The sequence below is a fragment of the Aotus nancymaae genome, unplaced genomic scaffold (genome assembly GCF_030222135.1).
Source record: "Aotus nancymaae isolate 86718 unplaced genomic scaffold, 86718_ANA_hifiasm-v0.15.2.pri h1tg000011l, whole genome shotgun sequence".
NCBI classification, from domain to species: Eukaryota; Metazoa; Chordata; class Mammalia; order Primates; family Aotidae; genus Aotus; species Aotus nancymaae.
The window spans coordinates 18,090,326-18,162,414 of record NW_026988422.1 but is presented as its reverse complement, the minus strand read 5'-3'; positions in this window follow the sequence as shown (position 1 = coordinate 18,162,414).

The window sequence follows — 72,089 nt, the reverse complement described above, 5'->3', positions numbered from 1 at the left end:
TTGTCAATTTTTGTTTTCATTGCAATTGCTTTTGGCATCTTTGTCATGAAATCTTTGCCAGGTTCTGCATTACCTTTTAGAATTTTTATAGTTTTTTAGACTTTGGATTTAAGTCCTTAATTCATCTTGAGTTGATTTTTGTGTGTGGTGTAAGGATGGGGTCCAGTTTTGATCTTCTGCATATGAGCAGCCAGTTATCCTAGCATCATTTATTGAATAGAGAGTTCTTTCCCCATTGCTTCTTTTTGTCAGCTTTGTCAAAGACAAGATACTAGCAGTTGTTCAGCATTATTTCTGGTCTCTTTATTCTGTTCCATTGGTCTCTGTGTATGTTTTTGTACAAGTACCTTGCTGTTTTGGTTACTGTCACCTTGTAATATAGTTGGAAGTTGAGTAATGTGATGCCTCTAGCTTTGTTTCTTTGTTTTGTTTTGTTTTTGTGTGCTTAGGATTGCCTTCCATGCCCCACTTTTAACAGCAACTTAGCCTTCACTTTAATTAATTGGATAAGTTTGGCAAAAATAGCCCAAGCAATTTAGTAAAATGAATCAAATCTAATAAATGGTCACAGCCCAAGATCTTGTGGGAGACAAATATATACACTTAAAGAATTTAGTTTGGGCCTAAAAACCACCTGAAAATACCAAGAGAATGTTCAAGGAAATAGGATAAAAGAGGATGTTTATCTAATTTCAAATATTCCATTACCTGCTTTCAAAGAGTGAACATTGGTTTATTTCTCAGAAAGTACACTTAGCAATAATTAAATCTATTTTCTGTTATAGAGATGTATAAAACTAATTTTCTGTATGAACCATAACCTACACTGGCTAAACAAGAACATTTTTAACATAACTGCCTCTGCTATTATGAAGCTCAACACAGTTATTTAAGTAACATTTAATGAGCAATTACTATATTAGTGCTTTTAATTCCTGAAGTTACCTGTTTTACATTCAAAGAAGTGAGTTTGCCAGGTTTAACACAGCCCAAATAACTATGGCAAATCAAAACATTGGTGTAGGACTCAGGTATCAAAGACTCCAATTATTGTTGATTTTTTTTTTATGAAGTAGAATAAGAAGACCTTTCATCTACTATGCCCATCCTAACTGCTGATAAGTGTTAGTAGAAAACATGTATAAGCATGTTGGAGTGATTTGTTAAAGCAGAACAAAACTACATAGGGAGCATAAATTAAAAAATAAATTCTCCTGGAGAAAGAGGTTATTTAACATTTTGTATTTCCTTTATTTTATGTTCCCTTAAGTCCAAAAAGGCAGTGACTATAGACTGTAAGTTTCTTTTTCTTTTTCTTTCTTTTTTTTGCTGATTATCGATTGCCTGAATCAAAAATGTCAATACTCCATTGGTACGTAGAAAAGAGAAAAACATTTCAAAAGTCACTGCATATCATCAGATTGGAAAGGGTAGAAATCTCAGGATAGGGATCTTTTCTAGACCCTTTCCACAAATGCTATTCTAAGCTTAAATGGGTAAATTGAATACATGAAACTATATATGAGCATAACTCAGAGGAAACAGTGAAGCAAAGAATTCAACAAATACTAAATGAATTGAGCAATGTGAGCAACAGTCAAAATTATTAAGACCCTGAATAAAATGTAATAAAGTCATTAACTCACTGGAGCCTGATGTGTAGGTGCTAGATTTTCTATTAAGGAATTTTTTTAAAAGATGATCGATCAGAAATGACTTTGGATAAGTGAAAAATCTGTAATGTTTTGGTTAAAATTCTCCATCAGCCAATTTTAGATCAACTTTCATGAATAGTTAACACTCTGCATAAGATTTTATTTTTCCAAAAGTGAATTTAAGCAAAGGTCAAGGCAGCTCCTCTAAATAAGCCTTAGATTTCTGAAATTCTAAATATAGATACTACGACATAATTATAATCTCAGTGTGTAGGACTCCATGTTGAGGCAATATCTAGAGTAAGAGTCCATCACAATTTTCTAGAAAAGCAGAGATTACAAAAGAAGTCCAGATATCTCCAAAAACATATTTGAGAAGATTCAGTGCTCCTCCACCTTGGCAAACAGAGAAAAATGGACTATGCTATTTGGTAAGTATTTTTATTTACATATAATAGAATCCAGTCTACCCTTTTTAAGCATAAAAAGAATTTATTAGAAGATAAAGGTAATTTAGACTCACTAGGAACCCTGAGGAAACAAATTCCAGGCCAAATTCCAAAAAACAACTCTTAAAACTACATCAGTGAGCTAGGCAACCAGGTAAGCTGATATCTTTGCTATAGTCTAGACTCTATAAAGCTACTGAATCAGAAAGCCAACCACCCAATTTAGAAAGCTGCTATCACCACTGTCAGCTCCAGAACCGTCTCCATTCTACTTCGATGAAGTTGTTGCAATGTCAGGAAGCTGTCACTGAAATTACTGGCTCCAAACCCTACTTTCTTTGCCAGAATCCATACTAAAACTACAGATACTCTGTGCCTACTCTACTGTTTCCTATTTCCCAATTAAAATTGCACAAGTATTGTTGTGATTATTGATAGAAATAACAAGAGCCCTAGCCAAAAAGAAGCCCAGGAAATGGAGCTTTTATTTTTTCCTTAGTGCTGTGTTTTTTATCTGCCAGGATCACTTAGGAGTAGACATTTAGCAAGCTATTCATTGTATATGCTGTAAAGCTTTAGGACAGGGGCTTTAGCATGTATATCTCTGGTTTATTGTTCATGTTTCTCAGTGGGCTCTATCATAGAAGTGGCAGGTTCATCCTGGAAGAAAGAATGTGGAAGAAAGTTTGAAAGGAGGGTGTTCTCATAACAGAATGCTCAGGAAAATGGTTCTTGAAGATACCTGCTCAGAATTTAATACTTGAGTACATGTCTGGTCCTTCTATTGTCTAGGTGATGTTAAAAACCACTGTCCTACATTCAGCTTACTCAGCCTCAGCAAAGACTGAGATAACCACAGATTCCTAGAAAGCATACATTTTTGAAAAATACTGTATAGAAAATGATATGAATTAGGACTATGAATACTCATGTATATTTTTTACTCTGAATTCAGTCATTATTTCTGGAATTTCTATTAGTCGTCAGGCAATATAGGAACATTAGAGAAAAAGACATCATGCCTTCTATAAAAGATCAAAACCTTAATTGGATAGAGTCCAATTATAGAAAATCATTATAAAATGGAAACAGGATAAAGAATACTCTCTTCTGAATCCTGGTAGAACTGCCAGTATCCTTTAACTACAAGCTGATGTAAAGAAGATCCCCTGTACTCCTAGACAGACTGAAGGATTTTCACTACTGCTAGTCTCCACACTGTGATTTAAGGGATTGTAAACTCAGCCATGAATCCATTGGAAAGATGCAAATCTGTGTTTTTGAATATATGGTGCCACTATACAGCATCTCATACTTAATAGAATGTCAGTCTCCCACAGCTATTTGAAGACTCCATTCTTGGTGTCTAAATGGGAAAACATGACATAATGGTGCGTCTGTATTGTCTCTTTTCTCTTCTGTAGTGTTTAACGTAATACTGCTTGGCTCCAATTACTTGCAAGAAAGTTTATAAATTTTACTCAGCGAAACATGGTTAATTGTCATGATTTGTCAAATAATGCTTAAGGAATTTCATGTTGTTAATCACACCTATCAACTTTTTTCAACGCCTAACATTCATTTTTTTCATGCATTGTGATCTTAACATGTTGTCATTAGTGTTCTGGTGTGTTGCTTGCACATAGTACTTCAGTAAAAATACATTTCAGTAAAATTTTGAAAACAATTATTTCTTCCTACTGAGTGCCATACAGCAATTGGCTTGACCTTGAGGCAGTTGACTGTAAGGTTCAGGAGTGACTACTGCCCCTATGGCCTTTAATAAAATCAATATGAAGACTTTTCCTGGCAGTCGGCACCTTTGTTTGCCCTCATACGTAATCTTTCCTGTGACTATCCATGACTGCAGTGCTCCATTTGTGTTTCTTTGATCACAGACATGGATGTCTGAATATCCATTTGACTGCATTGTGACTATAATTATTTCTTTTTGATTTGACTAATTTTGTTTGCAGCCTTTGCCTTTTTCTTGCTCTGCAAAAAATCCCTTAGATGGTGTTTAACAAGAATGCATGTAAAAAGAAATTGTTTCTGAGGAGTGCTATTTACCTTTTTTATATTCTGCTTTGTTAGCAATGCAGAGGTTTCATTAGCAAAGAACAGGTGAATTACAAAGACTCCTAATCCTATACACACGCACAGACACACACACACACACACACACACACACAGGCCATAGAGAAGGCAACTAACCCATTTTCTCATGAGGTAGAGTAAAGAAATGAGAGGTATCTTTAGGATAATGAGCTTATCGTTGCATCATTATTTGAATAAATTATGTCCTATATAATTGGTGATCCAATCACATAATAGCATTCTGTATTTCTACTTGTGAAGATATGGAACCAAATTGGTATATCACAAATGTGAGATTGAGCCCAACAGTCTTTTTATTGGCTCAGAAAGCCCATATATTCCCATCAGAGGAATATCTCATACTTGGAATAGTAGATAAGTACAAATAAAGCTTGGATTATGAAGACCGACTTCTGTAAAAGTTCCAAGACAAAGACAAAAACTTGGAATTACGAATGTGATAACTAGGCTCTTTGAACTAGACCATTAATTGTCTATTCCACATAGAAATTCATTCCTGCCAATCAGTGCTAAACTGAATTTCCATAGAACATTAAAGAAGATATGTAGTATATCCCAAACATCTTAGCTGAAAGAGGAGGTAAAATGTAGTATCGTAGAACTGAAGAAAAACATACAAGATTTGTTACGTTAGGTGGTCTGGAGAGGCCCTCACTAGGACCCATTCTAATCTGTGAGTATAAGATCCTGAGTTACCCTTGCAGTAATTCTCAAAAACGTTTGAAGGATTTATCCCAAGAAATACAGAGAGAAATAATTTAAAATCTAAATAATTTCTTAGAGATTCAATAAGCTGGTGCACAGAAGGGAAGAGATGATCAAATCAAAATTATTGACTCCTAGCCATGGCAATTCCTAATGGAAGTTACCATGAAGAAAATTTTGGCTCATTATAAGGAAAAAAATAGACAAAAAAGTAAAACACTCTTCGATAGTGGGATGGGTTTTCTTATGAACTGGTGAGATCCTCATCACTATAGGGATAAAGCAAAGACCAGATGAGTGTTAAATGTCAGTCCATTGATTTATTCAGTCATGCATTTATTTAACAAATATTTATTGGGCTCCTACTTATGGGTCAGGGGATGTTGATTGAGCTAGAAACATCAAAGATATATTCAACTTAAAAATTTTATAAAAGTTCTGAGTTTAGGGCAAGAATTGCAAATGCAGGAATTAATCAATAATGGCTGAGCCCATTCTAAATCTATGTCTTAAGTACCTTAATATCTATACTTCTGCACTCAGAGGATTTTCCTCCAATCTATGTATTGGCATAAAATTACACAATGCCTACAGTCTCCTCACTTGTGGCTTTCTCTTCACCTTTACCTTATTGTTTAGTAGTTACAGTTCTAGGCAAATTGAGTCAGGAACATTTCTTTGATATTCTTGTTTGCATGGGAAGTTGCCAGTCCTGATATGACCTGCCTCTCCATCAGGATTATAAAGGTGACGGATAGTCAATTTCAGGGATTCATGATCCATTTTACCACAGTGCTTCACCTTGCAGCTAAGTAATACAGCTGTGATAAAATCAGCCATAATCACTGCATCTTACTCAGCCCTGCTTCGGCCATAAATACTAGTTTCATAACAAAAAAGCAAATGGAACAAGCAAGGAGATAGAAGAAAGATGAAGTCAAATATGAAAGTTTATTTATAATGACTAATGGGAGAATGTGTTTATGGTTTTTACCCTATTCATTTTTCTGTAGACAGAGTAAACATATATCACACAATCAAGAAGTTTGCTTGCAGTTAATTTGTCAAAATTAATTATAAACATTTAGTACTTACCTTTATTCAGAACTATTCAACCATACATTATGGGACAGACAGTTAAATCCCAGGCACAAAGACCTGATAATTTAATATACACATACGCATATGCACACACATCAGCCTCTTTGCAGGGACAAGTACACAGGCAATGACATAAATATTAAATACGGAGAGAAGGGAACAGAATGATAAAGAAGTCTTAGAGCCAAAATGTATTATTTCACTTATTGAGTGTTGAACCACACATTGTTACAAGTGGAAAGGGAAAAGCAGTGATGGAAGCAAAGAAATAGTCAGGTATGGGGTAATTGTCAGATACCCCAGTTGATATTTTAGATGTCTTCCAGAAATGGTAACAGCTGAGTAAAAGACTTGAAATAAATTAGAAAATCAGCCATGCAGATGTTTCAGAAGCAAAATAGCAAGTTCAAAAAAACGTAGGCATATGCCTGGTGCGTGTGAAGCGCTATGAGCAGGCTGGTGTGGCCATTGCAGCTGGAACAATAGAAGGATGAGGCCAGAGAGGAGAAAGGCCCCAGGAGCTATTCATAAAGACTTCAGCTTTTCCACTCAGTGAGATGGTTAATATGGTTCGGGTCTGTGTTCCCACCCAAATCTCATCTCCAGTGGTATTCCCTAGGTGTCAAAGGAGGGACCTGGTGGGAGGTGATTAGATCATGGGGGCAGTTTTCTCCATGCTGTTCTCATGATAGTGAGTTCTCAAGATTTCATGGTTTTGTAAGGGGCTCTTTCCCCTTCGCTTTCTCTTCTCTTCTCCTGCCACCATGTAGAGAAGGTCCTTGCTTCCCCTTTGCCATCTGCCGTAATTGTAAGTTTCCTGAGGCCTCCCCAGCCGTTAGGAACTATGAGTCAATTAAACCTCTTTCCTTTATAAGTTACCCAGTCTGGAGTATTTCTTTATAGCAGTGTGAAAACAGACTAATACAATGGTGAACCATTGGAGTCTTTAAGCAGAAAAGTGATAAGGTCTGACCTATATGTTTAAATAATCACTCTGATTGATATAAGCAGAATATAGAGTAAAAGGCGAGAGAGGAGTCAGAAGATCAGATAGGAGACTATTGAAATACTCTGGAGCAGATGAAGACTCAAACCCAGGGTGGCAGGCATGGTGGTAGCAAGAAGTGATGAGATCGTAGAGATCTTTCAAGATAGGTCACACAGGATCTCATAGCAGAATGAAAGTGAAGTAGGAGAGAGAGAAGTCCACAAAGGTAGCAAGGTAAGTTAGATCTTAGCAACAGGAATGAATTTGCTGCCAACTTGGATGGGAAGAATGAGACTAGAAAATTGGAAGAAGACCAGCAGCTGAATTTGAGAACTGTTAAGTTGGAGATGCTTTTTCAGGATCAGAGTAGAGAGAGCAAATAAAAAGTTGTATATAGGAGATAGGATTCCAGGGAAAAGGTCAAGACTGAAGATTCACATTTCCTGAGTCATCAACACGTTAAAGCCATGAAACTGGGTGAGCTTACCCAGTTAAATAGAAAAAAGTTTTCCTTTGACTGAGCCCTGAGCCCTGTAACTCCAGAGATTCTCTTCTGAAATTTGTGATTACTTGTTTTGTTTCTCACCTCTGCAAGTCCCTAGCCCATCTAGTCATGAATTTGTTCTTAGACGAGCTGTAAGCATATTAGTAAAAAAAAATGTTTGGGGTGGCACAGATATTTTAGATGTGGTAACATTAGTAATACTAGCAACATCAGTAGAGGCAAGAATGTTATTTGTTAAGTATCTACTAGGTGTCTGTCATTGTGTTAAGCATTCCATGTATATTTGTTTCCTTAACTGTCTCAGTTCTGTGGGTGTGGAATTATCCCCATAATTGTTATGATCCCCATTCTGCAGGTGTGGAAACAGATTTTGAAAGTTGAAGACTTCTTTAAGCTCATACAATGAACAGGATTTTCCTGATTTCAAAGCTAGACCTTGTAATCTATTGTAACTACACTATGATGATGTGCCTTTCCACGAGAATCTAGCAATTCTCTCCCGTTTTTGTTAAGAATATTTATTTCCGTACTTTCGTTCCCTTAACTGTATCCCTGCAGAACTATAAAAGACGTTGAGATTGCATGGTATGTGTGGTTAAGTGCAGAGGGGAAGAAATTTTAACATGGCAAAACTGGATTTAGATCAACTTACTAGCTGAGTGATTGTGAAGATTGTCTTAGCTTCAAATTTTGTGTCTGCAAAAAGGGATTAATAACACCTACCTAAATGATATTTAACCACTGGATGATGTGAGGATTAAATAAGAGCATCTACATAAACTACCCTGTATAGTATCTCAAAGAGGCTGGATACACAAGAAATGTTGTGTATCAGCATTAGCAAATACCATTGCTGTTGTTACTACTCTCATCATTATTTGAGCAACATGATATCTGTTACCTCTTTACCATTCTCTCCAAAAACTGTGCCCCACTGGTTGCACTTTTTTCTGCTGTCTAAAGTTAGGGTTTCCCTATTCTGTCTGGGAATCTACTCCTGTCCCTTTCACCTCAGGCAGTTCCCAGATTTCAGTCCTTATACAGCTCACACTTTGTTTTCCATTATGCCCTATGTTATGACATCTTTCATCTTGCAAAAAAATTCTAAGTGTGTTATAAATCTTGGTAACAAAACCATGAGGCAGACTGACTTGGTTACAGAACACATTACAGGGAGAACCAAGGTCTTTATCATCATTTTCTCCAATATTGAATGTTTACTGAATTTATATTATGTATTGGGTGCTCAAAAAGCATAACATACACAAGCAACATTATCATTGCCCCCTTTAGAAGCATCTATTTTAAAAACATGAATCTCCTAAGTCTCCTGTCATTGAACTAGAGTGTCCCTTCCTTTCCACGATACCTAAAATAGCTTCGTAAAAAATCTGAATGTTATAAATAAGTCTCAGGAAATTTATTTTACTTTACAACTATTCCAGTTCATGTTGAATTATTTTTATTAGACAAAATATATGTAACGTTAATGAAACTTCTGCTGAGGCTGTGAAATTAGACTTCCCGTGTTGCAATTGATTTCCTCCTTTCAGCACACCCTAGGTGCTGGATTGCGTTTCACTCTTCTATTCTTCGTTAAGTTTGAGAGTTAACAATCAACTCCTTTAGGCTTCTCTCCATTCCATTCACTTCCACTATGTCATTTTCATACAGTTTCTTACAGGCTATTTGTTTGGAAATGTACCATTGCCCTCTGCCATCTTCCACGGCATTTCCCTCAGGCTTCCATTTCATGTTCCAGTTTGTTTTATTTGGATTTTCTCTATGGGTTTCTGCTTCTCTCCAGTGTAATTTTCCCACTTGTCTATGTAGTCTCCCATTTGCCTTTTCTCCAGTCCTTTGAGTATTCACTGTCAAAGTCAGAGTGACTTAATGGGTTTTAAGGATCTCAGTAAAGAGCTATAGGTTAATCATATGTTATTTTCTATTTTACTGTTTAATCTTGGAGAGGAGCAAGATGAGAGACAGGAAATAAGGGGTAGCGTTTAATAGACACATCTTTGGGAGAGGAAAATAACAGGATTACTGCTGGATTCAGTAACTTGATAGGAGCAAATACAAAAATCTCCAAATGAATTATTTTAAAAAGTGAATCAAATTTTCCATTTGACTGATAGAGATTTCAGGAAGATTTCAAAATTTTTTGTAAATGAACCAAAAGGTGGCTGCTGAACGCCAATGTTGTTACTCGTAATTGATTTACAAAAAAGGATCCAAGACATTTGTTAAAATAATGAGTTACAAACCCTCACTATTGATGCAAGAAGAACTTGGTACTAATTGTAAGTCTATAATTTAAACCCCATATATTTCCATAGCTAAAACAGACAGATGATGGGCATAATTGGAAAGGTTATAACAAACCAAACTGAAATGTCTCTATACAGATCTTGCCAAAACACAAAATACATGATTGAGCCAGTGAGCTCTGATGCTCCTAAGTTTAACAGAAGGGTTATGTGTTGAAACATCACATTGTGCTCTATAAACATGTACAAGTATTATCTGTCAATTATAATCAACAAAAATAAGTAGATAATAATGATTTTTAAAAAAGAAACAGCCAAATAATAAAGTATACCATTATTTTTTCAGTTTGGAGAGGCAAATCCTGAGATGGATTGTAACATAAGCACATAAAATCAATAAGTACATGTTTTTCACAAAGTGTATACCATGGAGAACTACTTGCATTAGTGGTTAATAGCTAATATGTCAATGTAAGAATTGAGAACCATTTGGGGTACCACAGAACTTTTTAGAGACTTCAATATTGTCATACTTATTTTAAACGTACGTGAAACATGTGGTATGCTTCGTTTCCCAGCCTTATTTGATCAGAGTCCTTTTCTTGTGTGTGAAACAGCTTATGAATTTTTCTCCTTTGTTAGGGATACCACTTAATGTAGGAAGAGTAAATGTCTAGACTCACTGACACTTGAAACTAATAAAAACTGACAATATAAATAAGTTTAAGCAAGCTTTTATTAAATATTTGTATGATCTATCCATGAAGAAATCTAAACTGCTGAGGTACATTTTAACCTTTTTTTGAAACTTCAAGAAGATCAACTGACCTTTCAAATAATACTCTTGGCAATTCAGGGAAACTAGGAAAGTTAGTTTATTCTGGCTCAGCGTGTAAATATTTATTTTCTTTCGTTTAATTAAATAAAGCATCTGAAGCTGGACTTTTCAAAATGGAGATTTGGATAAATTCAAGAATAAACATTGCAAAATTGTTTTCTCTGACAGTATGTAATTTAATAATCTTATTCTTGGTATAAGAGCAAGGTCATATGCATCCTGGAAAAGACCACAAGATTTAAAATAATTTTATAGATAAATAATAGATGTTAGAGAACAGGTAAAGTTCTGGGTGAGTTGTATGTCCAAATTCCTGGAGAAACAGTATATTTCTTTTCTTTCATAAGTAATTTTTGGTGCTAAAATTTGAGATGCATTTGACTAGAGTGGGAAAATAACACGTGATAATGATAAAAAACAATTTTAATGTATTTGAATAAAATGTATAGCAAAACTCATGCTTTTAGTAATGTCCCAAGACATGTCTCTGCCTTACTGGTAAGCTTCATGTGTCAAAATTGATGGGGCTATACGATTCATGGCCTCTAGTAGAAAACTGCTTTTGCAGTGAACTTGAACTGAACCACATTGATTCGTGAGATTATGAGATCTGTTTTAAATATTAGAAAAAAGAATGAGATGCTTTGCTTGATATTATCATGTCTCCAATGTGAGCTTAATTCAGATTTAATGCGATTACTCTGTGTTGATTAAATCTCAAAGTGTTATTAAAAAACTGAATTATTGTGGTTTACCATTTATATAACAAGTTTGGCCTTCTGCATTGCACCATAAACCTTAATCATTATGTTGGCAATAATCGCTTTGTGGTTATTTAACATAAATAATTAGCTACTAAAATGAGATGATGCAGCATTATACTGTCCCTACAACTTGTGAGATAGCATTGCTATTTCTACTTGAGTTACTTAACTCTTAGCATGTGGTTATTTTCTCAGTGTAAATCTAGTGAATACTAAACAGAATAAGGTTGTGGTCTTTGCCATTGAGTCTTTCTCTGCTACATCTTGATGTTATGAGGCTGTGCATTTAAGACTGTCAACCCTTTCTTAAGGCTCTTTGTTTTTTTTGAGATAGAGTCTTGTTCTTTTTGCCCAGGCTGGAGTACAATGGCACAATACTGACTCACTGCCACCTCCACCTCCCAGGTTTAAGTGATTCTCCTGCCGCAGCCTCCCAAGTAGCTGGGCTTACAGGCACGTGCCACCACACCTGGATAAGTTTTACATTTTTATAGAGATGGGGTTCCACCATGTTGGCCAGGCTGGTGTCAAACTCCCAACTTCAAGTGATCCACCTGCCTCGGCCTCCCAAAGTGCTGGGATTACAAGTGTGAGCCACTGTGCCCAGCCAAGGCTCTTTCTTTATCATGGGGTAGGAATAATCAGTATAAATGGACCCTTTAATAATAAAGAATCAAGAATTGGAAACTAGTTATTTTCTTTGTCATGTTGGTTTAAATTATCTATTTATTTCCCATGTTTTCACAACAAATTAAGAAAAACAGCCATCAGTATATTTTTTCTGTTTTCTTTTTGTTTGCTAGTTTGCTCATTTTTTAGATGAGTGCACACTTAGATAACATTTGTAAAGGAATTTTTGAGGTATAGTGCTTTGTGTTACCTGTGGCAAGGAGAGAACAAAAATGAGAATATAGCCCATTGGCTTTAAGAAATTTACCATCTAGCAGGGAAGGTCATAGGAACCAATATTCTTTTCTTCTGAAATCATAGTATAAAACTAGAAGGAGTTGGTTGCAGTGACTCACACCTGTAATCCCAGCACTTTGGGAGGCCAAGGCAGCTGGATCATGAGGTGAGACGTTCAAGACCAGCCTGGCCAACATAGTGAGACCCTGTCTCTACTAAAAATACAAAAATTATCTGGGCATGGTGGCATGTGCCTGTAGTTCCACCTACTCAGGAGGCTGAGGCAGGAGAATCACTTGAACCCAGAGGCAGAGGTTGTGGTGAGCCAAGATCGCACCACTGCACTCCAGCCTGGGGGCGAGACTCTGTCTAAAGACAAAAAAACTGAAAGGAAACAATCCTTAGTTTTGTTCATTTTATCCTAGGTCATAGTCATACTTCTAACTCTTGACAATATTTTAAGATTCGTGTAAAGTTTTATATCTAGCCCTCGACTGTTTTTAATCTGAGATTATATTTTGCACATGAACTCAAGTCCCTTCACTTGTCACTTACAAAATAGAGACTCTCCTTTAGGGATGCAGTGAAGTCCATGATGCTTAGGATTTCTGTTGTTGCTATCCTTATAGGGTGGCAAAAATAAGGCAGAATGTAAATTCTGCTTCTGCTACTTATTTATTTACATGGCTTTAGAAAGTCTGTTCAAATCTATCGTGCCCTATTTTCTTACTGTGAAATGTGTATAGCAATGCCTACTTTGTAGAGTTGATGGAAAGATTTGAAGTAATGCATGTAAGCCACCAAGCACAGTGGCTGGCACATTGTTCTTGCTCAGTAAATGACAGCTACATTATCCATTATTGATGATGGATGTACTATACAGGCAATCTATGGGTATAAAAATGATTTTTGGACACAAACAACATGTCAGGATATGCACTTGTCCATTTGTCTTACAATATTGCATGAGAAATTATCAAAGAATGGCACAGGAGCTACCACCTCACCGTCGTGTACCCACTGAAGGCATTTTCAATCAATCACAGTGAACCCACACATAGCCTTATATTCTTTCTCAAAACAGTGTTCCAGGCAGCTACTACTAATAAATTGCTATTGACATGAAAGATGAATCCTATTTGCCACCTAATAACTGAACAGAGAAGTGAGGCAGATAGAAAACTGTTTGAAAATTAGGAACATCAGATTATAGCAGCATGCAAAATTAATTAAATTTTTTAAATAAAACTAAAAAAACTAGGAACAAAGAGAAGGCAGTTGGGTCAGATGCACAAGAAACTGTGATGCAGGGATCCCCTCAGGAAATAGTGAAATAGTAAGAAGAACAGCCTGGAGCCCAACACAATAGAACATGACTGTAAGTGGGCAAAGGTTTGACAAGTTTACCAGTATGCAAGTGATTTTCCACTCTGGATATTGTGCAAATGCCAGCCACAGCTAGCTCACTTCAAAGGGCATGGATGTATATAGCAATTTGTCTGTAATGATTTAGCTCTGTTTGGCAATCCATCTCAAAACAAAATTTAAAACAAAATTAAAAAGAGAAATTGATGAACTTTTTTTCAAAGGCAGTGTTCAGATGGACCTGACATTGATTTAGAGTATGGGTCTGGACTGATTTATCATCTCTAATTTTCAGATTCTAGCATACCCAGGCCCTGGGTTGTGCCCCTGGCATGGCTCTCTCGGAGTTAGACAGAGTTAACATGAGATAATCCTCCCACATGGAGCCAGGGGAGATTTATAGCATGTTTTTAGGTTTGATAAAGTCACACTCTTTTCTCCAAAGAGAAGTCTTCCTGTCTTAACTATGAACTCATACACAATGAATTGTAAGCCCAAACATATAACCATTTAAAAGATGCTGCAAGAGATCAAAGGAGCAGTGTTTTGCAAAAGAATGAAAAGCCCTTGCTGCCATGGTAGTCTCTAAGCCTCTCAGACCCAATCAAATACCCGTTTTCTTATAGCTGGTTGGAGATTCAGTTAAAGGTTCATGAGCATGCCAAGTGGAATAGCAAAACACAATACCTCATAGGCTGCTCCAAAGCTCAGCTAGTTTTTACTGTGGTATTTGGTGGAGTGCACTGTGCACTCTCTTTTGATCTCGTCATAGGATCAGCTGGTGACATTGCATCACTCTGTACCTGCCTGAGGACTCCAAAGTTTGGGGAACAAAATACCTTGAGCTGTCTTGGTCTTATCTGGCCTATCAGATTCAAAGTCTTTGTGGCATGACTCTAAAGAGTCAGACCTAGGTTTTGACCTCTGTAAAATAATAATCTTGACAGCTCCACCTAGGGCTGGGTTGAGTTGTTTGACTTTGGATGAAATGATACATCCATTTTTTGCATTGTACATAGAAAGGGAGTAGTAGGTATAATTTTGATTAAACTTAAAATATTATGACTTGTATAGATGCCTAGAATTTTAAAACAAAATTTTTATTTCCTCTTGATTTTGTCAATTTCTAGCTTAGGCCAAAATGGGGGATAATGAGCTCCACAAGTATTCTAGTTATTTTAATTTGTCTTACGAGTGAGTACTGTATAGTTTATAACTTAGACCACATCTGGAACTTTAAATTTAATTCTGAATTCCATAATAAAGTTGAGGTAGTGATAATGGCGCTGGTTCAAAACAATGTCAGAATTGTGCAGATTCTCATTTATGACAAACATTGAAGAGAATGAAAATATTTAGCTTAGAGAAGACTGAGGAAGGATGGATCTTCTAAAATTTTTGAAGTTATATTAAAAAGGAAAGATGAGTCTTCCTTTACATAGTGGAATTAGTGTCCCTAGGTGACAGTTATTAGAAAACAAATTTCATCTAAGAGGTGAGAATATCTGCATAAATCAAGCTAAGAATAGTGATGCATTGCTATCACAAAAGAATAGAGTGATGCATTGCTATCACATGAGCTGTTTTCAATTGAAGTGATGAGGTAAAGACTGCCTCATCACCTATTTGAGATATTCTAAAATGTCACTGTTTTCCAATGACACATGTCTTAGGATATATAATTACAATAAGTACTTAATAAATGTAAGTAAATTGTCATTCTGTCTTTGACTCAAAAACAGGGTAATATATGTGTAGGAGGCTTAAATTTAATACTGAATAGGCTGGAGTACATAAAAAACTTTCTACTGATGAATTGAAACTAGACAGTTAAAGTTGGGCTAAAGGTACAAGTAGAAATAAAGAGTTTAGAAAAAGCCTCTTGGTTGTTTTCCAAAGTTGGTGGCTAGTGATAGAGCATTTCTTCCAGTCAGCAGAGTTGCTGCTGGCTGCTATAGAAAAGTGATTGGGTATGGAACAGTCCAATGGGAAAAATAATTCCAAAGTTTTTTGTGTGTTCTGGAAAGGTGTGCATGTCTGAAGAGAGAGTAAAAGCAATTTTTTATATATTTATTGATTTGTGAGACAGTCTCGCTCTGTCACCCAGGCTCGAGTGCAGTGGCATGATCTTGGCTCACTGCAACCTCCAACTCCCAGGTTTAAGCTGTTCTCCTGCCTCAGCCTCCTGAGTACCTGGGACTACAGGTACCCACTACCACACGCCACTGATTTTTGTATTTTTAGTAGGGACAGGGTTTTGCCATGTTGGCCAGGCTGGTCTGGAACTTCTAACCTCAGATGATCTGCTTGCCTTGGCCTCCAAAAGTGCTGGGATTACAGGCATGAGCTACGATGCTCAGCTAAAAGCAATTTCTAAAAAAAAAAAAAAAAAAAAACAGACAAAGACAATAGCCAATGAATATAATTCAAAACTTAGGAGGAGAATCAAGAGTGGAATGGACCAAAAAGATTAGAAAATGAATCTAAAAAATGAGTAGTATATACATGAAAGGAAAAGTGATAAGGAAGTCAAATCTAGTCTGGCTCAAGTGACAGAAGGGAAAATTCACACTATGAATGGATTGAGCTGGCTCGTCCAACCAATGGACTTATTTGCGAACAGGCTGTGCTTGGACTCAGCTGCAGATATTTACTCAGCGAGTTCACCTTAGGTTTAGTTATCAGTGTTGATCTAGGCAGATTTAGGATGAAAGAGACTTGACTTTGCCCCTCCCCTTTCTCTTTTGGATGGATGATTGACAGCTCAGAAGCAGGCTCCACCAATAGCCCCTCACCCAGGGTCTGTCGTTTCTGGTATTACATCTCTACTAGGAATCTCACCATCCTGATCCCCCGTTCCATCCAGGTAGTGTACTCTTCTGTGTGGCTGCTCTTGACCTGTGCTCCACAAGCAAATATTATCAGAGAAATACTGCATAAGCAGATAGTTTATATTTCATATGCTACTATAATATCCAAATTCTGTGCTAATGAAATAAGGTTGGATGAGTCTTTAGAATGTTTCTTTCCCAACTGGGCAATGTGCAATTGGATAGAGATTTTTCATATAAAAATATCCCATCTATTGTTTTCCAAGCCAGAGTAGCTGCTCTAATCATGGACATCATGCCCAGTCAAAATGAAGTCTAGGCTAGGCACTGTGGCTCACGTCTGTAATCCCAGCACTTTGGGAAGCCAAGGTCAGAGGATCACTTGAGCCTGGGAGTTCAACACTAGCCTGGAAAGCATAGTGAGATTCCATCACTACAAAAATTTAAAAATCAGCTAAGTGTCATGGCACAAACCTATAGTTCCAGCTACTCAGGAAGCTAAAGTGGGAGGATCCCTTGACAGCAGAAGGTCGAGGCTGTAGAGAGCTATGATTGTACTATTGCACTCTAGCCTTTTGAGACAGGTCTCAAAAAAAAAAAAATTAAGATTGGTAGGCTTGGGTGAGATAGTTGACAGTCTTTGTCACAATTTGATGTAACAAAAAAAAAAAAAATTGCCATGTCTCTTAATCTAGTTCATCTAGTTTGAATAATAGAATCTACCCAAGCATTTGATTATGAATCTAGTATTTGCAACTACAGAGAATTATGAAAAGGCTATTAAATATCTAACACTGAGTTTTAAGATGTTGTGTGTCTTGTATATCTGTGAGTATGACTTAATTTTAAAATGAGAGAAAAAATATTGCTTGCATTATTATGTTGAATAAGGTTTATAATAGCAATAATCCCCCATGAAAACAGTTGTTATCGTAGTTAATGCCCATTTTGTCAGTGTGTTAACCTTCCCTGGCTGTGCCTCGGGCCATTAAATGGCCAACCATTTGTTAAGCACCCCAGAGCAGGCAATTTCAAGGGAATATTGCTGAGCTCATTTGCTAAGTAAAGCACCTGAGATGACAGTGATAAACTCTACACAGGTTCACGTACACACGTATATTCCTATACATACTTTTCCCAAGTTTTTCTTCGGGAAGATCTTGCCCTATAATTCTGGGACAGTCACAACAGTTCCACAGTGCCTCAGTAACTGTTCTTACTCTTCTAGGCATCTGTAAATTTGGGCTGTCTAGCTGTCTCCTGCCATTCTTTTCCATGTCATAACTGACATCAGTGTTTAAGGTGTTAATTTCAACCCTGACCCTCAAGAATAGATCAGACCTTTAAAATACTCAAAGCATGTAAGAACAAAATAAAAATGATGTAACTTACAAGTGAGGCCAAGACAGGAAAAAAATAAAAGCATATCTTTTAACATCCAGGAAAAGACACATCCTTTAAATAGATACAACATTGCAATAAATCACTTATACTGTTAATTTATTCCATGCTAGATGCAGTAAATGTTTTACGTATATAATCTCTTTTAATCCTAACGTCTCTACAAGGTTGGTATGATTAGTAGCCCCAACTGATGGACAAAGAAACGGAATTTGAACTCAGGCTCTTTGACTCCATGTCTAAGCTCTTCACTACCATAATACAGCATGTTGACCTAGATTTCAAGACAAAAAAGATGCTTCAAAAGTGACTAGCTCTTATCTCACTTGCGTTACATGTCAATTCTGTACCAGTCCAGACTGGACAATGGTTACTACTTTTATGGTGGCCACTGATATTTAAGCTCACCTATTTATCATTGTCCAGGGAGGCTGTGTTGAATAAATATTGCTCAAGTATGAGCTGCTTTTGAAAGTCATAACAAAGCAGAGTTTCACGATGTAAATACTGATCAAGGGCATTATAATAGATTTTTAAAACTTGCTTATTATTTTACATTAGAGATAATTTTATGCTATGTTAGTATAAACCCTTGTCTGGTCTGGAATGATGAATATCTAATTTTAGGCAGGGTTGATCTCACTAGTTAAAGGTAGCTGCAACTGTGTTCAACTACTTTCCTTCAGAGAAGAGTTAATGTTAACCCAATCTCATTTCAGGGAAAAAGTATACAAGTATATTACATAGGTTTTGACATGATTAGTCATTTCATTAGTGAAATAATTGGACTTCCTTAATAAATGGTGGGACTTTTTCCTTAAAGCTTAGTTTGAAGAATCAAATGGGCGGAACAGTAGGAGGCACAAAAATTGGTTCAGAAGAGAGAGGAAAAATTTTAATGAGAGAGAGCTTTTCTCATTAAGCTTCTAATTTGGTAAGTCTATATTCTATTTTTAATTTTTACTTCCCATCATCATTTTACCATAGTTAACAATGTCAACTGCTAATATTAGATGAGTACCATACATAATATATGCAAGATGATGCCAAAGGGCGAGCAGGAGAACCACGGATTGTTGGCCACGATTATGGTTAGTCCTTGATTTCTTGTGCAGACAGAGAAGCGTGAGAGCAAATTCTGTAAATTTAGAGATAATCTTAGATGCTCCATTAGCTATTGCCTTCAACTGTCTCAGTGTCCCAATATTTGCAGACTAGGAGAGTCCAATTAGAATTTAAAAACCATGAACGTACTGTTCTTGCTTTTCACCAAAACACCTAAAATATCCACATGAACTAATTTGCAATTACAAGCAGATCTCAAACTCAGTGTTGCGTAAGCACTTGAAATCCAATAATATTCAGGTGGGAGAAGTGAAAACTGATTCACTAGTATATGCTTATCAACTGTCTCTATAAATGGCTCTTTTTATCATCACTTTGTTATCCTGGGTCTTTCTCACTTGGTGTTCTGGCTGGCAGAAAATCATAGAAATTTCAGTGTTGCTTGAATTAAGTAGAATTTCCCTCTTCCATATTCTATAGAATCAAGATGTTAAAAAAAATGAAATTATAAACAATTGCCCAGTATATGGATAAATAAAACTGGGGCATAGACTTCCTACAAACTTAGTAACATAAACATATAGAATGGCCTTCTAGACAAGTATGATGCTATAAATTGTTGTTCATTCATGCTAACCTCTAGTTAATGTTGTCATGATCAGTTGTAAGGTGTCTGCAAATAATGTGATATAATACTAAGGTATAAAAGCTTGCAAGTAATTTTTCATAAACTTGAATAGATTCAAGATAACTCCTGTAATAATGCCATTCTCATTTCTTTATGTTCTGATTCATTTTCTTGAGTGGGAAAATGATAGAAAGGCAACTAGTCCAAAAATGCATAGAATTGCTAGTATATTCCTCAAAATGTGTTCCGTTTGTTGATGCCATGCCATCTGTACAGCCACACTGAAAAATGTGAACAACATTTGCTTTAAGGAGGACCCACAGAGACAGGAGCTGTGATAGAGTGTGAGGACCAAATGGAACCTTTGACACAATGGGCAGACATAGCTGGGGTTAGGACTTGGAGAGGGACGAGGTGAGGAGTAAGATTCTCCTCTTTGTCCCTTTCTTGCTTCTCTTTAATAGCTTCTCTAGAATGTTAATTTTGGATGAAATTTCCTTGTTGGGGTAGTGAAAATATGAGGTGTGTATTAGTCCATTTTCATGCTGTTGATAAAGACATACCTCAGACTGTGTAATTTATAAAGAAAGAGGTTTAATGGACTCACAGTTCCACCTGGCTGGGGAAGCCTCACAATCATGACAGAAGGTGAAAGGCACATCTTAGAGCCAAGTGAACGGGGAAATCCCTTATAAAACCATCAGATCTTGTGAAACTTATTCACTACCACGAGAACAGTATAGGGGAAACTGCCCCCATGATTCAGTTATCTGCCACTGGATTCCTCCCACATGTGGGCATTAAGGGAGCTGAAATTCAAGATGAGATTTGGGTGGGGATACAGCTAAACAATATCAACATGCAAAGTCTGATTTGAAGCCAAGCTCTATGCTATATCCTCAAAAGACACATTACCTAAGATAATCATACTCTGAAAGGAAGAAGACAAACTGCCTCGGCGAGAGATTATTGTTCCTTGGAATATCAGTGGCCTGTTGCCTGTGAAAAAGACAGAGTCTGATGCAAATAAAAATCTCTGATGTACGTGGTAGGGGAACAACCCAAAGGCACACTGGCCTAGAGTCATCAAAAAATGTATTTGTGTTACTGGAGTCCACATTTCCACAGCTCAGGAGTCAAAGAGGGGCTGTGACACTTCATCTCTGTGCCAGGAGTCAGCAGAGTGGGGCTGTTTCAAACTGTTTTTGCTCTGAGCACATGGGCACAGTTCTTTTGTTTCCTCTTCCCTTTTGTACCCCTCCCAGCTGCCTGGATCTTTTCCACTCAGCCTCTGCACCTTCTCCCGCTCAAAGTCCTCACTCTCCGTATGGCTACCTATTGTGTCATGGGTTCCATTTGGTCCTCACACTCTAACCAGAGCTCTAGATAAAAGAACCCATAAAGAACTTGGGTTCTTAAAAGTGCAATTTAATGAAAGCCTGGAACAACAACAGCTATTCCTCATCCTTTTTCTCTTTTTCCATCTTATCAAATTTTCAGGTGTTTGGATTAAAATGAGATAATATTGGTATGGAAAAGCAGAAAACTTAAAACTATAGGAATGAGGTCCAACCTCAGTTTTACCCCACATGATAGTAGTGCTTCACGGACATAATTTGTGCTACATAAACTTGTAGCAAGCTTCCTGCAAGCTGATTTATTGCTCAGCACATAGGCCTGCACCTAATTTCCCAGATTTCTCTCCTCTCATGGAAAAAAAAAAAAATCTCTTCTGGAAGACCAAAGTCACAGATAAATTGGAAAAGGGCAGCAGATCAAAACCACAATTTTTCATTCATTCATTACACAAAGTTTAATTGAACAGCTATGTGTTCATGTATGTATGTATGTATTTGCTGAACATCAGCCAGGAACCAGGATAATTACTGAAAATACAGGTAGGAGAAGACTCAGTTCATTGTCTCTGATAAAGACAACAGGACAAATTCCTTGGCTCAAGAAGGGATGCTTTAGGTTCTGATTGAGAAATCCTGGCTGTACAAAACCATCAAAACAGGGACCATGCAGTTTTAACGATTGAACAGCTGCAATACAGATTGCCACATGCATGGAGCTTGATAAGGACCCTATGAACATTAAAATGGATAAATGAATTAATACATGAATAAAGAATAAATTAATGTTGGTATTATAGGGCAAAAGAAGAAAGCATTATGATACTCTACTTGTTAAAGCTCTGAGCCTGTTGTCTAATTCATAAAATGGAGATCACATCACCAGTTTCACTGGATTATAAAGATGATTAAATGATACAACATAGCATGTGGCACAATACTTGGCACTTAGAATTTACTTGATACTTAGTAGGTGAATCTGGCTATGGGGTGATTTCAGAGATGGGTTTGAGGTGTGGCTACCTCCAAAGAAGGCTAGCCATGTATGGTAGTAGATGAATCTCAGAAGAGGTGAGAATTAAGCCATGGTGCCCAGAATAATTCCTGATCTAGTATTTGGGGAAATTTGGCCCATTAAATGATTGCCAGTTGCTTTGGGGTAAGGATTTCATGATAAGGGATACTGGGAGAGTCATTGGCAAGATAGATTGTGGCCAAACTCTACAAGTTATTGAAGCTGTAAACTCTATCTTGTCATCACTAGGGAGCTTCTGAATATTTGGAATTGAGAAGTGATGGGATGAACGTACTTTGGTAATTGGTCCTATAGGAATTGATCAATTTGTTTTAAAGGCAACAAGAATTCAGTCAAGAGAGCAGCTGCTATTGCAGTTATTAGAATAACACAACTATAATATAGTTAATATTTGGATTGAGGTAGTGGCAATGAAAATGAAAACTAAGATACAAAAGCCATTTTAAAGGAAGGGTCAATAAAAGGGCTGAGTAATTGATAAGGTTCTAGCAATAAAATAAAAAATTTAAATTTTAAATATGATTTTAGGCTTTGTACTAGTTGCTTTTATAAATGTGTTCTATTTTTAAACTAATCGTGCTAGTGATCACCTTGCTAGTGATACATATATCATATATGAAGTGTGTCTGTGGCCTAAGAGGCTAGCCAGGTATGGTGTAGTTGAGATTTTGCATATAACTTTTTACTCTCCAAAAACTTAACTACTAATAATCTATTGTTGACAAGAAGCCTTATGAGTAACATAAAAGTCAACATATACTTTGTATATCATATGTATTTTTTTTTTTTTTTTTTTGAGACGGAGTTTCGCTCTTGATACCCAGGCTGGAGCGCAATGGCGCGATCTCGGCTCACCGCAATCTCCGCTTCCTGGGTTCAGGCAATTCTCCTGCCTCAGCCTCCTGAGTAGCTGGGATTACAGGCACGCGCCACTGTGCCCAGCTAATTTTTTTTTTGTATTAGTAGAGACGGGGTTTCACCATGTTGACCAGGATGGTCTCGATCTCTTGACCTCGTGATCCACCCGCCTCGGCCTCCCAAAGTGCTGGGATTACAGGCTTGAGCCACCGCGCCCGGCCTCATATGTATTATATATTGTATTCTTACCATAAAGTAAGCTAGAGGAAACAAAATGCTATGGAGAAATTCATTAGAAATGTAAAATATATTTACTATCCATTAAGTGGAAGTGGATCATCATTAAAGGTCTTTGTCTTCCTAATCATCACATTGAGAGGGAAAAGAAAGAATAGGGGTTCATCTTACTGTCTCAGAGGTGGCAGAGGCAGAAGAAAATCCATGTGCAAGTGGATCTGTGCAGTTCAAACTCATATTGTTCTAGGGTTTTATATATGATTAGCAATATATAATATACATCATTGACAAGGCTTTATATATATGTATATACACACACACACAATGTTCCATGTATATACACATACGCATATGTATGAGTATAAACCTGTGTGTGTGTGTGTGTGTGTGTGTGTGTGTGTGTGTGTGTCTGGTTTATATGATACATTTATACCTTGATAGACTTAAATTTTCATTTTTACTGGTGCCTCAAATCAAAATAAGGAAGGCAAGATTTGAACCCAGATCTCTCTGATTCCAAAGATTGCTCTTTCTGTCAGCACAAAACTCTCGGGGGAAAAATAAAGGTCCTTGATATTAGATATCAGTGGTTGGGAGAGATGTAGTACTCTGAACGAAAAAAAATAAATAGCAGAAGCCACAGGTGCATGCATGAGCAGGAGTTTGGGGGAAGCAAAACCCTGGAGCCTTGTCTGCTCTGTCCTACTATCCTAGGGCCAATTACATGCTAAGAAACAGGGACTGGGCTATCTACCTGGAGGAAGATTCACTGTTTAGTCAGAAACATCTATACCCTTGTTAAAAGACTATTATTCATTTTTCAATATATATCTGATCTTTGTAGATTGTGAATTTGGAAAAAGGGCAATATGTAATTATCTTTCCCAAATCTAAAAAAAAAAGCCTTCTACCATAGAGAATATCAGATATATAGACGGTCTTAGATACGAATCAGGCACCTTATCTGTTAAGTCTCAGTTCCAAAACTGACCAGAGTTGGTAAACTCTAACCTCCCTACGAAAAAAATCTTTTTTTTTTTTTTTTGAGACAGAATTTCACTCTTGTTGCCCATGCTGCTGTGCTGTGGTGATGTGATGCCGGTCACTGAAACCTCAGCCTCCTGGGCTCAAGCAGTTCTCCTGCCTCAGCCCCCCAAGTAGCTCGGATTACAAGTGCCCACCACCATGCCTGGCTAATTTTGTATATTTAGTAGAGACGGGGTTTTACCCTGTTGGCCAGGCTGGTCTTGAACTCCTGACCTCAGGTGATCCACCAGCCTCAGCCTCCTAAAGCGCTGGGATAACAGGCATCAGCCACTACACCCTGCCTAAAAAATCAATTTAAAAATCACTAATAGCTGATGAAAGCTTGACAGGTTAAAAGAGAAAAAAAAAAAAAAAAGCCCTATTCATACATTTTGCTTTTAAAATCAGAAGCTTTATAAAGCATTACAGTCAAGGCTGCTTCAACATTTTAAAGAGCTTTTCCAAAGGAGATCTTTATGAAGGTGCATTAGCATGTGCAAATTAAGATTCTACATGTACTATGCAGAAGTTAAGGGAAAAGGAAAGAAAAGATGAATGTTTAGCACTAATTAATTCAATATCTTTGTCTGAGCTTCGGTAGACAGCAATGCGTGTCAAGACTCCCCTACTTGCTCTCCATGAAGGAGAGCTTGTTTTTCACTTTGATACTACCAAATCTTGGGGAAGGCAACTATCACTCAAAACAGTTCATCAGCACATGGCTTTCCTCCATATATGAATAGTGTAATTCTAATTAATAAATAGAACGTGAGACATTTTCCTTATCTTGTATTCTTTAACAAATCAATAACATGTTTTAATGATGCAACGACCCAAACAAAATAGAGTGAAACCCTACCTTAATACGTCCAGATCATTATGGTTTACGTGTGGGAAACTGAGGAACTGTGGGAGACTCTAGGAAGCCTTGTCCTTTACCACACAATACAGATGAAGTTGGGCATAATCTCCTGGCCCCATACCCAGTAAGCTCTTCAACAGGAGGTATGATTATTTTCACAAGTGACTGAAGACCTTTTCATTCAGAACCTTTACATTCACGAATAAGTCATCAGTATCCTCACCATACTCCCCACAAAAAAGCTGAAGCAAAATAAATGTAAATCAATTCAACACAAACTTTCTCCACTAATATGCTAATTAAGAGGAAGACATTTGAGAGTGAAAATTGATACACCAAGATAATAGACAGGTAGTCACAGACACTTCTCAGAAGGCAGAGTTTGATATATTGTGATCGTTTGGCTTTTTTCTCTCCAGAAGGTCGTCCCCTCCCTACTTTATAGCCCTTTTCATTAATATAGGCATGGAAACAAATGCTCTTTTCTCCCAGATTGGTGTAGACTTAATAAAATTCGTTCCCAGCAATGCTAATGCTCATTTCTTATTTTTTCAGGTTAAACATAAACTGATATTATTTACAATATAAACCCAAGACAGGATGCTTTGCATTAAGAACACTTACTTTGTTTTTAAAACTGCATTAAAAAAAACATAGAATGAATAGGTTATCAACATGGAACTGCCCTTAACAAACCATGTGCTGAGTGAATTTGCTTCTAATTCCCTTTCACAGTTGAAGAGTTAGAGATAATTTAGGGTGTGTCTTGGCCAAGGTTACACAAAGAATACAAGTAAGGTAAAGAATAATGGCCCAGCACAGTGGCTCACACCTGTAATCCCAGCACTTTGGGAGGCCAAGGTGGGCAAATACCTGAAGTCAGGAGTTTGAGACCAGCCTGGCCAACATGGTGAAACCCTGTCTCTAAAAAATACAAAAAAAAATTTAGCTGGGCATGGTGGCCAGCACTTATAGTTCCAGCTACTTGGGAGGCTGAGGCGGAGAATCACTTGAACTCAGGCGGAAGTTGCAGTGAGCTGAGATCGTGCCACTGCTCTTCAGCCTAGGCGACAGAGGGAGATTCTGTCTCAAAAATTAAATAAGTAAAAACTAACTACGAGACAAAATGATTATTTAAGAATCTTTGCTGTTTCTTCAAGACTCAGTTTGCCCGTTTCTTGTAGAAACTGCTGCTGATCTCCATAAGGTGAACAAGTCACTCCTTTGTTCTCTCATACTATGTTTGCACTCAGCATGTGATCTTCACTTTTTTTTTTTAATTTATGCATCTTTGTCTCATATAAAGAAATATTTTTGATACCAGGAACCAAATTATATTTGTCTGTAAAAATCATGCGAGCTAGTTCAATGCCTGCAACAGAGTCACCTCTTAGTAACAGTTTTCAAATTTGATGAAATAATTTTAAATAGTCAACTTTCATAGTGCATTTTACATGATCTGATATTTCCAGAAATACTCATAATCTTCAGGTTGGTATTACATAAAGTAAAGCATAGTATTAATCTTTCTATTAGAATTTGAAACTTGGCAAGTTTATGTGCAAGACATTCATTTTGTGCAATATGATCACTTCTATTGCTATGGTATTATTTTCAATACTTTTATAGCGAATAATAATATAATTGAGCCTCAGAATTATAGTATTCCTGTAATCAGGAAGATTACACATAACTTATCCATACTGGGACATCCTGAGGGTTGCCAAGAGTTACAAAAATATATACTTACCTTCAAGGTTTTTCTTTTTAGAGAATATCTACCATATTATGCCAAGAATAGCATGTTATCAGGATCAGTTGAGTAGTTAGATGAGGGCACATCTACTAATATGATGTCCACAAATGACTCAGAAAATGATCTCATATCTCTGATTTCATCCTACATGGCGATCACTAGACTCAAACTCCCCACCTCAGAAGACCAGCCTTTTCTGCTTTAGAGTACTAGCATGTTTTAAAGAAGATGGGACTCCATCTCCACTCCTCTTCATGTCCCTTATCTTCTATGAAAATCCAGATTCATCTGATAAAATCACCCTGCATCCTGACATGAATTGCTTCCCCTCCAGTAAGTGCCACACGTACATTTGGGACAGTCTGGCACCTTTTCAGCATCAGTATGTATAAATATGTGTAGACTTGTGTCAAGAAGGGCAGCTCACATCAATTACCTTTTTTTTTTTTTTTTGAGACGGAGTTTCCCTCTTGTTACCCAGGCTGGAGTGCAATGGCGCAATCTCAGCTCACCAAAACCTCCGCCTCCTGGGTTCAAGCAATTCTCTTGCCTCAGCCTCCTGAGTAGCTGGGACTATAGGTGCGTGCCTCCATGCCCAGCTAACTTTTTATATTTTTAGTAGAGACGGGGTTTCACCATGTTGACTAGGATGGTCTCGATCTCTTGACCTCGTGATCCACCCGCCTTGGCCTCCCAGAGTGCTGGGATTACAGGCATGAGCCACCGTGCCCGGCCCAATTATCTTTTTGTATCTTTTAATATTTATATCAAAAAGGAGCACAGCAGATCACTTCAGGTCAGGAGTTCAAGACCAGCCTGGCCAACATGGTGAAACTCCTTCTCTATTGAAAGTACGAAAAAAATTAGCTGGGCATGGTGGCACATACCTGTAACCCCAGCTACTTGGGAAACTGAAGCAGTAGAATTGCTTGATTTCATTGGCGGAGGCTGCAGTGAGCCAAGATCACACCACTGCACTCCAGCCTGGGCAACAGAGGAAGACTCGGATTAAAAAAAAAAAAGCCACAAACAGAAAACAAAAAGGAGTACACATTTCGTACTGACCATAGCCAAAACAGCATGAGGCACATCCCAACTCAAGTGAAAATATCTGAGGCTTCTGAGATAGGATGAAAATAGATCTTTTACATTTCGGTGGCCAAAGACAAGAATGTGCCTTATTAAGATAGAATCACAAGCAGCTTGATAGCAGGAACCATTTCATTATTTGTCATTACCTTCCATAGCTTCTTGAATGACATTTTTGAAATAAATGCTTGTTCATTGATTAAATATTAGATTGGATCTTAAAGGCAGAACGCAATAATGTGAACTTTTATTACTACTGTTCTCATTTATTTATTAACTTACCTTAATTTCCAGAATTGCTTTTGGGGCATATGCATGAGCATGCTCCTTTGTGTTTTCAGGTGGCCTTAGGTTGCCTGTCAGGCTGCCAATCACACAGTTCACATGAAATCACACAGCTCCTTAATGTGGCAGCTCCAGGGCCTGAGAAGAAGCCAAGGAGAAGGCATGGATTTGCCAGTCGAATACCTTTAAAATCTTTGCTTTCTCTAGTGATTTCTCTGATGAGGCCTTCTCTAGAACTTGTCTCTTGGGTATTTCAGAAAGAGTAGAATCTACGGGAAACACGGGACTGAGAATGGGAAGCTCAGTGCTTTTATTTTTGCTTTTCTTTTAGCCATTATCACATCTCAGTGAAAGGCCTTGAATAAGACCTTGAACATTCCACTTCGTATGTGATCTGTAGAATAAATGAATAAAAGTATATATGAAGTCGTTAATTCTGCATAAATAATAAAGCTGGAACCATGTGATAATATGGCTTATAATTATGTCGACTCAGGGTACTCTGCAGCTCAGTAAAACCACATATGTAGAGAATCTGAAAGAACAGAATATTGTCCTGTAGCACTGAAAACACAAGCCCCATTTTGCAAAGATGTTAGATATTGTAACAATAACTTGAAAATTACTCATGGTGTAGTTAATATTTCTTAGATCTCCAGTTAACACCTAAAATAATTAGATAATATCTGTCATTAATGCCTCTTCTCTTTTTTTGACATATTATTAGGCATCAAAATAGAGTATTCTTTTACCTTGATTTTTTTCTTTGCAATCACAAAGCGGAATTTTTCCTTCTACCTAGCAAAGTGCTTGGCAGAATACATCTGTTAATAGCCTTAGATATTGGATTATTAATTGACATTTGAAAAGAACCTTTATGGAAATTCACCATCCTTATCCACAAGACAACTCTGGCCTCAGAAATACAGGCTGGTGGGAGACACTTTTAGATTTAGAAAGAAGTGAAGCCCCTTAATTTATTACCCAATAGAAAATAGGCACTGGTCAACCATTAAAATCATGTCCTCCTCCTGACCCTGGGACTCCAGCAATTCTTACTCTATTGGAAGAAAACTAAATAAATCAAGGAATGAAAATATTTGGGGAGCAATAATAGCATTAAAAAGTATTTGCTGATTTGATTTAAACTGACATGTTACTTGAAGAAAAAAAAACAGTATTGTCCTTTCACATGTGACTTCCAGCTATTTGCTGCACTTGGCTATAAGTCTTAGTCTACATCTAGTGTAAATCACTTCATGATAGAAATATTTTCTTTCCTTTCTTCATCTATTTACACTTGGTTGTGAAATATTTCCTAGTTGCATTTCCATTCATCTTCACCCCAGCAGGGTGCCTGCGCTTTACTGGTACTTCGAAGTTTTTTCCACTTAGGCTAGGCTTCAGGACAAAACTTGCTATGTTCATGACAACTTGTAGGTGAGGAGGGACTACCTATGAAAGGAGGTGAATTTTAGCAGCAGTTATTAAGGGATGACCAATGAAACCCAGTCTCTGAAGAAAAAAGGAAAACAAGAGCATTTTGGAATGAAATGTATAACATCTAAGAGGCACTGCCCATCCCCAGGGTCTCACCCATCCCTCCTTTGTTCTGCCTTCTTGTTATTTAGTTTCAGGGCCCATTCTTCTCTTGGCTTGCTCACCACTTCCTTAGTCTTCCATTTTTCCAGACCAACTCTGCTATTCCTAGGTCCTGCTTTATCTTTCATTTCCCAAAGACTTGCTTGCTCTCCATATACATGCACGCCCCTGGGGCTGTCACCTGGGGAGAGATGGAGACATTTTCCTTGCTACTGTAAGGTCAGAAACTGTTAGAAAAAAGAATGTCCTAGATACCAGTTACTTGCCTTTAAGGCCCAACTCAAAAGACTTTTCCTCAGGCGAAATGGCCTCTCCTCTGTACATCCTTAGCTCTGATCAATCTGCCTGGTGTTAGAAGTACTACTGTAACAGAAGTGCTAATTCTTCTGTGTTTAGACTCCTGTCTTCTTCAAAGTGTGCCTTCATCTTTGAATATTTAATGCTTAGCACAGCCTAATATATGGTAGATGCTCAAGAAGCATTTCTCAAGTTGCATTGGCTTTCATATGTCACATTGTTAAACAGTGATTATGTAGGCTTATAGTTTTGTCTCTTCCATAATCACAAGCTAAGAGTTTTAAAGGATGAGGGCACATGCCATTTTGCTGGAGTGACTGGGACCAGGTCAGATTTTATCTCTGTAAGTTTGGAATACAAAATATTAGAGTGCCTGAAATAGTATAGTACCACATACGGCAAAGTTCCCTTTCCTTTTATCCAGATTGTAAGTTAAGAGGGGGACAAGCAAGACTTATCAACTACAAGACTGAGAAAATGTACATTGAAAGATGAAGTGTATTATTTATTTCATTACCACATCTTGACAATTATGTTGTGGTAGAATGATGTTTCATAGAATTTTATAGCTTTCTGAGCTAGAAGGTACCTCAGAAATTATTCAACATAACTTCCTTATTTTATAAATGAAGAAACCAAGGTTAGAAGAGGTTAAGTGGCACGCACAGGAGAGAATTAAATGGCGGAGCAGGGCTAGAATCCAATTTTCCTAATTGCCAGTGCGGACCTCTCTCTTATCACCTCTGTGCGGCGCAGAGAGGCTCGTACTTCACCATTGCCCCTCTCTCCCTCAACATTGCTTTCCTTTGCTCCCCTAGGTCTCTACTCACTGTTAAGGGACATAGAGCCCCATGATTCTCTTTTCATCTTTCAAAACTCATTTTCAGGAAAAAAATGACTGACACCATATTTACATATAACTGTTAAGCCTCAATATTAGTGCATTTTAAAACAAGCCTTATAAAGGTATTGAAACACAGAAATAAAGTTCTTTAAAATATCAGAGCACAGTTCACCTTAGTTGACATGATACCATTTAAAAATAAAAGCAATATCTGCACAAAGTTAGAAATTTTTAAAAACATAAAAGTAAACCATAAAATGTAAGTTTCTCCTTACCATGGTCACCCTCTCCAGTGGCACTTGCCGTTAATATATTTTTATCTACACTCTCAGCAAATATAAAAATGTGTATTCATAAACCAGTATGAGTGGCTAGATGGATGAATGGATGGATAGGTAGGTAGACAAATAGATTGATGGATGGATAGATAGTAGATAGATTAAAAAAAATTGAGAGATGAGTTTAGCCTATATAAATGTTTTTCATTTAATAATATAACCTAGATGTTTTTCAAAGTTATGATTTATATATATTTTTCATTTTTCCAATAACTATAGTATTCAAGTCTGGATATATAATATTTAAGTAGTCCTTGGGGGTTTTTTTTTTTTCAGGTTTTGCTATTACAGGTAAGCATAATCATGCATGTATATATATGTACATGCACGCACACACGAACACATGCACACTTTTTCAAGTAGAACTATAATGGTAGAATTGTTGGGTTAAAGGGCATGAACAGTGAAAATCTGATAAGTATTTTGACATAGGGCCTTTGAATGTTTAAAGGAGGAATCTGACCTGACACGGTGCCTCATGCCTGTAATCCCAGCACTTTGGTAGGCTGAGACGGGTGGATCACCCAAGGTCAGGAGTTCCAAGGTCAGCTAGGCTAACATAGTGAAACCCATCTCTACTAAAAATGCACACATTAGCTGGGTGTGGTAGTGGGCATCTGTAATCCTAGCTACTTGGAAGGCTGAGGCAGCGGAATCACTTGAATCCGGGAGGCAGAGGTTGTACTGAGCCGAGATCATGCCACTGCACTCCAGGCTGGGTGATAGAATGAGACTCAATCTCAAAAAACTAAATTAATTAAAGAGGAACCTTGGGTAAGAAAACAAGTCTTTTCTTGTATCTTTTCCAGTCATCTCTGTGAGGGCTCAATAAGGGTGCTGAATGAGTAGCAGGAGGAATGGCCAGCAGAGCAGCCTCCAGTACTGGGAGAAGGCTATAGGTTCAGAGTCTAAAGATCTGAGCTTCAGTTATGGCTCTGCTATGATCTTTAGATGGGATGTTAATCTGATTCATTTCAACAAAGGAAAGTAGAGAACTTATGTAGTGCCCAGCACATGAGTTTTTTCAACCTAAATATTCTCATATGGAATGATAAAGCTACATCACAGGTTGGTGGCAAGTATTAAATCGGATTATAGAAAATCTAGTGCAAAATGGCTACTTTGGTTTTTATGTGGTACATTTAGCCCAAAAAAAAAAAAAAAAGATCCGGCTACTTATGCACTATGAAATAAAGAATGGTCTTCCCTATATGAAAATAGCATTTTCTTCATCCAAACAGACCTTCACTGCCTGGTGTATGGACCACCCTGCCTGTGCACGGTGAAGGTGCCTGAGCAAATGAGCAAAGGGATTCTAGCGGAAAAGCACATAGCATCTATTAAAAGTTCCCAGATGCAGGCTGTGGAGTTGTCATCCACTTGCTTTTTAAAAGGAAGTCGGTCGGCTCTCTTCACTCCTCTTCTCTCACAGCTTATTAGTTACTAGTACAGCACCAGCAAGCTAAGAACAGCAGCCAAAATCTGATCAATAATGTATCTGTCTCTATCTGAATCAAAGGCACTATGGTAAGGAAAGGAAAGCATAGAGTACCTTAAATCACAATGCACAGCAGCAGGAGCCAGGCAGCTGAGAGGGGTCTCAGGTAGAACACAGAAGAGAAAATCTGGGCAGGGGGTAGGAAGCTGGAGAGAGAAACCCAGTTGTTAAAAACAATACAGTTTTTATTTTGAAAGGTTGAAACTTCAAAGACAAGGCTCAGAGCTTTGGGGAATCAGTGTGTGTGTGTGTTTGTGTGTTTGTGTGTTTGTGTGTTTGTGTAACCTTCATCTATTTCAGAAGCAGAGGGGTCAAATGAAGCAAACGGACCCACATCTTCCTGGGCAATTTTTTGACAATTTAAGCTCACATCTTCCTGGGCAATTTTTTGACAATTCAGACAGAATCCCTGCATCATCTGGATTTTTCCAATGCCCCTTTAGCCACCTTTTTCTGGATGGTGTGTCAGGCCTCTAACGGAGAGCTCACATACTGAGTTCCAGCTTTGGAACCTGTAAACCGTGCAGAATGTCTCCCAAGCACTGCATTTAAGCCACACTTGTACCAGTTTTTTGTTTCCATCCCCTGGAAAAAAAAAAGGTTGGAAGCTGGAAATGTGAGAACTGGGAGGAACTTACAGGTCAATTAGCCAAATTTCCAATTTAGTAGATGAGGAAACTAAGGCCCCAAAAGTAGCTACCTTAACTAACATCAAGTAATTAGGAGCAGATAGTAGACCTCTGTAATTACTATAGCAGCGTCTTTCTGTTACTCTACCACTAGGCTATGTATTCAGCATTTCTTTTCATACCTATGGGAGAAAATTAAAAAGCCAACTTAGGTTTTCTAATTGCTCAGAAAAAGATGCACAGTTTTTTATAAGTGAATTGTCATACAGTAAAGAGAACAGTGAACTGAAATTTGTAAGATGATGAGATTTCTTTTATTCCACGTGCTTTGGAGTCCATCACTGTTTCAAAAACAGACTTTATTTACTTGGTAAAAGAGGTAGATGTATGTGCTAAGAAGAGGAAAGGAGACCAGATAAAAAGAAAAAGAGATACTTTATTATAAAGTAAACTAGGTGGCACGTGCCTGTAATCTCAGCTACCTGAGAGACTGAGGCAAGAGTATTGCTTGAGCCCAGAAGTTAGAGTCCAGCCTTGGCAACGTTGCAAGACCTCATCTCAAAAAAATAGATAAAAAATGAAGTTGTCAATTATTTTCATATCATCACCAGTTTTAATCTTTTGTGTAAACCTAAAACAATTATGTGGTCCTCTTCTATGTCTAGGCTGTAACATTTTCGTATATAAACCAAATGCCTCTGTTTATATGGTTTGTTTATTTATTCCTTGTCTCCTGTTAGATTGTAAGACCAAGAGGGCATAGAGCAAGTTCTCTGCTCATGCTTGTATTAGTTAAGGTAGCACTGGCAGCTATAACATAGAAGTTTATTTCTAGCTCACCTGAAGTCTAATACCAGTGTCCTTATTGTTCTCTTCTAATTGGTGATTCTGCCTCTTTCTATGGAGTGGTTCCACCATCTTCACTGTAGCTCCCAAGGTCACCACAGTAGGGGAAAGATCCTGGAGAATTACAGACAGCAGAAGCAGAGGTAACACTTTGTCCCATATTCCACTGGCTAATACTCAGTCATATACCCACACCCAGCCACAAAGGTTAGGAAATGTAGTCTAGTTGTGTTCCCAAAAAGAAGGCATGGGTCCAGAGATCAGCTGGCAGTCCAGAGATCAGCCGCAGTACTGATGGAGTTCAGGACATGCCACCCCAAAGTGTGGTACCTTACCATATTAAATATTTTAAACCAGAGGACTTTGAGAAAAAGCAGATGCAGGAAGATCTCTCTGACCTTCTCCTACCCTTCTTCCCTGAAGTAAGTCATAAAACCCAAGAAGAATTTTCTGATTGATACAGTTTGGATGTTCGTCACCTCCAAATCTTGTGTTGAAATGTGATTCTCCATGTTGGAGGTAGAGCCTGTTGGAAGGGGGTGGAATTGTGAGGGCAGATCCCTCATGAATTGATTTAGCACCTTCCCCTTGGTGATGAGTGAGTTTTTCCTCACTTATTTCACATGAGATCTGGCTAAAAGTCTGAGTCCTCTCCCTTCCCTTGCTCCCCCTCTCACCGGATGATGGGCCTGCTCCTTCTTCACTTTCCCCCATGATAGTAAGCTTCCTGAGGCCCTCACCAGAAGCAAATTCCAGTACCACACTTCCTGTGCAGCCTGTAAAAACCATGAGCCATTTAAACTTCTTTCCTTTATAAATTACCCAGCCTCGGGTACTTCTGTACAGTAATGCAAAAAATGACCTAATATAACGACCTTCCCCTGAAGCAGGTCGTAAGACAGACCCTCATGCGAGAGGTTCCTTCCCTATACCAAGAGGAAAGGAACATTCCTATGTCTGAAAACAAGTCACAGAGAAGAATCTGGACAAACAGTCCTTGTTAAGTTTCTCCCGGTTTATTACCATTTAATCATACCTTTTCCCCCATCATATTTCTCTATGACTGTTCACTCTTCACCAAACTTGGCATAAAAATACACAGGAAGCTGGGGCAGGAGGATCACTTGAGCCCAGGAGTTCAAGATTGCAGTGAATTATGACTGCACCATTGTACTCCAGCTGGGGTGACAGAGCAAGACCTTGTCTCTTTAAAAAAAAATGTTTTACATAAAAATACACAGGTTTAATCATTTGGGCTTCAGTTTCTTATGAAGGCTCTCGTGTCATGTAAAACTTAAATTTGTATGGTTTTCTCTTGTATCTTTTGCTATGGGAGTCTCAGTCATGTACCTAAGATGGGTAGAAGAAAAGGTTTTTTTTTCTCATACACTACTCTGTAACCAGAGCCTAGGGTTTGGTACATAGTAAATGCTGGGGAAAAAAAAGTTACTGAACGAATTTTTGAATGAATGCATATAGTGTACTTTTTAACTCTCTCATAATTCTTTAAGTTAAGTAATTAAGGGTAAAATACTTATCCAAATAGAAATAAGAATTCATTATGATTCCATTTTTAGAGAGCCTGATTACGTTTCAGCTCATTTGGTTTTCTTTCTCCTCAACAGTGATCCTTAAGTGAAAATAACTTGATTTTCCTAGCCAGTTTTCATGAAAGAAAGCTTGTTAGATGCCCCTCTTCTTTTCCTCCAAGTTGTCATAAAGAGTTGACTTTACAGAAACAATATGATGAAAAATCTTACCACCACCATGATATAAGCAGATGGTTTTATAAGTTATACTCACAGAATGTAGATTACCTACGCTGACATGTGCCGATTAAAGTATGACTGTTATTTTGCATTTAAAATGACAATCCAGGAGACATACTGAGATTGTACAAGTCAGATAAGAATCTATTCTAGTATTCGAATATCCAGAGCACGCCATTGGGCAAGCTCCTGGGATTCTTAACCAACCTCATTTTCAAGAGTTTCTTCAGTTTCTTTCACCTGTGCTCTCTGACTGCATGTCAAACTCAGTCCTTTGCTTTTTGTCTTCCACAGCATCAAGCGAACAGCAAGTAAATGTCCCTGGAATAACAACTGTGTAGTACAACAGCTGCCTGTGGCCTGGCTCCCTGCCTTTATTAACACCTTAAAGGCTTCAGGGTTGTAGCTACACAGCCTTTGAAACACAGCTCTTTTCAAGCTTTCTATCCTCCTTCCACCTTGCCCTTTGCAAGTCCCCTCTGTGTCTGCCTAACATCTGCAACATAGGCTCAGGGCAGCTGGTAGATTACACTTTAAAAAAATAATAATAATATGGACTATAAGAATAAGTACAAACTCTTCATTTTGTCTGGTCACAAATTCATAGGAAATAGTAGAAATTTGGGCAAGTAAATGAATTTGTCTCAGCTTCAGCTTTTTCACATGTGCAATGCAGAGAATAACCACGGAATTGGTGTTAGACAATGAATGTCAAGTCCCTGCTCTACAAGAGCTTGTTTTACAGTCCCGTTCATTCCATGACAAAAATTCCTAACCTCACTACTACTTGATGGAGTTTTCAGACTTGTACAATTATCAGCTTGTACGTTCTTACACTTAAAGTCCCCTATTCTGAAATTAGTTCATTTTCATGCAAGTTTTTTTGGACCACCTTCTCTGTTCAAGTTTTCTTCTTAAACTACTAGGGCTGGACTTTCTAATTCTGTAATCTCCAGCCACATGTTGCTGATGAGCACTTGAAATGTAGCTATTTTGAATAAAGATGTGCTGTAAGCATAAAACACACACTTTTTTTTTAAGATGTCATATACAAAAATAAAATGTAAAATACCTCATTGAATTTTTTTATTGATTATATATTGAAATACATAATCCTTTAGATGCACTAGATTACATATTTTTTAAAACAACTTCACCTGTTCACTCTTTTTAACACAAATTCTAAGAAATTTTAAATTACACATGTGGCTTACATCTCTGGCCTGCATTCTATTTCTATTGAACAACCCTGTAATAGAGATATATCTGACTCCAAATTATATGTTTCAAACTTCTCCTGCAACAGAATTTTCTTCTCTCAACTCATGTTCCTTCTTTCAACTTAGCCAACTGTCAGGCACCTCTGTTTCTTCTCCAGTCCTTATTGGTAGCAAGATCTCTGTCTCAAAAAAAAAAAAAAAAAAAAAAAAAAAGTCTTGCTCTGTCACCAGGCTGGAGTGCAGTGGCATGATCTGGGCTCACTGCAATATCTGCCTCCCAGGTTGAAGTGATTCTCCTGCCTGAGGCTCCCAAGTAGCTGGGACTATAGGCGCATACCACCATGTCCCACTAATTTTGTATTTTTTAGTAGAGATGGGGTTTCTCCATGTTGGTCAGGTTGGTCTTGATCTCCTGACCTCATGATCCGCCTGCCTTGGCCTCCCAAAGTGCTGGGATTACAGCTGTGAGCCACCACGCCTGGGCACAAGGTCTTTTTTAAAGAAAAAATAATTGCCATTATAATGTTCGTGAATAACTTAGATTTGTATTGTGTGTAAAAAAAAAAAAAAAAAAAATGTGGTTAAGCAACCTGATTGTAACCACTTAGCTGGAAGAAAGAGCTGGACTTAGCATTCTTCTGACTTTTAAAAATATAAATAGAAATATGGCATAAAAAGGAAAGAATTTGGTTTTGAATTCAGATATATATAGGCTCGAATCCTTGTTCTGTGCTAAGTTGAATCTATAACCCTAGGCAAGTCTCTTGAGCCCTACGAGTCTATTTTCTCAGTAATAAATATGTGTTTGTGAAAATTAGACTTAAATTATGTAAAGCGCCTGACATATAATGAGTCTTTAATGAGTGCTCCAAATATTATTTCACATGGCAAATCATACTGCTAATTAATATACTGGGAATTCTAGGACTAGGACAGGGGTGAAGGCAGATGCTGAGGACCTCTAAATCCTACCAACCCTTTATTAAACATCCTCTACACCTTTTGTGCTTCAAGTCTATCATTTCTATACCTGTTAGCCTTTTATTGTTACTTAGTTTCAACAGATGTTTATTAGAAATATCTGTTAAAAAATGACCCTGATACTAAGATACAAAAAGCATTAAAAATATAATTCTAAGGATCAAAAGATCATTTTTAGTGCATATTTTATTTCAAAGATTATACTTAATCACAAAAAGCAACTGGTCCCATGGTCTTAGCAAAAACAACAAAAGACAAAATCTTCTAACCATAGAAATTCTCCATGGTCTTCATATGCAGAGATAGGAAAAGGTTGAGCTTCACCAAAATTAATATGCCTGTAGATCAGGAAACACAGAGTAACATCTACAAAGTCATGGAAAAGAAATTTCCCATGAATTTTGTGGAAAGATGAGAAAGGTTTTGTTCTTTAAAGTGCCTTAGCAGGCTGTGGATTCTTTGGTTTTAAAGAGAATATTCTACTTTTCAAGATCCCCTTATGTATTATTCCAGAATAGCTGACCTTTTGATGAGGAATAATAGAAACTAAGGCAGGAGGACTTTTAAATACTCAGATGACTCAAGGAAACCTTCGACCTGCCTCTGAAATTCTGGATTCATGTGTGCTAATTCAGTTTTTGGGCCATGGTCTCCATGGAAGACTATAGTGGAGTGTGATGACTTCTGAGCACAAGAAGTCCAGGCTTCCTTAAGTCCTCTTTATTATCTGTGTTTTAACATTTTTTTTTTTTTTTTTTTTTTTTTTTTTTGAGACAGAGTTTCGCTCTTGATACCCAGGCTGGAGCGCAATGGCGCGATCTCGGCTCACCGCAATCTCCGCCTCCTGGGTTCAGGCAATTCTCCTGCCTCAGCCTCCTGAGTAGCTGGGATTACAGGCACGCGCCACCGTGCCCAGCTAATTTTTTTTTTATATTAGTAGAGACGGGGTTTCACCATGTTGACCAAGATGGTCTCGATCTCTTGACCTCGTGATCCACCCGCCTCGGCCTCCCAATGTTTTAACATTTAAATATTTCTCTGCCATGATTAACTGAGGCAAAGTATGTCATTGTGAAAAATGGAGTAGAAGGTTAAAAATGTCACATTTCTTAGTTCAAATCTAAGTATGATCCTGCTGGGATAAAGTACACTTGTTACCCAGAGAAGCCAAATTCAACTGAGTTTCAGCCTTGAGAATCTCTAGATCTGGAACTGGTTTGAATTTTTTTAACTACTGCAAAAGCCCTTTTTGTGGGCCATTAACATTGCTCAGTCAAGTTGTAACTTGGAGACCCACCGTCAATAAGTAGGTTGTAAGACTAAGAGTGCCTGCCTGAATATTTAATGAACTCTCAAAACAGCAGCCGTATAGAACCTTCTTTACATTTGAAATTGTTTCCTTCACTTTATAGGGCAAGTTCCTAGAATTCCTCAAGGCCCAGGTGAAATTTGAACTATTCATGAAGCTTGTCACTTGCTCTCGTGCCACACATTGAGTTGTCATCTCCTTCTCTCATCAGCTACCACAGCGCTTTGCACGTGCTTCTCATAGGAGTTGTAATTGCATATGTGTTTGTCTCTCCAAATACAGCATGGGGGCTTCAAGATCAGGGTTTTCTCATGTGTCCTTGCATCCTATGTACTACTCAAAATGCCTAAGGTAGAAGAGAGATGCACCCTGTTTTCGAATGGATGTGCTTTTTCTGAAAGCCAAGGCTGGTAGGACTGCATTTGAAGGCAGTTTCCCTTTCAAGCACAGAGTTTACCTTAGCACCAATGGAGTGGGCTTCCTCTTCTTCATTCTTCCTTCTACCCTACACCTATAAGCCCTTGCTTGTTGCTTTAAAAAAAGGAGGAGGAGAAGAAGAAGAGGAAGACTGGCAATAATGCCTCAAAGTTAGAATAGTACTGACTTTCATCTCACTCTGAGGGTGAGGCGGGGTGAATTGTTCAAACACAGGGGCTAAAGGGCATCTTTTAAAAGTTGGATGATGAGTTCGTGTCCTTTGTAGGGACATGGATGAACCTGGAAGCCATCATTCTCAGCAAACTGACACAGGAACACAAAATCAAACACCGCATGTTCTCACTCATAGACGGGTGTTGAACAATGAGAACACATGGACACAGGGAGGGGAGCACTATACACTGGGGTCTGTTGGGAACACATGGACACAGGGAGGGGAGCACTATACACTGGGGTCTCGGGGGAAATAGGGGAGGGACGGGGGGGTGGGGAGTCGGGGAGGGATGGCATGGGGAGAAATGGCACATATGGGTGAAGGGGAGGAAGGCAACAAATCACACTGCCACATATGCACCTATGCAACAATCTTGCATGTTCTCCACATGTACCCCAAAACCTAAAATGCAATTAAAAAAAAAAAAAAGTTGGTTGGATCAATCAACTGGTAATCTGACCAAATTCCTCCCAGAGAATGGTCTTTTTTAAATGTATTCACTGAAAAGCGTAGACACCCTTAAGAAAATTCCAATTGTCTTTAGTTGGCTTTGCAGAAAGGTACTTGGTAAGTAAAAGTATATTGTCTGATTCATAAGTTATTTTCCTTCCGTCCTCCTTCAGTCAGTGTTAACTAAGGCAGCCACTTTTACTTCATTTTAACTAAACTGAACGAGATGAACCGTCTGTCAGTGGTCCCTGTTAGGGTCATTTGAGAAAATGGATACCCTTTTCAATTGCAGAATACAGGGTAGAGCATTTTAAATGACTCGTCAATTCAGCTCTTTCCACATATGATTATTGTTATTTTGCACCATTACTGCTTTATATTACCTTTTAATTCCAATGTGTCTTTGAATATTTTTCATAAATATTTATCATTTATTATCTTAAATGCCTTCAGTACGGGGCTTGGCTCCTGCCATCCATGTGATGTAATTTTAGAGATACAGGGGAGGACTCTGTAATCCTCCTTTTATTTTCCCAAGTAGCTCATTGATGCCTGAAATTGTGAAACTAGAGATTTATTCTTTTAGCTTAAGACTTGGGCCCTTATTAAAAGAGAGTATTTCAAAATAAATATCAAATTTTCCTTCCTTAGACTTCTCTGATGCTATGTGCCACTCTTAAAGCATTTTTCGTATTGATTTTCTATTACAATTGTTTTATCTCTGTATTAGATTGTTAGCTTCTTGAAGGCAAGGGGATTCTGTCTTCATCTTTCTACACCCTACTTACCTTAGCTACATCTTTTCAGATGGATTAAAAGTTGATTATAAGCGATGACATACATAACTGCATTGTCAGGTTATATTAAGTTTTCAATTATTAGGTCAGAAATCACAGAGCCTGGGAAGTCAGAACCTGTTGCAGCATATCTGCACACTAGCGGATGACACAGAGCTGTTGGTGATGCTGGCTTTACAAGGTTTTGATGGATCTGAGCTGCTTGATGTCTTGCTGTATCACATTTTTTTTTCATCTTTTTGGGGCTTCCATGATAATCATGTGGAACTGATGCAAACAATCTATTTTACTAGTGCTTCTATTGCTAGGAGTGCTTTCAAAATTGCACATGCTCATCTCTTGTGCCAGACAGTGGGAGGGAAGTTGATTCTCAATGGGAGGGAAGTTGAAACAATGTCCAGGCAAGCTGAGGTGCGTATAAGTCTCTGTTTCCAGCTCTATAAGCTTTAAAAGAGCTAATCTCCCTACATTAGCACAATTTCTTGTAGATCATTGTCATTCCATAAACATTTGTTCACACACATGAGCACACACACAACACACCTATGCATGAAAAACGGAAAACAGATGAATCTCAATGAGTTTATATAATATACCTATCATCAAACAGTTGTTAAGTAAAGGAGCCAGGTTCCTCAAACCCAGTATGGTCTGGATGCTATGCTTGGGAATTTTCAAACACACTATGCTTCTTCATAGTCATGTGTTTAGTCATGGAAATAATGTGTTCAGTGCTTTTTGCATTAAAAAAGGGTTGTCCACTCCTTTCTTTTTCTTTTTTTTTATACTTAGCCCAGCTTACCTCCCATTCTTTGGTTGATTTTTATTCTCCAATCCTGGCTTTTTGTTTTCTTTTATTCTTTCCTCCTCCTGCTCACTCATGTCTTCCTACTTCCTCATTCTTTATCTCTTTTCTACTCTCTCTTTTCCAATTCCATTAATGAAAGTAGATAATAACTTGTGAATTCAAGTGGAACTTCATTTCTGAAACTGCACACTCATGCTGGAACCCATTAAGCTCGATAGCGAGAAATGAGAGAAATCATAATTATCAGGCCACTAAAATACATGAAACATAAAATTTGTCAGGGAAAGTAATTGAAATTATTGGAGCAGTTGGGCTTGGTGCTAAGCAGACCCTCAGTGATGATGGAAAGGTTACGGGCGATGTTTAGCAATGCTGATGAGGTCCAAGGTGACTCTGCACCACCACAGTCAGCAAATTTATGCTCGGCTTGTGTTAGTTTGCTAATCCATCTTTGGAAATTGGGAGAGTAGTGGTATTCAGGGAACCCCTTCAACTATCCAGACAAACAGGTACTGATGACTTGTTTTTTTCCCACATCTTTCTGGGTTTTTTTTGTCTTTTTCTCATTCTTGTGTCTTTTTCTTCCCTGAGTTTCCCTGTCATCTCATTTTCTCCTTCCATGCTTTATTTTTTTTTTTTTACAGTTTTTTCCTCTATCTTTTCAAATTTATTCTGAGTGCTACTTTACTCTAATTTAATCTAAAATCACTTAACAATTTGTCTGATTGGTGTGAAAAATGTGCTTTTTACCAAAATCAGCTGTATAACTCAGGATTGGATTTGTTCTTCCCTCGACCAAGGTTACCTGCCGCCGAGATGAGCCCACAGTCTAAAACTGGACATACAAATGCTCTTGTTGTTATCATTATCAAAAAAAAATGCTATAGCTGCGCATGCTTGTCTGATGTTGTACTGAGTAGATATGAAGAAGCAGGAGGGAGAAAGAGAATGATTCTCAAACTGTCTTAAAATTCCTAATGTGTCTCTGACCTCAGCAACTTAATTTTAAATTATCAGAGTTGCGTATGTACTGTGCTTTTGGTTTAAGGGTGAGCGTGCGCATGCACACACACACACACCATTTAGAAGAGGATAGCAGTTTATATGATATGATAATATACTCAGGCCATGAGAGTGGGACGCTTTTCACAAAGATGTCTGAATTCTACTAGAAGACTGTTAATGATATCCCATAGTTGGTAATAGTTGTACGTAGTATATGTGTATGGATAGCTGACATGATTTGATGATTTTTCTTAAAACTTTACATATCCTCCTTATCTCCATAATGTCTATATATATACACACACACACACACACACACGCACACACACACCACATTTTACCACTTTCAAAATCTTTGATTCCAAAAAAAGATATTGATTTTACCACTTTCAAAATCTTCTTTGATTCCAAAATCTTCTTTGATATTGAAAGTAGAGAAGCTATGATTATTAGAGACAGCTATAATTGTTAAAAAATTTATTTTTTTCTGTTAAGACAAAAGCAGCTGTCATTTAATGTTATTGCAGTCTTTAGGTCACTCAGAACAAATCATCATAGAGATAATTATTGAGTTCATAGTATATGCCTACTTTGCGTTCAGATGCTGAAGACAGTCTTCTCCTCCTCCTGTAGTGGTTGTCTAGGTAGGCTCTGTGTGCTAATAGAGGTGTGGGCTCTGGAGTCAGACTGCCTGACTTGAAAGTCTCCACCCCTTTCTGCCTGAGATTCTGCAGGTTCCCTAACTTACTTATGCCTCAGATTTTCACATGCAAAATGAGGATAGGAATAGTAAGGAATAGCACCACCATACTGGGTTTTTGCCAAAATTGCATGACAAAATTCATATGAAGAACTAGAAACATGACATGGAACATATTAAACAATACCTAATAAAGAGGAGCTATTAATATGTTAATGACAGCATTTCAGAATATTGTGGATTCTCTCTAATGTACCTATTAGTTTTCTTCTCCAGATTAAAACTCTAACTTCATTAGGTGAGTATTTAACTCATTCATCCAAAATTGATTTGGTGGCTATTAAGGGCAAGGTATTTGGCTAGCTCTGGAGATGAGACAGTGAAAACAAAATTCCATATCTAAAAAATGACATCACTGTCTATTGAGGAGATGCAAGTATTCTCAGAGATTATTATAATTCAGAGAGATAGATGCTTCTCATATATATAAGATGAAACACAGAGCAAGATACACATATCCTGGTGGTGGGTTGTAGGGTAAGACTTAGACTTTCCAGAGGGGAAGTCCTGAATTAAGACTTGCAGACAGTTAAGTCTTAGAAATTGCTGGGAGAGGAGATGGAGAAGCACAGGAGAATTAAATTTTAAACAGTAAATGTGCACACACACGTGGTACAAAGGCAAGAGGCTTTGATGAGGGGTGTAAGTGGTATCGTATGGATGGAGTGTGAGATGCCTGTCAGAGAGGGGATTGCAGGGGGACTGAGCAAGTCAGCATCTTATAGACTCTGTTAAAAAAATTTTTTTTTGGCTTTTACCTTGATCTTTTTCTTGGCAGCCTCGTTACATGGCATAAATTAAATTTCAAAGTATTCTGTTACATGTTCTGCTATTAAAGAGAGTTTGTTTGAACAGTAAACAAAAAGCAGGGTTTTCCAAGGCCCCTGCATACAGGCTTAATCAGGAACCATGCCAAGAAGAAGCCAGGCTCCAACAGGAGGATACAGATCACCTGTGGGGAAAATTTGGGCATTGTTTCAGATTCCTTTGTGCAGCAAATTCTTATATGTAAAGTTCTGGAAAATAGTTATTCAAAATGGCAAGTTCTAAACATGTCCTAAAGATAACAATAGAAAAGAAGGAAGGGAGGGAGGGAGGAAGGGGAGAGGGGAAAGTGGTAAGGCGGGGTAGGGAGGAAGGAGGGAAGGGAGGAAGGAAGAGAGAAAGAATTGACTGATTCTGAAAAGCCCAGCAACTCATACCTTAGAAGATTTTAGAAAGATTATTTGTGAGGGTCCACTAAAACTATTTTGTCACCTTCTGTATGCCGGATGGCTATTAAGAAACCACTAAGATGAATATTTTCTGGGTGCAACTTAAGAACAATCTATGATCACTTTTCTAGCATTTTCTATAATTCCACATGTCATATCAGAAAAATATTTTTTACAGTTTCATGGAAAAAAGTTATATCCATAATGCTAATAGCCAATGACTAAATAATATGGCATGGAAAATAAGGAAATTTTATTTGTTTTGTTTTATTTTTGAGACAGAGTCTCACTCTCTTGCCCAGGCTGGAGTGCAGTGGCACTATCTCTGCTCACTACGACTTCCACCTCCTGGGTTCAAGTGATTCTCCTGGCTCAGCTTCCGAAGCAGCTGAGATTAGAGGCGTGCACCATCATGCCCAGCTAACTTTTGTATTTTTATTAGAGTCAAGCTTTCACCATGTTGGCCAGGCTGTTCTCTCTGTTTTATTTTTAATGGTCATAGGAATATGAAGAGACTAGGCTATGTAAATTGTTTAGATCTGTGTAGTACATACACATACAAACACTCAAGTCTAAACGAAACATTTGCATGCTAAGTTCCGGGCATTGAATTGTCTTGTCATCAGTGTTCCCAAATTGCCAACATGATGATGTTATTTCAAACCTGAATTATCTGATTAAATTATCTTATGACCTATTGTTGTTTAATATAGTTTTTCATATTTATTTTACTACTATAGTAAACTCCATTTTGCCAGGGCAATACGAACACTTGTCCTAAATACTTTAACTGTTGATAAGGGGAAGAATTAGGCACTGTATTTGATATTGCCAGAATATTTGTAGCAAGACATTCCTATTTGTAAACATACAATCTACAGCTTTGTAAAGTAGTATAACAAAAAGAAAACTAAAAGTAAGGACAAGATCGTTTTTCTCCCTCTCACATTTTATGCCATGAAGAACGTACTAATCTTTAGTAGAGAGCCAGAGAGAATTTTCAGAACATTTATTAAATCCTTTTATTCTACAGATGAGGAATCTGTGTCCTAAAGAGGAAACTAATTTGCCCAAGGCCTCGCAATGAATGGCAAAGCTAAGACTCAAATTCAGTGGTTCATCCTCCCAATCTATTGCTTTTTCTACTTCCATTAGATTTCTGGGCTTTGCTACTTCTTCTTAAACTGTTTTCCTTTAATAGATTTTATGAGAGTTAACATTTTTCCTCAAATGCTCTTTGATCTACTTTGTCTAGCAGACTATGGACGATGATAAAATGTATCTCTTCATGCAAATTTAAAATTATTAAAATGATTTATTTTCTTGAAAAACACATCACAAATGATAGGAATACACGCATGTTCTGAGTTTACTATTGCAACATTTTTATTTTGTTACTGCTCCCACACAGAGAACACCATATAAATGTGAAAAACAGGCACTTGCGACAGAATTTCTAAAATCTGATGATGCTCAGTAACTATGTCAATTAACAAGAAAACATATCTCTGAGTCAATCCTTTGAACACCAGAAGCTCTTTTATGTTTGGATGCTACTGGAAAAAACTGTTCTTGGACAAAGCAGCTCTAAAGCATTTGAGAAACAATGAAATTCCACATGAGGAAAGGTTAGAGCCGGGTGCACACCAGAGAACTAATTGCTGAGAGCTGCTTTTGTATACACACTGCAGTAATTCGTAGAGATACCATTTAGAAAGGAAAAAATCAACAATTTGCTTCTATAGACACTATGTCCTCTAGAATAAGGGAGAAAAAGAGAGGTTCTCATGGCTTTGGGGATTTTCTGAAAGACACAACTGTATATCTATTACTGGAAATTGCGTGGGATGTCTAACATGGGGAAGAGGAGGACAATTCAAGTTTATAATTAAAAAAGTATTCTTTTCCCCAGTGGGCTTCCCACTTTTGGCAAAAGAAGCTGAGTCCTTTTAAAATTTTCTTTTTCTAATACAGTTTTGTTGAAGTGTAGTTCTCATATAATGAACTATATGTACTTAAAGTATACACGTTGATTAGCTTTAACATATATACACACCTGTGAAACCACAGCACAAGCAAGTTAATAAATATTTGTATCATGCCCAAATGTTTTCTCACACCTCTGTGTAATGTCTGTCATACGGATTGGCTGTGTCCTCACTCAGATCTCATCTTGAATTCCCACATGTTGTGGGGGGTACCCAGTGAAAGGTAATGGAATCATGGGGGCAGATCTTTCCTGTGCTTTTCTGATGATAGTAAATAAGTCTCATGAGATCTGATGGTTCTATAAATGGGAGTTTCTCTGTATGAGCTCTCTCTGTGCCTGTGGCCATCCATGTAAAATGTGACTTGCTCCTCCTTGTCTTCTGCCATGATTATGAGGCTGCCCCAGCTACATGGAACTGTAAATCCATTAAATCTCTTTTCTTTGTAGATTGCCCAGTTTCAGGTATGTTTTTATTTGCAGTGTAAAAACGGACTAATACAGCAAATTGGTACCAGTAGAGTGGAGCACTGCTGAAAAGAGACTACAAAATGCAGTATCTTTAGGATATCTTTTCAGCAGTAATACTACAGTAATTCATAAAGATACCATTTAGAAAGAGAAAATCAACAATTCTTTCTAAATGTTGGAGAGTTGGAACTGGGTAACATGCAGAGGTTGGAACAGTTTGGAGGAATCAGAAGAAGGCAGGAAAATGTGGGAAAGTTTGGAACTTCCTAGAGACTTGTTGAATGGCTTTGACCAAATGCTGATAATAATATGGACAATTACATCCAGGCTGAGGTGGTCTCAGATGGAGATGAGGAACTTTTTGGGAACTGGAGCAAAGATTACTCCTGTTACATTTAAGCAAAGAGACATTTTGCCCTGCCCTAGAGATGTGTGGAACTTTGAACTTGAGAGAGATGATTTATGGTATCTTGTGGAAGAAATTTCTAAGGAGCAAAGTATTCAAGATGGGACTTGAGTGCTGTAAAGGCATTCAGTTTTATAAGGGAAGCAGAGAATGAAAATTTGGAAAATTTGCTGTCTGATAATGCAATAAAAAAGCTCAATTTCTGAGGAGAAATTCAAGTTGACTGCAGAAATTTACATAGGTAGCAAGGAGCCGAATGCTAATCCTTAAGACAATGAGGAAAATGTCTCCAGAGCATGTCAGAGTTCTTCACAGCAGCCCCTTCCATCACAGGTCAAGAGGCCTAGGGGGAAAAAGTGGTTTCATGAGCCCAGCCCAGGGTCCATGTGCTGTATGCAGCCTAGGGACTTGGTGCCCTGCGTACCAGCCACTCCAGTCATGGGCTGGAAGAGGCCAACATAGAGCATGGGCTGTGGCTTCAGAGAGTACAAGCCCCAAGCCTTGGCAGCTTTCACATGGTGTTGAGTCTGTGGGTACATAGAAGTCAAGAACTGGGGTTTGGGAACCTCTGCCTAGATTTCAGATTTATAGAAACTACTGGATGCCCATGCAGAGGTCTGTTGCTGGGGTGAGGCCCTCAAGGAGCACATTTGCTAGGGCAGTGCAGAAGGGAAATGTAGGGTGGGAGCACCCATAAAGAGTCCCTAATGGGGCACCACCTAATGGAGTTGTGAGAAGAGGGCCACCATCCTCCAGAACGCAGAATGGTAGATCCCCTGACAGCTTGCTTTATGCCCTTGGATAAGCCACAGACACTCCACGTCAGCCCATGAAAGCAGCCAGGAGGGAGGCTATACCCTGCAAAGCCACAGAGGTGGAGCTGCCCAAAACCCATTTCCTGCATTAGCATGACCTGGATGTGAGACATAGTCAAAGGAGATCATTTTGGACCTTTACAATTTGGCTGCCCTACTGGATTTCAGACTTGTGTGGGGCCTCTGTAGCCCCTTTGTCTAAACTAATTTCTCCTGTTTGTAATGGCTGTGTTTACTCAATGCCTGTAGTCCCCATTTTATGTAGGAAGTAACTAATTTGCTTTTGATTTTACAGGCTCCTAGGTGAAAGGGACTTGCCTTGTCTAGGATGAAACTTTGGACTGTGGACTTTTGAGTCAATGCTGAAATGAGTTAAAACTCTGGGGGAACTGTTGGACTGTTGAGAAGGCATGATTTGTTTTGAAATGTGAATACATGAGATTTGGGAGGGGCCAGGGGCAGAATGATATGGTTTGGCTGTGTCTCCACCCAAATCTCATCTTGAATTCCCACATGTTGTGGGAAGGACATGGTAGAGGTAATAGAATCATGGGGGCAAATCTTTCCTGTGCTGTTCTCATGATAATGAATAAGTCTCATGAGATCCGATGATTCTATAAGGGGGAAGTTTCCCTGCACAAGCTCTCTCTTTGCCTGCTGCCATCCATGTAAGATGTGACTTGCTCGGCCTTGCCTTCTGCCATGTTTGTGAGATTTCCCCAGCCACTTGGAACTGTGAGTTCATGAAACCTTTTTCCTTTGTAAATTGCCCAGTCTTGGGTGTATCCTTATCAGCAGCATGAAAATGTACTAACATAGTCACCCTCCTGCTCTTCTTGGCCCCCTCATGCCTATAGATAACCACTGATCTGTTTTCTTTCACTATAGAGTAATCTGAACTTTCTAGAATTTTATATAAATGCAATTATACAGTTTGTAGTGGTTTCTGTTTGGCTTAATTCAGTTAGGATAATGACTTTGACAGTTCACCCATTTTGTTACATGTATCAAGAGTTTATTCCTTTTTACTTCTGAGTACTCTTCTACTGTATAGATATACCATATATTATTGATCCATTCATTTATGATGGACATATGGGCTCTTCCTTGTTTGAGGCTATTAGAAATAAAATTGATAAGCACATTCATGGAGAATTATTTGTGTGGCCATAGCCTCTTTTTTTGCTCTTGGGTAATAACTAGGAGAAGAGTGATTGGATCATAGGGGAGGTTTACATTAAACTTGAGACTTCTTTACCATGGAGTACCATGGGGAGAAGACAGGTGGTGATACTGGTTCAGCTGAAGTAGAACCTCTCAGCAAGCTTTATAAGAGATGGCTGAATTCAGCATTGGGGTACTCAAAGCCTTTTTTCTCAGCTTTGGGTTCTATTTAGTTACAATTTCCTTAGATGGCAAAAAAATAAACACATAGAATCTCTCACAATTTGGGAAGCACGTATACGAGCAAAGAATTAAAAATACAGTCTCAGAAAAACTCTGGGCATCCTGATGCTTTTTCATAGAATCCGTAGTGCTCTAGAGACCTCTTTTTGAGTATAAATCATGGAGTATGAAAGAGACTACAACCTTGGGTTTCACTTGGAGGAGAGAAAAAAAAAAAAAGACTACAAGCTTGTTACCATAAAGAATATGCAAAGTCTCCAGAATAAGTGACATAACTGGTGAGTTTTTTTTAAAGTATGACAGTAGCCAGCAATTTTAAAAACATGTTATTTGTGCTAGGCTAACTAATTCTTGGGAAGTTTTCACGTATTTTTCTTATTTGATTCCTTATAGTATCTCTGCCAAGAAATTTAAAAAAATCTCTATTTTATAGTTGTAGATAATGGGGCTCAGCAAAGTTTGAAAGGACAGCATGGTCTGAATTCCTTAACAGACAGAATTCCTTAACCCAGAATCAAGAGAGCAGGGTTTAGTCATGTCTTTGTTACTTAATTACGGTGAGACCTTGGACAAATCATTTAAGCTTTCTAGGCCTCAGTTTCCTTCTCAATAAGGCAAAAATGTTAGATGGGATCAGTCTTCTCAAAGTGTATTCTTAGAAACATCATCTTTCAAGACTTTTAATTTAAAAAACTTATGTATGGCCAAGCGCAATGACTCATGCGTGTAATGCCAGCACTTTGGGAGGCCGAGGTAGGCAGATCACTTGAGATCAGGAGTTAAAACCAGCCTGGCCAACACAATGAAACCCCACCTCTACCAAAAAAAAAACAAAACAAACAAACAAAAAAAAAATGAAAATTAGCCAAGCATGATGGTGGTGTGCGCCTTTAATCCCAGTTACTGGCATGACTGAGGCATGAGAATCACTTGAACCCCAGAGGTGGAGGTTGCAGTGAGCCAAGATTGCGCCACTGCACTCCAGCCTGGGTGACAGAGTGAGCCTTTGTCTCAAAAAAAGAAAAAGTATGTAGTCAAACATGATTGAGGAAAATGGCATATTTAATTCCCTTCTGGAGAGTCACAACATAATTACGTTATGAAAGACCCTGAGAATTCCCATAGGAAAGAGGCTTGTTTAACTTCGGGTCACCTAGCATTTCCCAAAATTATTTACCCCAGAACCTTTTTCAGAGTAATATTCTGGAACTGATACTTCATGTAATTCTTATTTTAAAAAAAAAGAAAAGAATGAGAAACCCTGAAATAAATTCTCTTTCAGATTCCTCTTAGCTCCAAAGATATTGCTTTGCTTTGAAAGATGTTAGTCCTCCACATTCACAGAGAAAAGCGGGAAGAATGGAAATGAGAAGCTGAGTTTTCTAACTTTTGTCCATTGCTTTTTTCATACTATTAGAATGCTCATCAGCTCTTTGCCCATGCCATTTACAATGGCAAGTCTAAAGCTGCTAACCTAGGTTAAGGGGCAAGAGTTTCATAACAACCAGGTCCCTGGGCCTAATTCTGACTAAGAAAGAATTGACTAGCATTTATGGATTCTTCCGCTTACATTTCCTCCCTCGGCAGTGCTTACAGGCCTGAAGATTCTTTGGAAAGTGTCAAATTATGTAGTTAACGTCATTAGAGGGGTATACTTTATACTTTTTGGTAAGGTGTGTTTAAACTGAAAACTTTATTTTGAAATAGTGAGATTTTTTCTCTCAGGCAAAATAAAACATGGGAGGATATTGAATCACCAGCCCATTTCTTTTTTGGTCTTTGTTTGAGGCCAAGACTGTTCTATTCCGTAAACCAACAGGTGGAGATGATTTCTGGGAAGTCTGTCTCAGACTCTTGTTTAGAAATTTCCATGGCACCAGAAAACAGTATCTAGAGAATCCTGAAGAACAAATGAGAGCAAACAGTCCCCTCATTTCTTATCCCCTTTGTGTCACTGAGGCAACAGGGTCCTTGTCTCACACAGAGGTAGTTGCACAACTCTATTTTAGAAGAAAAACATAACTCAGTAATTTTCTCACTAGTGCTTCTAGTTTTAACTTTAATTTATCCAAGATAATAGAAATAATGACATTCTGAACAATGAAGTATGAGCTTTTTTCTAAATATCTATATTACTTGAGTAAACAATAAGATCCCTTCAGTCTCAAGATTTCAAGAAATGTGCTGGCAAGAACACTAAATACATTAAAGTGTGTAGGTATGCTAGAAATACAACTGGTCTTTATGGTATATTTCATACTAATTTTGAAAGAAGGCATGATGGGAGATAAAAGCATATGAAATTATAAATATGTAACTAGATTTGGTTTAAAAACAAGTTTAAAGGAATTTAAATTCAGCCACTAAGACGTTCAAGCTTGATGCCTACTAACATCTGAAACGTACTCTTAAAGAGAGCTCCACTCGCAAATTTAAATCCCTTTCTGGAGTCTCAAACAAGGATACTGAGATTCACATGTGGACTGATGTTTGATCTATACATGATTGAGAGCTGGATTTTTAGGAACTCAGCTGAGAGTCTTAAGCTCTTATTATCAATCTTTCCTTGTTAAATATGTAGGGCATATGTGCATTTATTTTCCAAATGAACTCTCCAAGACTTTTAATGGTAAATGTCTTGAAATAATTAGTATTATTTGGTAGTCCTCATGAAAGAAAGCTAAATTCTTCCACTGAATGATTATGATTTTGCTCACAATAATGAAAAGCAGGTAAAGTATGGGGATGGGGTTGAGGGAGGCTATTCTATTATCTCTTCTTAATACTCTAGGCTTTTATCAGCGATTACACTTGCATGTATTTTATTTAATGCAAAATAAATAATAACACCTCTCCTTCCTCATTGACTGTTTCTTTTTTTTTTTTTTTTTTCCCATCTTAGAGAGCTCTTGTTTCTGGTTGCCATAGTAATGGTGCCACTCTGATATTTATTTAAGTGGAACACTTTCATCTGACTGACTTGAATATATATATACACTAGAAAGACCAGAAATAATTGACAACATAGCCTGCTAGCTGGAATAAAGGCCCCTGTCCTGTGGCCAAAGGAAAGTAGCTTTGATAAGAGAATTTGTCCTAATAAGAATAATGAAGAGGAACACTATCTCACTGTGAGGCTTATTTTATTTTGTCTTCCAATTGTGTCTTCATTATATTTATTTTATTTTATTTTTTTAGAGTAATAAATCATGTTAGGAATAAATAGGCAATGTTTTAAACTGAAGTCATTTGTAGCAAAATTTGCTATTGGAATTTAATGGGACCTTTGAAGATGAAGAAGGTCAGAACTTTCTGAGAAAGCTCCCTTTCTCTAATAAGACAAGTGAAGCACAGGAAAGGCAGCATTTATAACAAGGCACTGCCTGCATTATACCTTAGTTTGTAACTATAGCCAACCCACTGGAGTTGGTTTTGAGTTTGTGACTGCAGCAAATACCATGAAATCTTTATTCATAAAAAGCCAACATATTTCCAAAGGTTATACAACTTGAGGTTGCCTGATGGGTACAACTCTGGCATGTGGTGTCATACCTGGAATCTTTTTTGATAAACTTTAATTCATGAAAGTAGTATCTCTCATTGTCCAACCACATCTTACTCTTTAAAATTGTGAGACTTAAGTGTTAGGTGCTAGATTATGTTCATATCTGTACTTTAGTCCTCAGCTCTGCTGCTGCTAATTTCACCTTGGCAGAATACAGAGGTTAAAGAATGCCCTTTGGAATCAAATACGCCAGATTCTCAAACTCCACCATTTGTGTTTTGTGTGACCTTGGGCAAATGAATTCACATACTAACCATAGTGACTAATCTAATGGTCTTAACATTGGATTTGGCTGGACATAAAGTGAATGTCTCTTTCATAAAATGTCCTTCCAGTTTTAATAACTATGGGGAACATGATCTTGGGTTTTGGTTCATTCAAAACATGCACTTTCTTTTTAAAATTATCAGAGTTAAATTGTTTATCTAAACAAATCTGGGGTGACCTAATAGTGAGTCGAGTTCATTTTACCATTGATACTAGCATAAATTTGAACAAGTCTTTTCATTTTCCTAAGCCACAATTGTATTGACCAAAGAAAAAAGTTAGACAATGTCTCAGGTCTTTTACCTCTCTAAATTCTGTGATTTTCCTGTACTATTCTTGGTGGCAGAATAACACATTGGTTTTCCTTGTTTAAGAATAATAATCAGCTCATCCTTTGAGAGCTGGAGAGAACTGGGTTGAGGGGTTGTTGGAGGACCTGCCCATCTGGTGGTATGCATGCTGCCATAGCTATCTGGAGTTCACCTGTTTTCTGGTTCATGAAATTTTGTTTTAACAACCACTGAAAAATTTGTGATTCGAAACAAACACTTAAAAATGGGATTTGGTGTTGGGATGGGGAACATTCCTCCAGCCATTCTTGGTCTGGTGCCAGAAACAGCTGTAATTGTCTATAAATCACATTTGAGTTTGATGGGAATGCCTGATTCACAACCATCTCCTCTCCTCAGACCTTTAATTACGTCTGCATTCTTTCCATCTCTAGTCTTCAAAAAATGTCATTTCTGTTCATTGTTTTTAACTATATATTTCACATATTGGTGTTTCCTTTAAATATGAGAAAACAAAGCATTAAAAACTTTATACTCTGGATCACTGGAAGCTACTTTGTTTTCTGATTTTAATATCCTTAGTCTGAGAACATTCTTTACTCTTTTTCCCTTCTTTCTTTGCTAATTTACTTTTCAGACACATAAAGGATTTACACAGCAATTTTTCTCTTCATCTCTTTTGCTCCCACCTTCCTGAAAGTAGATAAGAATATCTCAAGCGCACATCCACTGTGATTATATTCTCCAGAGATACTAATCAAATATTTTAAGATTTTAATGTGATAAAAGAGTAGCAGAACAATATGCAAAGAAGAAAAGCACCACAGAGAGTTAGGAATTGACTGATCTGCAGGTGTTAACTGAAGCTGGCGAGAGAATACATGCACCTTCTTTTATATAGTACCTGGTGTTCTGAAAAGTTGCATATAAATCATATCTTTAAAAATTGATTTAGACCTTCAGTTCACTGTAATAGCATTAGAAATCTGATTGCACACTGTCTGTGCAACCTACAGCTAAAGCAGTTATTGCGAGCCCTGTTTTCTTCCTCCTGTTTCTGAAAATACACTTGATTTTAAAAATTAAACGAAAATCACTGAACAATTCCTAAGAAAAATAACATCCCAACTTTATATCTTCTCATTAAAAGTAAATACAGTCTAGGTCAGTAGCTTTCAAATGATTTTGATCATGGCCTACAATAAAAACTACATTCTACTTAGTATCCAGATATACACACACATATTCATACTCACATATAGGTTATATCTATATTTAAGTTTTCCAAAGCATTATTTACCTTTCTGTGCATGATCTATTCTATTTTCCCCTCTGTTCTATTTTTTTAAATTATTGAAACTCACTAAACATTTCATAATCTAATATGTCACAATACATGGTTTGAAAAACACAGCTATATAGAGGAGGTCAAGAAAAAGCAAGGAGTAATTACAGAAATTAGAGGATGAGATTTGGAACATGAAAGCTTCAAACTAAGCAAGTCATTCACGTAAATATAGAAAAGCAATGAGATTTGCTGACTAGAAATGAGAGAAAAGAGGATATAAGTTTCCCTGAGAAATCTGTTTAGATACATCAAATCAGTGTTTGGTCCATAGTCTGCATGTGAGCATTTGTTGAAAGATTGCTTCTGCTGGTTGTGCATGTTCTGGCCTTTCACCTGAAGCCTGGGTTGGGGGGTACTCTGTAATGTCTTAAGGCAGTGTGTAGTAACCACATGAATTTTCTCAGTGCTAAGTCTTCCAAAGTGTAGCTAGAAGAGACAAAAAAAAAAAGCAGGCCCAGCTGTTGATAAAAAACCAAGAGAAAGGAACTGATACGAAAGTTCTCATTAGCTGGAATTCCTGAAATTATGACAAGAAGTCAATCAGGACCTACAATGTAAGCCAAGTGAAGAAGTAGAGCCCTCAGTTTTAGCATTCACATGAACAAGTTAACCAGATCCTCTTGATATAATGGGCAAGGGCTGGACACAAAAGCAAGGGAGCTTAGCTCTAGCTCTAGCACTGACACTAATTTGCTGGGTTACCTTAGGGTAGGTCACTGCACTTCTCTAGTCCTTACATTCCTCATGTTTGACTCTTAAACTCTTACCCAGTATAGCCCTTATGTGATCTTAAAATCTGAGATACATATTCAAGTATAGAGCAAAACAGACTGGACAATTTTCAGGAAAATCAAAGGTCAGAAACACAAGACAGGCTTGGAACCTAGAGACTCTTACGTGGGGGGGGGGGGGGGCGGGGGGAAACAGACCCCAAGGGTCTAAGTAGAAGGGGGTCAAAATACAGGCAGAAATTTTGGACCAAGAGCAAGGAAACTAGATTTAAACTGACACTGTTACTAAACCACCCCTTCTGAAACTAGCACTTTTTAGTAATACTTGCTCAGGACCAGAGTCCCTCTTAGGGAGAGGATGAGACCAACCCAATAGAGAACTGCATATGGGGTATGCCTGTAAGTGAAGGAATAGCAGGAATCAAATTCTTGTTTTTACTACCTAAACTGGCCCAAAGAAGGTAAGATATTATCTCTTAGAAGGTAAGATATATTATCTCTTAGAAGATAAGATATTATCTCTTAATGACATGGCCAGTTTTCCTCAAAAACTTTACTACCAAGTTTAAAACAACAACCTGTGACCAGATTGTGTTAAAAAGCATTCTTTTGTGGGATATTGCAAAATTTACTGCTTAAATTACAAATGTAGATTTTTGTAACTTTATAGGCCTGCTTAAAGCATATATAATTTGAACTATCTATAATGGAAACTCATTAAACCAATATGATAGCAGAGTTTATTCTTTTGTTTATTCAAGAAACATTGAGTATATGCGATTTTCTGGGGCACTGTGTTAGTCTTGAGGTTAGAAAGATTAATCATATTGAGCCTCTGTCTTCAAGGATTTCATGGTCTAGTAGGGAAGATAGATGTATAAATAGATAAATTGTAATACAATGTGGTAAGTGCTTTAATAGAGATAAGAAATGATTAATATAAATGAAAAGCAAATTAAGCACATTAAGCTCTTCTCAAAAGAGGGAAAATTTGTTCATGTAAAATATTATTATTAAACTGTATTATTCTTCAATTCCCTAAATGATATGTGAAGATAATGTCTTGCTCTTTTCTCTTCGAGCCCCATTAGGTTTCATTTTTACTCCGCGGGGGTGGGTGCGCATATGCAGGCACATGCACAGGTAGACTTTGTTCTGTCGTTTTGCCTCTAATTCCCATAAAAGTGTCAACAATTTTTATGATTAATATAAGAACTATAAGAGAAGCACGAGTGTAGGAGAGCAAAATTTTTTTTCCCCCCCACAACCCTAGCCCTCTTTTGAGCAATTAGAAGATATTAATGGAAATAGAGATGTGGAAGTGAGATAGGAGAGTTCCCCGGACCCCTTCATGGGTCTTGCGACAGGGATGTGGCCAAGTGGCTCCTTTACTGGGCCTTGTGCTCTAACCTGTTGTTGGAGGGGGAGCACACAGGCAAGCCAGTGTCCTGGCCCAGGCCAGTGCTTTTGGGCTCCAGCCCCAAAGTAGCATCTAAGGGTGTGTTACAATTCTCCTTCAGCAGTTGCTGCCAGTGGATGGCTGTGTTAAGCAGCTCAGTGAAGAATCAGAGTGACAGCCTTTTATGCCCTGCCCTTTTGGTGCCTGGTCCTTGTCTGGTGTCCAGAAAGAATCAGGTCACATGGGCTGCAAGGATGGTGAATACAGAGGTTTTTCGAGTGACAGAGATGGCTCTCAGTGAGATGGGGAGCTGGAAGGGGGTGGAGTGAGAAGACAGTCTTCCCCTGGAGTTTGGCTGTCCCTGGACAAACTTCTTTCCCACCATCCAGCTGCCTCTTTGACATTCAGACACTTCTTTTCTCTCCTTCTCTGTCACACTGCTCTGCTCGCCTGCCAGTGGATTTTGGGGGTTTTATGAGTACAGGATGGGGGCATGGCAGGCCAGGGTGAATTTGGAAAAAGCGACATTCAGGCAGGAGAACAAGGATGTGAAGTTCTCATTTAGGGCTATAGGCTCAGGCTTGTGGGTGGGGCCTCTACCAGGAAACGCCTCTTCTACCCAGTCTTTCCCTGCCTCCTGTCAGTATCAGAAGGAATGAAAAAAAGAATATTAATACAATGGTAGCTACTAATTATTGAGTTTTTACTATGTGCTAGATACTGCTCTAAGTCCTTTCCATGTTTTAATTCCTTAAGTCCTAATGACAACTCATGAGGTAAATCTGTTATTTCCTCTCATTGATTAGAAGGCTGAGGCACACACAGAGGTTAATTAACTTGCCCAAGGTCACAAAACCAGGAAATTCAGAGCCACAAATTGAACCCAAGCTGCCAGACTCTGGAGTCCATAATTTGACAACTTCACTGGGCTATGTTTAAAAATGTTCCTTCTCATATTGTTTTCTTAGAAAATTCTGAAGTGCTGTTCCTATTAAATATGTATTAATAGAGTGGGATACAGCTAACAGGAGAAGGAAATGGAAGAAAAGGCACACTGTAACATCTGGCTTCTTCCTCTGTAGTTTCCGCTAGTTGCCTTATCTTGAGGGTAGCATAAATCATGACTAAATAGTTTTTAAGAACATTAAATTTCTGCTTGATATCTATGCTTTGTTTCGTTTTGGGATTTTTTTTTTTTAAAGAAATCTCTCTGCCTACCATCCCACGCCAAGCATAAAAGGAAAAAGCTTTGTACTTTTATATTCTGTGAGAAAAATACAATTAATCGAGACCCTCTAGTCACCTTAAGAAAGATTACCATATGCTTAGTTGTATTTTATTCTGTTCAAGTTCATTTTCTCCATAATCACAAATATTAAACCATCACATTGTCCCTTCTTTATGTAAGAGGAAAACCGAGGCACCGGGCAGTTAGCCTCCCATCCTATGGAGTTTGTTGTCAATTTGAAGTGAAAGAGGAGTGAAATAGTTGGATCCTGACTAATACCTGATTGCTCTAGTTCAAGAAACAGTTCTTCCCTTTAGCTTGCAGTAAAGGAATTCGGAATTTGGAGTTAACTGATACATATGCACCCATCTGAGATCCTTTTGCATGCACCTCTATCATGTTACTGCATTTTTCTGATAAATATACAGCTCTCTCTGCCTGGGTTCTGCTCCTGGCCTCTTATCCAGATGTTAGGATACTTGTGCCCTGACTCCCAGGCATTGATGTTTTCTTGGTCATTAGTTTCTAGCAGCTGCCTGAAAACCATGATGCCACTGTGAGCTATGATCTGACCCTGACATGTACTGTATTTTAGTACCGAAAATGCTTTAGAAATCATCCAGTCTCTTTTCCCTCTATTTGATCAAGGGAAAAGCTGAAGTCAGAGAATATGCCTCCTCCAGTGGATCTGTTTACCTAGTTCTTCCCAAGTGCTAATAGTAATTACAGGAAATCTACAGATAGACCATCAGGAGGTATCTGGGCTACCCCTTTTCCCTTGTATCTTCTAATACTAAATGTCATGAGGATGTTTCCTACCTTGAAAGTTCTGTTAATGATAACTTCCTGTTAGCTTATGACAATTTCAAGAATTTTAGAATACCTAGAACCAGGAAAACAAGAGCAAGGTCAAGGCAGGCAAATGTTTTGTGTGTGTGTGTGTGTGTGTGTGTGTATCTTTCAAACATATATATGTTTATGTATATGTAAATAGGATATGTATAGTATGTATTATATACAGCACATAAATGTAGTTTATACATAAATATGAAAAGATATACAAACATTATATGTACCCTCTTAGTTAAGAATCAAGTGTGTGGGTATACATACAGAACAGGACCAAATAAGCAGGACTGGTATTCCTAGGCTAAATAATTGCTAAAGCTAACAGACAGCTGTTGGTAACTACTCTCCCAGCTGTAGCAGCCATAAAACACACAGTGCATCATTGCATTAACCTCTGCACTTCAAGCAAATAAATTATAGCTTAGACTTGTCAGACAGTCCATTATGCCTATGTACTAATGAGTTAGACTCATTCTGCCTCAACTTCTAGATCCATGGATCCAGCTGTAATGTCCAATCAGCAAAGGGGTTCATCCTAGCTCCCATCTCCTTTAAACTGGTGGCTTCAAAACAATAGGGATGTTTATCAAAGTAAATTACAATTACAGTTGCAAGGCACTTCCTAGAAACTGTCTTTTCAACAGTTAAGCATAGCATATATTTTATAATGTTGCTGGCAGCCTACACTATAGTTATGTCATTGTGCATGGTATCATTGGGTAAGACTAATTTTAATCAATACCATAAATTAGCTAAGAATAGTTGTTCCATTCCTTTACTACCCTTATTATCTGCAAAGGTTTTGTCTATTTTAGAGCTGAATTTCAACTAAAGGAATAAAAAAACCTAATAGTAAATATTAGATGTTTATATAAATATGTCACTTACCAATGTGCTTGGGTTTAGTATGATTCTGGTTTGCTTATGTTTTACACAAATTTAGCAGATGTTAATGGTTTAGATTCCATTTCCCAGCCACACACAAGTTGCTGTTAAACAAATGAAGTTTATTTAAACAGTCTGAATTGTTTATATCCAAAGAGGTTCATCCTAATTCAACAGTGCAATTTACAAGACAACAGATTATTCTCTCCAAATAAGGAATTGCTGTATGCTGAGTTGGCACAAGACTCACAACATCCTTACCATGTCACCTGGAGTATAGATCCATTCCAAATGTACTTATCGCTACCACAGTCAACCATCATGTTACCTAGTCAACTTGGGATGCTCTGCTTCCAAAGAAAACCACAACACTTTAAAAGGAAAATGAAACAGTTTAAAAAAAATTAGGCTAGAGACTCTTTTATCTGAATAGCCATATATTTGAGATCTTCTTAAAAAGCAGCCTGTTAGCTGATGTGACCAGGTTATTGAGTACTGAGTCTGTATTTCTAGAGGGGTGTGTATGTGTCTAGATTTGGATTTGTCAAAGTAATCATTCAGACACTATGATTTGTTTATAATTTTAATCTTTCCTGGTTGTTTAAAACTCAAATTTTTTTAACTTAGTGAAAGCCAAATATAGTTATGTAAAATACATTTTTCTTCAGTTCTGAGACTGACTTACTGCAAACTTTTCAAGAAAAAATTTAGTTTTGGAAGGAACGCTTTCTCTAATGAGGTTTGTATGCATTACACAGGAAGATTCTAGGGAAAAGGAAGAAAAAGGATTTGAAAGCAAAAGAAAATCTTACATTTGTTTGTTTTGTTTATACATTTTTTAAATGCCTGTTTAATAGAAAAAAAGTTTGTAGATGCTTTTTATTACAAAACATTGCACACTCCTTTAGCAGAACTAAAAAGGTGACAAGGTACATTGAGCTGTGAGAGTTTTTCTCTCTGTTGGAAGCTGTAAAACACATTATAATCACGTTGCTACATCTAGCTGTTTTCTATGAAGAGCAGGTGTCAAAAAGGGTCAAAAAGTGCAGCAAGGGCTTCCCTTTCTTCCATCCTTTAGGCACAGTATTTCTACTAAAAATTTAGAAATTGTTAAAATGTTTAAATCTCAGGCAAAATACATTATTGTTTTTTGACCCTATGTTCAAGTTTGACTACTAGGCCTTTTCCGTGTAAGCTTCCCTCATCTCAGCTCTCTTTTTCTGTTTATTTTGTAACACTATCTGGTGTAAGACTAACTTCTTCAGTGATACAGTCCCAATGATCTTTCCCTCTACCCCAGGCAGAGACAGGCACGTCCTCTCCTGAGCTCCCAAGGCACCTTTTCTCTCCCCTGCTGTATCATTTCACCATTTGTGTTGTAGTCTGATTTGATGCTCATCTGTCTCTCCAGAGTTTGAGCATATTGAGGAATGCTTTTTTGTCTTTGTATCCACATGCTTGTAGTGGTATATAACAGGCTCTCAAATTGAGAGTTCCAATATGTGTTTGATGAATACATGAAAAAAGTTAATAATTTCGTATTTTAGGACTACTTTGAATTCTAATTCTGTCATCCATTCAGTTTGGTATTACCTACAAATTTCAAAAGCATTCTTTTTTTACGTTCAGCCCATTGATGTGTATAGACATAGACATGGACGTAGATTTTATGTGTAGAGACATAGATGTTCTATGGCACATCTTGGAAAACTCACCTTCAGTGTATATTTCACCACTGAACAATGTAATTTTTTAGGGGGAGAAAAGTGTTAAATGTTTCAACTAATTTGACATCTATGAGTCTATGAGTGACAATGAACTAGTATCCAGGCTACAATCTATTCTTATTTCCTATATACTTTATCATGTGCTTCAGTGAAATAAAGATAGCATCTAAAGACTTTAGATTTGCTGCTTTATGGAAAACAAAAATAAGTTTAATTCCATAACTAGAAATAAATTGTTCATAAACTCACCAGTCTATCTTCCAGTTCATTTTTGAATTTTGCTAAAAATCAACTTCACTGATCCATAATTTTTCCCATTTCTTAAAATTGGGATTTTTGTCTCACTTTAATCTCTATGATTTAGTGTCCATTCTTCTCCATTCATGCAATAAAGTCTTTCTGGACCTGGGAATTTGAAGACATTTAAATTGCACAGATAATAATTTATTACCAACTCATCTGCCAGAGCTTTAATTTGTTTGTGCAGTGTTTATTCTACCCTTTCTACTGGGAAGATTTAGTTTCTTGCTAGAGAAAATGGATGAAACTCAGGAGTTAGAAATCTTGGCTTCCTTTTTTCTTTTGTTGCTGGGTCACTATCTTCACTAAGCCACAAGATTTTCTGAATAAACCTTAAAAATATAAGCACTATTTCTTATTGATTTCAGGATATTTTATAAACCTGAAGCTTATTCTTGCCTTAAGCCTTTTTGATACTATGTTTACATGTTCATAGCACATATGGTATCTGTCTTTATATCTTTTTTTCATCTTTTATTCATTACTTTAAAAATATCAAGAGAGTTTTGTGTGCAATTGTATTAATCATATTCTTTTCTGGAAATAATAAATCAAAGTTAATTTCTATAATTTCTCATCTTTAGCTCCAATTATTTTAAACAATTATGATTTTGGATGAATGGGATACTCTTATGCTATGTATTCTACACAGTATTTTTTTGGGGAACTTTATTTACCTCTAATAAAAACATGGGGCATCTATTCAGGATGCTCCTTTGTTAGGTTCCTCGATTTTTAATAAATGTTGATGCTTCTCTCAGCCATCCTACTTACTACACCCTGTACAACCTCATATATATGTAGGAACAGAAAAAAGTTTCCCCTCCCAGTACTTTCAATCAAATGTAAGTTCAAACTCATTGTCCCTGGATAGTTTTAAGGGTTCAACAGAGAGACAATCATTTCACAATGGATCAAACTACAAAATATTTCTGCAACTGAATTTTATTTTGATATAATATCAGGTCCTAGAAGGGATGTCACAAGACAAGAAGCATTCTTATAAAATTGTTTTACTTATTTGTACATACTTTGTAGACATTGTTGTCATAGTTCTATGTCCCTACTATAAGTAAATTTGATATTTATCTGGATGAGTTATGATTTTCCTGTAAGTCTTAAAGCTAATTCTGCTTTCCCCTTAAAGAAAAAGAAAATAAAAACTTGTGACTTCACTTAAAAAGTGCGTTACGTAGGAATTCATGCCAGGCATTTTGGTATTAACTTTGTCTGGGCTTATAGTCACCCTTATTTGCTATGTCTATATCTTTGCAAATCACCACAAATTGTTTTTGTAATGAGGTAAATTATAAAAGAAATGAAAAAAACTGCTTTGCATTCTTTTCTTCTTCAATTATAAAATCACAATGGCACTTTTTCCCGAAATTTCCATCTTTTTCCAGCCTAATTAGGTTTCTTGTTGATGACAATAAAACTATCATAAATAGCTTTTGTGAATTCAGTGAGCAGATGGAATATTCTCATGTCTGTTGTAATAAGTATCTCATTAATTGGTTGGCTGATTGATTGATTGATGGAGTCTCTTTTGCCCAGGCTGGAGTGCAGTGGTGTGATCTCAGCTCACTGCAACCTCTACCTCCCAAGTTCAAGTGATTCTCCTGCCTCAGTCTCCCAAGTAGCTAGAATTACAGGCATGCACCACCATGTCTGGTTAAGTTTTGTGTTTTTAGTAGAGATGGGATTTCTTTATGCTGGCCAATCTTGTCCTGGAACTCCTGACCTCAGGCGATCTGCCCCTGCTGGCCTCCCAAAGTGCTGGGATTATAGGCGTGAGCCACTGCACTCGGCCTAAGCCACTGCACCGGCCTAAGAACTACCTTATCAATCCATAAAGATTCCCAATAGGCAGTAAGATCAAATGCATTAGAGCACTCTGATGCTTGTTCTTCCTATGTCTTCATCAGCTCCTCTAAAGAATTTATCTGATATTCCACTTTTGGTACAATGAGATTTTCCACAGAAGTACAGGAAATTGCCGTTTTTCATCATTGTTCTATTTTACCTTTGTGTTAGTCCTATAATCTCTGTCAGAAAAACAGCTCTTCTGTATTCATATCTGTAGTATTCCCAGAACAATTTTGCTTCTGTTTGTTTTGCTTTCATATATTTTCTTCTACTAATTATGTCATGTGGGTTAATTATACAACTAGAAAGAAATAAAAGGTATTTATATTAAATACACATTTTTTTGTGAGTTTTTTGAATGTTGACTTTGGAGACAAGTCTAAAAATTATACACACAGCATATTCTATGAGGCATGTTAAATGAGCACAACATTTAAATTGGCTTTTTCAATAGACCAATGGCTTATCTGTTTTATAATAGTCAGATATTAGACTTAGCTGATCTAATTTATTTCATTAAAATTAGGCAATTAATTTTTTTCTATATGGTCCAAACTCTTTATTTTCTCTCTTAGAGGAATTCAGTAGCAACATTTGATCTTGGTGACTTGTACTAGGTACAATTTCTAGTCCCGTTCACTTTCTGCTTCAGAGCAGTCCCAGTTCAGCACTTCCTTAAGGATCCTCTAACTTCCTTCAGTTTGAGCAGGAAGAAAAATGATGTCCTTGCCTGTTCATAAAGCAACTTGGAAGACAGTTCCCAAAAGGAAGCCCCAAAATGCTTTGTGCTCTGGGGAAACCTTGTTGGGCCACCCAAGGAGACTGAGGAACAGCAGTCATTTGGGAGAAAGTGACTTCATAAACATACAGTTTAATGTACATGAGTATAAAATGCATCTGTGTCATTACTTTTATAGTTATCTCACAGTCAAACTTTTAAAACTTGGCTGGGAAAGGATAAAGCCAGGTTCTACTAATTGCCACTTCTATTGTTGTAGAGCACCAGGCAAAATGTGTGGCTGAAATGGGAAGGCCTTTGATTTTGGGGTCTCAAGATCAAACTTAGCACTGGTGCCTTTGAGTTTGGACATTCAACCTAAACCTTTCAGGCTTTTTGGCATTGCGAAGTAACAGTCTTATGAGAAATCAAAGGATAAAAAATTCAGTGCAAATGAAGGTTGGCTCATGCATTTTAAAGGCAAGTTTGACTTGAATATATTAGGGTGCAAGGTGAAGCTGCTAGTGCGGTAAGATGGCTACTCAGGAAATAAAAAAGAGACATTCTGTTTCCGAATTCAGGAGGAAAACAACTACTTGACCTCTGATATCTAAACCTACTACAGGGAAATTTGTAATGGGGAAAAAAAGGAAAACAAAATATAAATCTCAATTATTTGATCTAAAGGACACAAGTGATCCAAATTCTCCTGAAAAATAATTGTTGCAATACCTTCAGAAGTGTTTTCCTAGATGTTATTAATTTAATAGAGATGTTTTCTTTATTTCTTAATTTGTTGATATAAAAATAATGCAGAAATCGTAAGAACAATTAGAAGTTAATGCCTGTGTATCTCCTGTGTCTTTTAACTATATTAGTTTATGATTTATTAAAGTGCTGACCTGTACAATTTAATGTGAACAACTTTATGGAATCTTTATTGAACTTTTCTAAAACAGGCATTTTGGTGTAGCATGTGCATTACAAAGAAAGCCTGTTAGATCAGTCCTGAAATTTTTCCCATCAGAGCTCACTAATTTGTCTTGCCTATGGAAGGTTTTAACTTTGTTGTTGAGATATAGTTTCTAGGATGCCTATCATTGTTGTTTAAAGAAACTATGTTCTATCTAGTGCATTCACTGTAGTTAATAAAGCATGGTTGGATCTATTGTGATGAAGAGCATATAAATAATGCAATATTATTAAATTCTACACCTCATGTTGATACAAGGTCAAAGTTGAAAAATTAAGCACTCAGAAGCCCCCAAAACTCAAGTATTATAAACTCTAAGAGAAAATGCACTATGCGTTTAAAAAGTAAAGGCTATATATTATAAGCCTTTACCAGGGAAGGAAAAGTTTATGTAAAATATGAATTTATACATGTAAGAGTCTACAAAATAGGGAATCACCATATTAATAGCTTTGAAAAAAAGTGTTGAGGCATGCTAAATGCTCAGTTTTAATGCTGCTCGAATCCACTATTCACTGTCTTTATTATTCCTCTTAGATTAAGTCAGTGTGCAATTGCAAAGGAAATGTAAAAAGGAAAGCATACAAGGTCACATAATAGAAAACACATTTTATTGTATCCTCCCAAAAATTAATTCAGGACATATTTTTCACAAGCCATCATGATTTGGGGACAGTCTTCAATTAATAGCAATCATGATGCTATATAACATATATATAACATATACAGATATATTACAGATTTTCTTGCTTTAGTCCTTAAATATGTTGAGCTCTCTGAGAGAAGAGCCTATCTGTCTCATATCCCGGTACTTCATCTTAACAACTAATCATCAGTCCTTGGCACAAACCAGCAGTTAGAACACAGTTTTTAGATTCAGGAACAAATAGATCACTGTATGGAAAAAAGGGTGAAAGTTTGGACTTTATGAGATGTGGTGCTCTGCACAGTACTCTAAATTTAAAACACTTTTAGATGATGTGGAATTTTCAGATGCTAAAAATCTTCACCTCTAGTTATTAAATATAGTTTAAGAAAAAGTACATCTTCATTATCTTTTTGTGTAAAAAAACGCCTTCCCATCAAATGGACAATTCTTAATCTCCTGATTTTTCGGGGAAACCTTCCATCCTGACCATGGTAATTAGTGTGGATTTGTGCAGCTTCACTCTGTATGTCGGAGAGGGATGAACAATGCATGATGCGCTCAGGTGCTGTTGCACCACGTTTTGTTTTGTTTCCAGTGCAAGTATGGTCAGTGCTTTTGGTTCTGTTTATACAAAATTCTATGAGGAAGCACAGTCTTTCATGGGTCTCTTGACTCTGGCAGCATTTTCTGCCAGTGCCTTCAGTGAATAATGCACTCATAGGTTTCCGGGTTGTTAATGATAGCTTGGAGCCCATAATCTTGTAGTGTGGATTATTTCCCCCAAAACATATTACCTTACATTTGCTCTTGCTGAATGGAGCTCATATGCTGATCCGCCACTTTCATGCCTACTTACCTGGACTCATAGGAGTCTTCCTGAATACTAACCCTGTTGCCTCAGCATTTTCTCACCCAATAGGGCTTATCATCATGTGAGAATGTGGAGATTTCACTGCACGTAAGTCCTTTTACTTTTTTTTTTTAATGCCATAAGTAATACTGGTTTCAGCATAGATACTTTGAATGGTGGAGACAGGGGTGATAGAAAGGATGTGTGACTCCATTTTGAGTGTTCTAGATTCAGAGGATGCAATTTTTTTTTTCTTGTCCTCCCATCTGTCAGAAGCAACAGGCATTCACTTCTTCAGGTGCTTTTATATCTGTGGGCTCTAGGAGGCTTATACTCACATTAGCCCATTTCTGTCAGAGGACAGATACATGCCTCTGATTGCAGGGGCCTGTAACTGGCTCATCTTTTTGACTGGATTCTGAACTCTTTGCTTGAAGTGTGATACTAAGAAAAGAGACCTGACTGCATAGTCAAATAGTTACGTAAATCCCGAGTGTCACTATCTGAACACAAGTGAGTAATTTGAGTTTCTTTCCTGATCTGCAAAGTAGAGATTCTAATATCTATGACGTAAGGTTGTAAGAAGAGACAATGAAAAAGCATTTTGTGATCATTTTGTATCCTGGTCCTCAGGATATTTTATTTGCTTCTTTCCATTATTTCAGCGGGACATCATTATACTCCCGCTTCTGTTTCGATAGAGGCCTACTCTTCTTTATTCTGCCTGTCTGATCTCTTAGTCTCTGCTTTCCTGATTCTTTCACTTACCAGATAATTCCTGTCTAGTGTAGGTAATCTCTGATTAAACAACTCCTTTATTCAGTCGCTTTTTTGAAGAAAGCACCCTCACACACCGGTTTCAGAAATTCTCTGATTCTCGATAAATCACAGGCTTGCCCATTTTTTTCCACAGCATACATATCAATTATTGGAGCATAATTTCCCCTTACATTATGAACAGCAAATACTGAGTAGAACAGCACTGCCCAGTTGCAGGGACCTGGGGAATGCAACACAGCAAAGACCTTTGAAGTGTTTCCTATGCAGAGATATAAGAAATTTCTGGTTTGGGCTGGAGCTTTCCCTGTAATGGCCAGAGTTGGAAGTAATTTGAAGGGAAAATTGGTATTTTAGCAGAGGAGAGGAGTTATAAACCAAAGATCTGTGCCAAAAAAAGAAGTGTCTAGTGAGCAGTGCAGAGATAGGGATGCTGCCAGGTACCAGTTGGAACACAAAGTGAGATGAAGTGATAGGGTTAAATCTAGGGTATTAGGGGGATCACTTTTAGTGGTTGCATCACAGTTTTATGGTACAAAGGAAGTCATTGCTGACAAAGGAGCAGCATAAACTGAGTCACAACACTCAACATGTAGCCCCAGAATGTATACAGTATACTTGAGGAGGTTGGAAACTTGAAAAAATACAGAAAGGTACATCATTGAACACCTGTGGATTCTTTGTACATTGGCTAAAATTCTCAAACAAAATTGTCTCAAGATAATAACTAAATCTTAGTTTGGGTTCCTCCCAAATCAGTGAGAAAAGCATTTGGATGCAAGCCAATAAAGGGTGCATTAATAAAACTCTGAGCACTGTGAGCAACGTTGGCTCAGTCTCGCTGGGTACTCTCTCATATACTATGTAGAATATACCTCAGAATTTTCCTGACAAGAGAGAAGAAAATGAAGTATTTATCCACAAACTCACATCTTCCCATGGTTGAAGGTTACTTCTGGAGGCATTAGCTTCCCTGCACTGCCATTCTGCTCCATGTGCAAGCAGAGCATTCCTATGGCCAGGAGAGGGGCAGAGAACACAGGTGCTTGATGTCAGGAAACTGTTCATGGAATCCACTAATGGCTTGCAAGGTAGGCCAAGGAGCTATGTATGAGTGCGGCAATTATAGTGTCTGCTACAAAGGGAAGGTATAATGGTTTTCATATAACCAGGAGAATACACCAAAGGATTATGTTTAAGGCCACATCAAAATACGATTTTGTCATACTTTGTTCACTCAGATCCAGGTCCTGTTGAGGAATTATGTTCGTGGATTTCTGTCTTCTCCACTGAGAAGGGGTGTTTTTGTTTTGCTTCATCTACCACCTAGCGCAGTGCTTTGCTGAAATAAAATGATTTGAATTAAATTCTAGTGAAAGTAGAAAGCAACCGTTTCATAAGATCCCTTTTTCCTCAAAAATCAGAGCATTGGCTCGTGGCAACTGCTTCCTTATGTCTATTTTCGTAATGCCTCCAATCCCAGTGGAGCTAAATACACTGAATTAGCAATTACCGTAGAGCACATTTAGCAGACTTAGAAGCCTCTTTGCCCACCATTGGAATGCAGCCACCAGGATGGAGCACAACAGCTGTTCAGCAGCTACAGTAACACAACATAAAAATTTATGATGAATAACCCAACTGGCATGCGTCTCCCATATAACAGGTTGCATATTTGCAATCTCAGTCTCTTCTAGATCACTTTTCAACTTCTAGTAGAGAGAAAGCATGATAATATTTTTAAAGTCATTATTTTTAGGAAAATAAAAGGGATTCATTGTGTCCTTCAGTCTTGCCCACTAAAACCAGAAGTGAAAGTGACAGGCCACAAAAGGCCTACATCTTGATGATGAAACCACATGCCCAATGAAGCAAAAGCTTGTGTCTTTGGAAGAATGTACTCTGTGTTGTTTGTGATGATAATGGTGATATTCCAGACATGTAGACAGTTACTCAGAGTTTACAAAGCTCTTGGATAATGCCACTAAACCTAAAAACATATCCATTTTATTGATTAGAAAATAAAGATCCAAAGAAGAAAAACAGCCCAGAAAAACAAAGTAGCAGCAAGGAGGGTGCACCCTCCAGCCGTGTTTGTTGTCTTTGCATCCTGTGCCCTTTCCACCACACCACTAGGTGTAGCAAGATGGGTTTGTGGGGGGTGCATTTGTTGTCCAAGTGAAGTATAACCCTACCACTTTCTTTTAAAGACTTACATTTAAAATGACTAATCCAAGATCACACAGCAGTAAGCGGAAGTGCCATGCCTAGAATAGTGGTCTCCTGATGCCTGTTTCATGTTCTTTTGAGCCTGTGGGATTCTCAATTTACATTAAATTTTGTCATACTTTGGTCACTCAGATCCAGGTCCTGGGGAGGAATTATGTTCATGGATTTCTGTCTTCTCCACTGAGAAAGGGGGGTTTCGTTTTGCTTCAATTTACATTAAATTGAGAGTCCCATGGGCTCAAAAGAACATGAAACAGGCATCAGGAGACCCTTACTCCAGCCTTGGCACTTCCGCTTACTGCTGTGTGATCTTGGATTAGTTATTTTACATATAAACCTTCAGGTTACTCTCTTTAAAACTGTAAATTTTAATTGCTTGCTGATAATTTCTTACACTATTGTAATAAAAATCCTACAGGTTTATACTATATAAATTCTAAAGTGCCACATAAAAGGAAGGTGACCAGCATTTATTGAAGACTCAACAACACTCAGAGTTTTTTTGCACATTTTGTTTGTGTTTCTTTCTCACATTTTTAGGTGTATATCATCAATCTCATTTTTTTTTGTTGCTGGGAATGGTGTTGCAGCTCAGTGAGTTTCAGTTTCTTACCAGAGATTACATACCTTCTAAGTGGGAACAGAATCTAAACTCAGTTACGTCTGACTTTGAGCCCTGTCTTGTTTCCAGTACATCTGAAGCAACTGAATCTATACTAGCACAGAGCATTACTGAAGGTAGAATACCTAAAAGTGTTCAGAAAATCAAGGGCCCCACCTCTGACACAGGTTAGCCAGCTTAACCTTTGGGAAACACTCGCAGAACTGCTACTTCTACCAGTTACTGGTCTTCCCTCCTCCTTCTTCCTCATTCTCTTGCCCCAGTAGCAATGTGCTTTATCTGGCTGTCACTATGAATGGAGTCCTTATTAGGCACTGGGGAAGAAATTGTTCTTGCCCACAAGGAAGAGGAGCAACAAGCAAACAGACAAGTATAATACAATGTACTCATGCACCTCCAGGGAGGTAAACTGTGAAAAATGCTGAGGGAGAACACCCAGAGACTCGCAGAACAACTCTTCTCCCCACCAATGAAAAGGACCTGCTTACCTCAATTTATAAATAGATGCAAATGTATAAATGATAAGGGCTGAAATGATGCCTTTTGTTAGAAGTATTTCCAGAGTTTATATTGAGAACATTTAACAACCAAAGTGAATTGATAGCAACCAATTAAAAC